At 35.2% G+C, this 70078-nt stretch overlaps 1 protein-coding gene across 1 annotated transcript; it reads right to left on the minus strand.

The window, feature by feature from the left end:
- Positions 1 to 6644: 6644 nt before the first annotated feature.
- Positions 6645 to 58415, minus strand: LOC148944624 (transient receptor potential cation channel trpm-like). The gene is made up of 6 exons (XM_089099973.1): positions 58380 to 58415; positions 52877 to 52937; positions 36284 to 36369; positions 14373 to 14746; positions 10827 to 10992; positions 6645 to 7017 (listed from the first exon to the last, which is right to left on the minus strand). Exons 2-6 carry the CDS (start codon positions 52877 to 52879, stop codon positions 6645 to 6647), a joined length of 1002 nt encoding a protein of 333 aa, XP_088956099.1. The 5' UTR covers positions 52880 to 52937; positions 58380 to 58415.
- Between the last annotated feature and the right edge of the window lie 11663 nt (positions 58416 to 70078).

The following is a 70078-nucleotide window of genomic DNA, read 5'->3' on the forward strand; positions in this document are numbered from 1 at the left end:
TGAAGACTTCACTGCTGGAAAAAAGTGGACCTTTCCAATTCCATACAGAAAGCTTGTGGTGTCACATCCACTCAAGCTGTGGACAAGCGGCAAGGCGTTGCAAAATGTTACTCCTAGCTTTGGTGCTGCCGTATGGATAGGTATGCAGTAGGACGGAAACTTAACCCAGAGCTGCTTGAGGCCGAGATTAGCAAGATACTGGAAGTAGTATGCAGCTAGTAAGACAACATCAGTATCATTGGCTTGTATTATGACAAGTGTGCTCTTTCGTCTTGCGGCAACTGCTGTGTGGTATAACACCCGAGTGTCTGCTTCCTCATGGTAAGACGAGAGATGGTCATCAACAGAGCTTCCATGGGGCGTAACGGTAACAGCTCCATGTCGACTCTCGAAACCTCCAGCGAGATGAATCATCAGACGGGTCGAAATTTTGTACTCCCAGACCTCGAAAAGAACTTTCAAGAGTCGACCTTTGGCTGAGCGACTACTGAGAATTTCGTCCCAGAGTGTTGCAGCTTTGCTGGAGGAAGTGAACGGGCTGGAAATATTTCCTCTAGGATCTACTCTTCTTTCTCCACAGCCAGATGCTTCTTTGAGGTTAAACGAGTATTCATCACGTGTTCTATCGTCACTAGGACCGTCATACCTGTCACCAACCAAATAGATAGACTGACAAGATTCGGGTATGTTCCTAAGAATCCCATCGTAAACTCTTATTCCAAAATCTGCAAGCGTCTCATTTTGTTCTGGTCGATAATACCTTATGAGACTCATGACATCAACTACATAGTCAGATCGAGGAGAGTCTTCAAAAAGCGTATGTGGAATCATTTTTGGTCATGACTGCAAGCCAGACTGTTGCAGAATGTAGTTGAAGGCTGTTGACTTTGTACCAGTAAGAAGCTGAGGCTCCGTACGACTTGATGATAATACTGCAAGTGAGGCCGGATATGGCTGTAGCTCGTACATCAGCAGGTCACAGAGGGACGAAGTTTGTATTGAATCTGCAAGACGCAGAGCTGGTTTAAGTAGCTCAGTTTCACCAAAATATTTTTTGTGTGACTCTTTCTTTTTTCCTTTTTTGGCAACACAGGCGAAAGTTTTTACAATGCCAACTTTTACTTTCGTGGATGTCCCTTTCAGATACGAGCTCATGGCATCGAAACCAATTTATCGGAGGTTCAGCAGACTATTTGCTACGACTTCTGCAGCTGTATTCCCAGTCATAAAGTTGTGCATATCTTTTCTCGTCGTCTTGAATGGGTTTCCGAACAACTCTACCAAATCTATAACCCGATTTCTGCATTTTATGGTCAAATTCGTAGACGCAGTGGTATCCTCAAGATGCTTCATTGTCTCGTCATTCATATTCAGGTTAGCTTTCAGCGTTTTGATGACAGCTGCAAGAAAGGGGAGAGTAGCCAGATATCGATCCCTGGCATTTTAATTCATTGTCACACCAACGATACCAGAAACTCCTCGGTGACCTTTGATGTCAAAATTCACAGTCGACTCTAAAGCCAGATCGCATGCACTGCTGTAAAACGACTCGGTTATTTTCCTAACAGTAAAATTGCCACTTACAAACCTCTGTGAACTTCTGGCGCTTTTTCAGGCAGGTGTAGCATTTCTTCTAGGTAGTTAAGCGCGGCTGCGGCGCATTTATGGTTTCCAGATAAGAAGAAAATCGGAATCATCTCTTTTGTGGCGTTTAAGTGTGATCCCCAGTCCGCAGCTCTTTCAGCATAAAGATAGTCGTTTCCGGTACGGATAAGATCTAAATCGTTGATCCAGAAGCTATGATTCCTTATGGTAGATCTAGATCCGCTGTACTTCAAGAAAAGCGGAGCAATACTGCCCAACGCATCTCCTATCTGTTTACATGCTTCACAACTAGTTTCACTTTTGAAGCGTTCAATTGCATCACTTAAAGATTCGAAATTTTTCGACTGTAGAAATGATGCACTAAAATGATTCAGGATGTTTCAAGCCAATTCTCAAATGCCTCCCACCAGAGTGCGTTCTGGAAGTGAGCATAAAGTGCCTGGTACATGTTCTTACCTGAAAGCACCTTATCCGCAGTACCTTCTCTGAGAATTTTTGCCGCAACAATAACTTCTTTTAGGCGTGCTCCATCAATGAGAGATCCAACCGCTTTCAAATAGTTCCTTAGTTTCTGAAAACCGCCCAATAAGAGAACTAGATCAGAGTTTTTTTTCGGGCTCGGACTTTCGAAGGCCATAGCTTATTTCATAAACAGCTAGATCCTGACTGATGACCGTGAACTTGTTTCCAAGCTTCGCTGCTGTTTTTTGACAGATGCTAATAGCAGAGGCTACGACTTCATAGGATGTTAGTGAATAGGAAAGCAAGGGTAAGTAACCTACGGTGGTTTTGCTACACCAGGAAAGAACGATTCTTGCGTTGAAGGCTTTCCAACTGGGAGTTAGTTCTTCAAATTCCACTTCAAGGAGTTTCGTAGGACACAACCAACAAAGCGCTCAGCATAGCTCCAGGTTTAGCACTGAGAACGGCATCGGAGTCTCGTAACCATTTTCAAACAAAGAAAGCAAGGAAGCAGAGTCACAAGGTCGCGTTTTCCTGAGGATTTTAACCTTCAAGGTATGTTCACTAGCATGAGCGCCAAGAGGGTTGTCGGTTACCATCTGTCGGTTTCTTTTCCGGGGAATCCTCCCGAAACTTCCGCTCAATACACCAGTCACATCAACAGTTCTTCCGAAGTCTGCAGGAGACGTTGACGAGGAACCTGTATAAAATAAATCATCGTTAAAAATCAGAATTCATAAAAAAAATTTATAATAAAAGTAAAATCCGAGATTAAATCTGGATTAATTTGGACATGGAATGTACACCAGTCCCAAGTTGTGGACCCCTCGGTCGAACGGAAACGGAACAAACTGAATGTCAGAAGAAAACACAACAGTGGTAACACAACAATGAAAACCCGACAATGAAAAACAATGAAACAACAATACTAGGCTAGAAAACATGATATACCTCACGCAAGACAATTGACACCCCCCTAAACTCGTTGATGCCGGAATCCTTACCTTTAGCTAGATCAGATAAATATCCTAAATCCTTACCTTTTATGTTGTAACTTTCGCTACTTTATGCAACTAAAACCCGATATGTAAGATGCTCAGGTTTTTTTATTGCTACGGAAACCAAATTCGCACATACGATCGCAGAACGAGGCATCTGTTGTTTTTTTTTTTTTTTTTTTTCCTGGTTAAAAATATTAGATGTGTAAAATTTAAATAAAAGATTTGATTAAAAAAGAAAGATATATCGTTTGGTGAGATAAAATTATAGGCTGTGATCAAAATATGTCGAGTAAAACGCCACTATTTAGAACGATTTCCTTTTGGGAGGGGCGATTTCTTGTTCAAACGACTATAAATTCTTGCAGATTCAAGTATCGACTTTCTTTTTATTAACAGCGTGTAGAAGACATTCTGATGGTTCAAATGATGTGCAGTTTGATTCGTTTTCATTTTTTTAACAGCTAAAATAAATTTAAAAATAACTTGGTCATTGTAGGCTAATTTCTGAAAGCTATGACGTTATTTAGAAAAAATATATAGTTACTCAAAAATTAAGATTTTTTTGAAAAGAGGCACGTGGTTTGACTCGCAATTACGAGCAGAATTCAAATAAAGCATAAAAAAACATACTTATGCAGGCAAAAATTTCAGAAAAACCGAAAAAACTAAGAAAAAGTATATAAAAAAAATCTTGTTTTGAAAATTAAATAAAGATTAACTAAAAAATAAAGGCTGTGGGGTAAAACTAAAAATATAAGGTGTAAGTATTTGTTCTTAGGATTCAGAATATGCCAAGTTTATAAAACTTTCAGTTTATTTTACCTTGTAAAAAAAATCAAGAGCGGTATGACGTCGTTATAGGCCAAATTTGACTTTATAGGCTAAAATGGCCATGTTCTACATATGTGCGAACTTGTGCACCCAAATATTCATCGTAAGCGCTCCCGATTGTCCTAGAATCCACCCTCAAACCAACTGCAGCTAACGTGAGCCACCCCTTCTCTTTCTGAACGATAGCGAGCCTTGGATCACTGACTATCTAGACTTTTGAACCTGTTTTCACTGTCTAATAAATGGACTTATCCCCATTTGAACGTTTATTTGTTCGAAATAAAAAGGCAGCGTGGTCTTGGAAAGAAGAAATCTAATTTAAGGTTTTACGTCGAAAATATGGCTTAAAATTTCCCACAGAAACACAAGAGAATCAATTAGGCTTTGAAAAGTTAAGGCTATTTGGCTTTCTGTCCTGACATACTGTCAAGGAGTAATGTGTGTGTTATGGAGTTACGTCGCACATGTAAACCAAGAAAACCAAAGCACACTTGGAACAATAGTAATCTCCTTTTGGCCAAATCATTTAAATAGTTATATAAATAGTACTGTACATGGATTCAGATAAAAACAAACATTTGACAATGTATAACGTTTCTTTTAAAGGTAAGTCAAACTTTAATGTATAGAGCAGGGGATTGAGGATTCCGGTGTCCTACCCATACCCACATTCAGAGGCAGATTAAAGAGGGCAAACTAGTGTGCAATTTAATTTTATGTATTTTTCACTCACTTTTACTCAAACCTTTGAATAAAAAAAGAGCCCTAGAAAAGATAGTTCTAGAAAAAAGAAAAAAGAGTTCTAGAAAAATACTATTTACAATACCCATTTGATGCAAAACCGCAATCCTTTTTCCTTTTTTAAGCTTTAGTAGACTATGAAAAAAAAACTTCCTATATAGAATAGTGTATTTCTATTAGATTGTATTTCTAATAGACTACTTTTTTTTCAGAACAATCCTTTTATCTTTTTTTGAATATAGTTAACTATTTACTTGAAATATAAAATTCGATAAAAAGAGAAATTTATTATTTATTATAGAAAATTTACTGCAAAACGACTTTTTGCTGATCCGACTCGTTCCTCAGAAAGGTTTCATTCTCCATCTGGCTGAATATAGAAGCTAACATAGAAATTCCATCCTGAGCCTGGTCAAAGAAGCAACTGAGTTTCTTTTTGTATTTTCAGTAAACTAGTCCATAGCGGGCAAGCTACTATTTACTATTTACTTGAAATAGTTCTGGAAAAATTAAGTTGCACTTTTCCAATGGATACTGAAAATAATCAGCTGTAAGTAACTTCATAGGGTTATTTTCTTGCAAAATTTGTGAAATTTGCCAGTTTTTTGAAACTGGTATCTAAATCAAATATATTTATGAACGAATTTACATTTGCCTTGTCTTAATTTTCTAAAACAAAACTTGTGCTTTTTTTTTCTTGAAAAACAGGATTTTATGTTGTATCTTTGAGGCATACAAAAAGGCACCAATAGACCCTTCAATATTCTGGAAAACTACATTAAAATTCCCCTAAAGCCTATGGCCTATCAGAGGATTTTATGTGGCCCACAGATCATTAACTCACCAGTAAGCCGGTACCATAGTCCAAAAACAGTGCCGGAAGGCATGAACAGGTACATGTTCCTCATTAATTATAGTTGTACTCTAGGGTCAGAATTTGTAGCACAATGTTAACATTAAACAGATAATAAATTGGTTATGTATTATCTTATTGGTCATATATTAAATTGGAATTGATATACAATATATGTGTTATATACTGTATAGAGAGAGAGAGATTTATTTTAAACAAACAATCAATTTAACATAAGTTTAGTGGCCACCCCAAGAAGTAAAAACTTGTCCAAGGGGGTGGCAAAAATACACTAACATAACAAACAACAATAAAAAAAAACGAAAAAAATAATAACCTATCTATATCACAGTCCCCAAACAGCACCACAAACCTTAAACCTTAACATTTTCATTAAATTTGCAATCATATTCATAATCATCACTCCCAGGAGCCATACAAATTCACCAGTATCATTATTATTAAACAAAAAAAAAAAAAAAAAAAAAACCTAGAATTCATACTTACTAAAAAGCATCCCTTTAATTACTATCTTAAACGAAGAAATATCACCTATATTTTTTATATTTTTATCAAGATGGTTCCAACTTCTGATCCCCCTGTGAAGCAAAGAAAACATCTATCGGGCCGAAACTACCAGTGGAATATTAATCTCTGCAGATGACCTAGTATCATAATCATGGACAGAAGATCTCAGGTTATCCAAGCTATCAAAACACGGGAGGTTTATACCCCTCTGAATCCTAAAAATGAATAGAAGTGTATACAACTCCCTTAATCCAGAAGCTGGCAGTATCTATACATAAGAAACAAATGTTTCTGTTTTGATATTTGATGTACACACTGGAGAATTCTACTACCCCTTAGATAATTTCGGAGATCATACTGCCTTTCCATGAAGATAAATAAAAGTTCAAATAGGGATAAAATCCTTTTAGTAGAGTGTTTCACAAACATTAATGGAAATTCACAAAAAATAACAGATATTTCAGTCGCATATGCAGTGACCGTCATCAGTAGTAAAACTGGTATTTTTTGTGAATTTCTATCACTGTTTGTGAAACACTGTCTATTAAAAGGATTTTATCCCCTATTTAAACTTTTATTAATTACTACCCCTTCAACCAAATGTTACGAAAGAAAAATAAATGTTATACTCCCATATAAGTTACACAGTAGCAGTCGTAATTAGTCCAAACCGTTTTATACTTGAAAGATAAAATGCAATACCTATAGGCAAAAGCGAGAAGGTCTGCGGCCCTTCCAGACCCTTCAACAACGACAACTGGGACTGGAGGTTTTTCGGATACATACTCCAATACTTTCCTAATAGTGTGAATTCCTCCCTCAACGACTAGACAGACCATTGGCACATTGCAGGGTGTCCTTGAAGGCAGTCTTTGACTAGATATGATACGTCCCAACTTGCGCCGAAGTTCTATTTCAGCTCCATAACGGCCGACTGATCCGTCATCCACGAGCAAAAAGTAAGAATGGCGGTTGTTAAGAGCAGCCAAATGAGACCTACAAGATCAAAGGATAGAATCAAGGTCGTATCCAGGGTGGAGGGTTTTTACCGGGTTTGAACCCCCACCCCCTTCAAAATTTTGTCCAACTTGAAAAAAAGTAACAATAATGCACACAGAAAATTTTTGATGCGTTTTGCAGTCTTTTTCATAGGCCCCCTCCCTCTGAAAAAAAAATGCTGGATTTGGCGTTAGATTGAACCCTATAAAGACCTTATATTACTATATTCCAAATGTTGGTGAAATTATAGTAGGAAAACCGAAACAAACTAGATTTGCCCGTTGTTGGCGAGCAATAAACTTAATGACAAAACGAGTATGAAGGATCTCTTTTAAGCCCAAAAATGTGGTTTCCCTTATATTTGAAGAAATTTATAATAGATGACGTTCTGCTTCGCATTCATAAATAAAAGGCAACGAAATAATAGGCTTAAAGCAGTGTTAAATGGGATGTTTGGATAGAACATTCGTTGACGAAAAGTTTACTGAGTTCAATGATAGCCGAATTAATCATGAAAGAGAAAACGCAAATGCACCATAGATATTACAAAATTTAAAATAAAAATTGAGAAATAACGTTATCCTTGCTTCAACAAAATTTCAACAAAACTGGATTTTGGACGAACAAAGTCACTTTCTTCCTCCGCATCACCTTCCTTACGCAGATTTTAATGGTAAGCATGGTGGTTGTCAAGAGCGGCTGAATAAGACTAAAAAAAGATTAGAATGGATAACCACCTAAAAAAAACTGGCAACTTAGAAAACTTAAAAAAACGGTGAGGTGATTTTTATAGGCCCAAAAATAAGCGTCCCCTTAAATATATAACAGATAACGTTACAAACCACATGGAGAATGGCGTTAAGATACCGCTATTTGAAGTCTAGTTAAATAAGGTCTTTTTATAGAGCCGTTGTACATAGACAATGTCATTGAGTTGAATGATGATCGAATTAACCAGGAAAGAGAAGAGGAACAACTACGCACCATACGAATTCCGTAAAAAAGAACGAGATATAATTCCGTAATAATTCCATAATTCCGTAAATAAGAGAAGAGGAACTACGCACCATACGAACTCCGTAAATAAGAGCGAGACATAATTCCGAAATGATTCCGTAAATAAGAGAAGAAGAAATACGCACCATACGAATTCCGTAAATAAGAGCGAAACATAGTTCCGTAATAAAAACATAATTCCGTAAATAAGAGAAAAGGAACTCCTACGCACCATACGAGTTCCGTAAATAAGTGCGAGACATAATGTATTCCTTGTCCTTAAGAAATTATACCAATGGCTAAATCGCTCCCTTATATTTGCACGTTGCATAATTTATTTTAACATACAGTCCTTTGCACAATTGATAAATATTTCACAATGTTGTGTAAGTTTAGTGATTTTTCTTTCTGTTACTTAGTAAGGTTAGCTTCATATTCTTAGCGAAGTTGACTTAATAGACTAGTTTATGAAGGGGAAGTGATGTATATAGAATAATTAATCGTCATTTTCTTCTTGAAATTTGACGTTAGGTTTAAAATGAAATGATCAAAAATTGCCAGTTGCGAGCCTACAAAATAATGATCATTTAAGCAAGGTTCTGATGGGAGCCTAAGTTCACATTGGTAGCCAAATTTCATGTTATCTCGTGAAGACAACACCTTGTCAGGGAGGATGGGAGGTAAATTGGGTAAACTTGCCGGCAAAGTGTTTTTGGAAGAAGGTTCCAATGATACACTCGACTGCTGGAGGACACATCCGTGCAAAGGGCACGGATATGAACACATTTTCTTCTTGTTCTTGCAGCAAGACTACGCATTTTGCGGCACCTGGCATCTCAAATTCAGATATTACGTGGGAATTCGTAAATGGGCATTTTTATATTGATATGGGCACTAGAACAGTATTATTTAAAGAAAAAAATTAAAAAATTCTAAAGTTCCAAACTGATTGGAATCTAGTTTTCATTGCATCAGTGTACTAGAATAGTAACCACTTGGGTCAAAGATTTAAATTTTTCATTGGGAGCTAGAACAAAAATGGGTTTAAGAATGAAGTATTATTTAGGCACTAGAATGGTAATATATAAGTAAAAAAAAATATGAAAAATACTAAAGTTTCAAAATATTTTTTGTAGGTTTTTAGGAATCTGGTTTTTATTGCAACACTTGTATACTAGAAAAACAACCACTTGGGTACCAGACTTAGATTTCAATTGGGAGCTACAGCGAAAATCCGTGGGTCAACAATTAAATCTTATTCAGACACTAGAATGGTAGTATTTGCATAAAAAAAGACATGAAAAATCCTAAAGTTCTAAACTGACGTTTATAGATTTTTAGAAATCTGAGGTATAATATAAGACAGATTGGATAATATTAAGGTACCGGTAGCAGCTTCATCACAGTCTGAATTTTCTTTTTGTCTCATTTTTTTTCGTTTTGTATGGTTTTAGGTAAATTTACATGCTCTGGTCAGGATTTTTTCATACCCTCTTGTGAAAATGGTTTTATGAAAGGCAAGACTCTTAGCACTCAGACAGGATCCAGAACAAAATCCAATATTCTTCAACACGAAGGCACAAGGTCAGGTGAAATTCGGTTAATAAAGTAGTTTGGCTCTATCAAAACTTAGTCTAAATGATAATTATTTGTTAGGCTCTTAACTGGCAACATCTCTTCATTTCATTTATGAGCTTAGTGTCAAATTTCACAAAGTTACAACTAAGCTTCATCTCAACTTTCTAGCTTCACTTTTCCAAGAGATTTTGATAGACCTATCTAAGAAAAAAGCCGTATTTTAAGAAACAAACATTTTGTTAAAATATATATATATATATATATATATATATATATATATATATATATATATATATATATATATATATATATATATATATATATATATATATATATATATATATATATATATATATATATATATATATATATATATATATATATATATATATATATATATATATATATATATATATATATATATATATATATATATATATATATATATATATGACATATTCGTCACACAAAAACATTTTCGGACGAACTCGATTTGAAAATTACAGTTCGCATCTGTTTTCTGTTAGTACTACTATGATTACGGTTGATAAATATGTCTGTATGATATATATTTAATTAATTTCATGAAATCTTTAGTATAGAATATATGCATAGTGATACGTATATCATGTACATTTCATATTGGGAAGTGAATCCATTGGACTTTAGATAGCACATTTTATGTTTCACATGCATTTCGGTTGAGTGCATTTGCGTTTTATATATTGGCTTCCACTCTTCTCATATTAAATATCAGAGTTAAAACAAAGAAAAATAAAGTGAATAATGAAATAAATGAATGAAAATGGTGAAAAACTGAAAAAGAAATGAGTGAATAAAAGGAAATTGAAATAGAATAAGAACATACATTTGATATTTATTTAAAATTTGTGATAATCTTTTTTAGATTTCCTAAAATCAACATTCTAGATTTTAAAAAGCATTCAGATGTTCTTTCTGATCAAGTCTAGGGTGAAAGATTACGAAATTCCTGACAACATTTAAAGTCGACTGCAGCTGTTAAACAGTCTGACAAAGAAACATAATCGCTCACTAGGCATTGAAAAAAAAGGACAAATTAAAGGTTGAATTAAGAAAAACATACAAATGTAGACAAGCTAAAATCGCACAACTTGCACATTCGCACAAAAAACTTTTCTAGCTCATTAAAAATGAAATGGCAAATATTCCAGAGATTATTAAATAAAACGAAGATGGATTAAAAAACCTACCTTGGTTTGTCGATTGACATATATGGAACATCTTTCCCTTTTCCAACTAGAGACTGACGGTTTTCGACAATTCCCCAGGGAGCTATCCCAATACTAACGACCCTTCCAGGGCGGAGTCGGGGTGACCTCTCAGAGGACAGCGCATCACCAACGTGTCTGGTGACGCCTAAATTTTATAATAAAGTTAATAAAAATTAAAGATTTAAGTCTGCACATGCAGGCATTGAAAAATCCATACAAAGAAAAAGATATAGAGCTATGAAAAAAGAAGAAAAAAACTATAAACAAAAAAGTTATTGTATGAAATAAGAAAATCTATATTCCTGAATTTGACTATTCTCATTAATGCACTTCAGCTCGAGATAAATAAGTAGGTATTATTTTTAATATATTCAAGGTATTATACTGAAAAAAGAATTAGAAAGGTATTTGGATCACTGATACGGCTATAGGGTATCTATCTATATAGCCTATGGGGTATAAAGGATATCTATCGTCATAATATAGATAGATAGGTTTGATGTAAAAATATACGAATATAGAAGTTCGTTACGTAAGTTAATTCGTAAGTTACGTCAGAAACAAAATGCCAAGAAAGCTATTTAGCCAAAAAAAAAGTAAAATTAATATAGAAATTTTGTCTTAATTATTCATGTACGGTGAGCCAAAATCAAAGCTCATTAATTCAAAAACGTTCAGAAATTAAATTAAAAAACTAGCTTTTTTAACTGAAAGTAAGGAGCAACATTAAAACTTAAAACGAACAGAAATTATTCCGTATATGAAAGGGGCTGTCCCCTCCTCAACGCCCCGCTCTTTACGCTAAAGTTTGACTGTTTCTCACAATTCTATTTTTCAAAACAATAAAAAACTTTAGCGTAAAGAGCGAGGCGTTGAGGAGGGGACAGCCCGTTTCATATACGGAATAATTTATGTTCGTTTTAAATTTCAGTATTGCTCCTTACTTTCAGTAAAAAAAACTTCTTTTTTTTAATTTAATTTTTCCTAATAGAATGTTCCATGGAAACGTATAAAAGAACTTTTCTTCCCCTTCATAACTAAAGCGTTAAATCCACTCTTTCCTTTCTTTTGTCATTTATAGTGTGAAGTTAATTTTATTAATTTTTAGAAATGCTATTTTTGCACACTATATCTTTTAATGATTGTTTATTTTAATATTATTAATTTTTTTATAAATTTGTTGTTTCTGTTATTTTCTAGCAGAAGGGATCTCGACTGGCGGATGTCCTGTCGGATCTGATTCTCTTACAGCTTGTGATTGTCTTCTGGGAAAAAAAACAACTATGTTATCTGGGCGACAAAAAAATCTACACAATCTGCACGATTTTGCTGAAGCCACCCCTTAATTAGGAATTTATATTTCAAAATGAACATCAATCTTTTTTCTTTTTTCATTTTTACAAAAAATTGGTAAAATTCTACTTTAGCTACTTTTGGCTATCTTGGAAAGAGGTTTATCCTAAATACATAAAGCGGCTTTATAAATATTTTTAGAGTACCATCTATAGTTATTTTTATCAGCAAGGACATTAAATAAGTTAAATAGTTCAATAATTAGAAGGCCATCTATGCATACTTGCACCAAAACATGCAATCTGGGTAAGTGCTTTTATAGGATTCTATGCAGAAGATGATTGGTTGGAAAAAGCGAGAAGGATGGTAGGTTCAAGTGAGAGTATTTTTAATAGTTTAAATATTAAAAATAATTCGGGGATTTTGTCTTTAAGAAGTGGGAGGATATTAAAAATGCGGAACTATTGGGAAAGAGGGATAAGCATGGAGTGAGGGAAGCATAGGTTAGTGAGGAAAGCATTGGTGGAGCCTGTGCTAAAAAGAAGATGTTCGCGGAAGGGGTAGATTAAGGCAATTTCTGATTCGTTTGGAATATGAATCTAATGGTATGTGCCAGATCCGATCGTCTGACTCTCTTGATTTATATTCTAGGGTAAAAGAGACATGGAGAGAGAAGGTGTACTTTAGAGCTGAGTTGTCAAGTGATGATATTAAATGGGCGATTTCTTCAAGAAGTAATTCCATGCCACTTGGACAAATTTGCGGGAGGAAAAATTTGCAGCATTTTCTGGAGAATTGTGAAGGGTATAAGGAATTTGAGAAACGAAGCTCCTGGAGTGAATGAGGGGAAGAGTTGTGAGTGGAAAAACTATGGGGAAGAGGTATAAACATCAACAACAAGAAGAACAATAGGGAATTCTTTTCGCAAGACAGTGGAATTATATATTTGAATGAATATTTCGACCCTATGTCCAAGGGCCGTCCTCAACAAAATACAAATATATAAAAGAAAACAGACTTACAATAACATACAACCATTAAAACTAAAATAACTTCTTTTTTTATTCAGAGGGTATAAGTATCAGAAGTCTGGTGATGTTTACATAAGTGCTTGTTTCCTTTTTCTTTATAAATTTTTTGTTTTTTTAATTGTTCAGCTGATTCTTTTAATTTTTTCTGTATGTTGTATTATTGTTTCCCTTTTTGTTAATATGGCCCTGCGGGGATTTTTATGTCTAATATACATATACATATTTCTACCTGGATCTTCCTGCAACTGCATGTAATACGCATCTGAGTGCCTACTGTCAACGTCAGTCAGTTTTCACAGACTCATTATATATTCCTGTCAGTAAGTAATAAATTACGATGGGGGGGGGGGGGTCATGATAAATACAATGGCAAGAGGAGTTCCAAGAGCCCAACAAAACCCAGAAGAACAATGCAAAACTCAAAATGATGGATCCGGCTGAAAAACTACCCTTACCCTTGAAAAGCTAAGAATAAGCCAGCAGGTTAGGCTACGCGCACAAAGAATATTATAATGTTCGACTTAGCGTCTTGCTTTTCACTTTGCTTGATAATAAATCGTATTTAAAAATGACCGAAACAACTACCGGGCAAGAGAAATGCCGACACGTTAGCAGATCTAATTTCAGTGGATAGTTTGCTTCACTCTTTTTTTAATTCCTAAATTCAAACCGCTAGTACTTTACATCACTCGATTACAAGGTTTTACATGACAGTCAAATCTTATTTGAAGGAGTTACTTTTAGGGATAACGTCCCCAGGGAAAATTTTAGGGATACGTCAGGAAAACTAGAGAAACATCCCCCACAGAAACATTTAGGGATAACATCCCCAGGAAGATCATTCCAAATCAACGTCGATAACGTCCCCAGGAAGATCATTCCAAAGTGCAACGTCGAATGAAGCTGTCTTTCAAGTACTCTGTTCTGGGCACGTCAACCTCAAGTCAGTTGGGCCGAGCTGTGTGCCTTTGTGTCTCTCTTATCGGTTGAACAATGGGGGGGCACAATACAAGAAAGCTCTCGAGAAGGTGGTGAATCTAAGTACTTTTTAGAAAACAGCCATTGGCACTGTTTATCTTCGTTCTTATTCTTAATTATTTAATTTATTGTTATCTCGTGCGTTGAAGCTATTTGTGCACTTGAATTAATATAATTAGTACATTTAACACACAATAATTAACTATAATGGATGCTTCAATACCTGTATTTGTTCCTGATGTTAGCAACCAAGCGCCAGTCCTTTTTGCCGCTTTAAGCAAACCTTTCTTCAGAATACTATCCAACCTCGATGGTAATTCAAAATTGGCTTTTCCTCCATGAACAGATATCACTAATTTAGGAAGCTCAAGCATCCATCGCTTCAGCAGGAGCTGGAGTACAGCCTCAGGTCGAGTGTCATAAGATAGCCGAATATACTGTGCTTTTGATGGATGAGCGCCACCTTGGAATTCAATCACACCAAATGCATCTGTCGGACTAGTTAGGGTGTGTTTATCGGGACTCCATTCTTGGATCTGTTCAGTCACAGGGATTTTTCTGGTCTGGTGGACAAGAAAAATGTCGCCACAACCACATCTATGAATTAAAAAAACATGGGAAATATGTTGACAGAAAATGGAAGTTCGAGGAAGCAGGGTGGGGCAAAAATTACACTGGGACAGAAACGGGAAGTTGAAGAAGTCTTTTATAGCGCTCGAAAAGTGGGGATGGGATCCAAGACTTCGCTCGTTTTCTATCCCTTTTGCGCAATAACATTCCTACTGGATTCCGTTTTATTGGAAATTAAATTAAAAAAAACAAGTTTTTTTAACTGAACATTAAAACTTAAAACGAACAGAAATTAGTCCGTATATGAAAGGGGCTGTCCCCTCCTCAAGGCCTTGCTCTTTACGCTAAAGTTTTTGATTGTTTAAAAAAATAGAGTTGTGAGATAGTCAAGCTTTAGCGTAAAGCGCGAGGCATTGAGGAGGGGACATCCCCTTTCATATACGGAATAATTTCTGTTCGTTTTTAAGTTTTAATATCGTTCCTTACTTAAAGATAAAAAAACTTGTTTTTTTTATTTAATTTTTGAACGTTTTTGCATAAATGTAGGTTTTGATCTTGGCTCACAGTACATGAATAATTAAAACAAAATTTTCACATTAATTTACTTTTATTTGGTTAAATGGCTTTCTCAAAAACTTGTTTTATTTTATTTACGAACGTTTTTATGAGTAATAAATATACGCAACTTACGAATTAACATACGTAAAGAACTTCTATATTCATATATTTTTAATACGTGTATTAGGGGTTTAGCCCCCTAGTTAATAACTTGATATTTAATCGAAAGTTAAAATTTTGTTCCAATTCTTTAAAATTGACCACTTAATCACAAAGGCCGTTAATTAGAATAAATAGCTCTTATGAAAGAACTAAAAAATCTCTGGCTTAAAGAGTGATGTATTGACTAGGGGTGAACCCAATCATATATGTAATATTTTCTGTTCGTTTAAAGTTTTGATGTTGCTGCTGTTGCAGTTGAAGAACTTGTTTTTTTATATTTAATTTCTGATATTTTTTTAAATAATGCTGGGAAGTCCGGCGCCCCCTTCATAGCAATGTCCCTTCCCCCATGAAAACTTCCTTCATGGAAAGATCCTCCCACATAACCCCCGACCCCCCCCACTACTAGGAAAAATCTCCCCTGAAAACGTCTGTACTGTATACTTCCCAATAACCAGTACTATATGTTAACATTGGGTAAAGTTCATAGCTTTCAGCCCTCCCCTCGAGACATTTGGAGGATTAAGTCATCCTAAAAGACATACTTATTATGTTTTTGAACATGGTAAAAAAAATTGTTATCCCAAAATTTGCATCAGGTGACTTTGGGAAAAAATGAGAGTTGGAGGGGGCCTAGTTGCCCTATATTTTTTTTGGTCACTGAAAAAGGGCACTAGAACTTTTAATTTCCATTCCAATGAGCCCTCCCATGATATTCTAGGACTACTGGGTCGATACAATCACCCCTGGGAAAAAAAAACAAATAAACACGCACCTGTGATCTTTCTTCTAGCAAAAAATTTAAATTTCCACATTTTTGTAGATAGGATCTTGAAACCTCGACAGTAGGGTTCTCTCACACGCATAATATGATGGTGTGATTTTCATTAAGGTTTTATAACTTTTAGGGGGTCTTTCCCCCTTTTTTCGAACATCAGCCAAATTTTCTCAGGCGCGTAACTTTTGATTGGTAAGATTAAACTTTTGATCGGTAATTGATGAAACTTATATATTTGAAATCAGCATTAAAATTCGATTCTTTTGATGTACCTATTTGTATCAAAATACCGTTTTCTAGAGTTTCGGTTACCCTTGAGCCGGGTCCCAATAACCAATACTATATGTTAACATTGGGTAAAGTTCATAACTTTCAGCCCTCCCCCTGGGGGCTTTGAGGGATTAAGTCATCCTAAAAGACAGTTATAATATTTTCGACCATGCTGAACAAAATGGCTATCTCAAAAATTTTGATCGGGTGACTTTGGGAAAAAATGAGCGTGGGAGGGGGCCTAGTTGCCCTCCATTTTCTGGTCACTTAAAAAGGGCACTAGAACTTTTAATTTCCGTTCCAACGAGCCCTCCCACGACATTTTAAAAGCACTGGGTCGATACGATCACCCCTGTAAAAAAAAACAAAAAAAAAAAAAAAAAAAAAAAAAAAAAAAACACGCATCCGTGATATTTCTTCTGGCAAAAAATGGAAAATTCCAAATTTTTGTAGATAGGAGCTTGAAACCTCTACAGTAGGGTTCTCTGATACGTTGAATATGATGGTGTGATTTTCAGTAAGGTTCTATAGCTTTTAGGGGGTCTTTCATCCTTTTTTCGAAAATCCACCAAATTTTCTCAGGCGCGTAACTTTTGATGGGCAGGACTAAACTTGATGAAACTTATATATTTGAAATCAGAATTAAAATTTGATTCTTTTGATGTATCTATTGGTATCAAAATTCTGTTTTTTAGGGTTTCGGTTACCATTGAGCCGGGTCACTCCTTACTTACAGTTCGTTACCACGAACTGTCTGATAGATTTAAAAAAGAATAGAGGGAAATGCAGGAGTATCTTTAAAATACTGTTTGTTCCACTTTTGTATAGCAGTGAAGCATTTTTAGATTTTGTTATCTTCATTAGACGATTTTGAATTTTGAACACCGTACCCTTCTGCCCCCTTAAACATATGGTGTATTTACAAGAAGTAAGCACATGGTCGAATGATGGAGTTTTAGGCTTACTATATAAGTAATGAAAAAAAAAGAACAAACAGGAAATGTACAATAACAAGACTTAATCATTGTCTTAACCCTTTATAGGGTTTTGTCTAAAGCCTATTGCACAGAGATAGATAGATACATAGATCGTGTATTTCAAAAGCCCATATACACACAAAATTTATAAAAAATAAAGAAATTACCAACAGAACAAATTACGAAACACATAGAAACATGACACAAAACAAAAAATACCTAATGGTAATTACCCGAGAAAATAATTGTAGTTCTATATAATAAATAATAATTAATCGTATAAGCTTTTCCTTCTTTCTAAGCCTTTCTCTATTTATGTACCAATAAGAAATATTGTGGTTGGATAACAACTTAGTGAAATACCAGGAAGCAGCAAAACAATCCCATGTGAGTATTTTACCCTTAAATCAGAGAGCACCGGGCACTTCCGGTGAAAATGGTCCACATCTTCGTCTTCATCTTTACAGAGGACACACATAACGACCTTCAGGATCAACTATCTTTTTGTCGATCACTTTTTGCCTGCTCTGGACTGGAAGGCAATTCGCCCTAAGCTGAATCCATCGAAATAAAATCATAGCCGGTAAATTGAATTTAAAATAAATTCCCTCTCCAAAACTAGGTTTAGCCTGATTATAATGATTCAATATTGTAGAATTTAAAAAGAGCCCTTGCCAATACTGAATTTCTTGACCCTCTAAGATAAATCGTACCTGGCTTTCTAAATCTGTTGTTAGATCACGGGAACCAAGACCATCATTCCATAAGTAAGGCATTCCCACTCTTTCTAGTAATGACTTAATTTGGGACGGCCACGACGTTTTCAAACCATAATTCAACATCTGATAATAAGCTGTTCTTACTAGTCTATCTTCATTAGACCTAATGAGCTTCAACCAAAATCTAAGCATCAAAATAGACCTACGTAGCTTTAACGAAAAGAGGCCCATATCATCTTTCAAAATCTGTGAATGAGTTGTCTGATGTAACCCAAACAGTCTTTTATAATACTGGAGCTGGAGGGACTTCTGTGCCGCTTCTCCATCCCAAATCTCTGCTACAAATTCTATTACTGGTAAAAGTTTTGTATTAAATATTCTCTTATGCATTTTTAGGTTTTTAAATCCCATTATCGTTGGATTTCTAAATATTCCAGACATGGCCACTTTGCCTCTATTAATTATTTCATCAACATGACTTTAAACTTCCCTTTTCTGATAAAACAAATCCTAAATATTTTATTCTTTTACTTACATTCAGTTCCTTATTATTATATTTAAATCTGTAACTATCTTCACCACTTACTTTCCTTTTTTAAAAATAACAACTTCACTCTTTTCAACGTTCAGTCTTAATTTTTTCATCTACAAATATTCTTCTATGAGACTCAGAAGCGTCTGCAGATCTTGCGGTGTACTAGCCACCAAAGCAATATCATCTGCAAATAATAAAATTGATAGTTCATGGGTCCCTAGACTAACTTTTGGAGCCCATCTATTCTTTAGAAAATCAACAACATCATTTATAAAAATATTAAACAATTTAGGAGAAAGAGGGCTGCCCTGTTTTACTCCTAGCTTAATATTAAAAAACCTGAAAGCCTGTTACCAACTAACACAATTCCACTCGCACAAACATACATACTCACTATCAACCTCACAAACAAATGAGGGAGGCCAATTCTAAACAAGGCATCCTTCAATAGCTCTCTGTCGACACTGTCGAACGCCTTATGGAGGTCCAGCCTGGTATCTAATATTTTCTCCATTACCTTACTTAAAGCAGGGACACGCGCTATTAAACGATAATTCTTGTGCAACTTGGGGTTTCCTCTCTTAAAAAGCGGGATAAGCAATGATCTCTTCCAATCATTTGGCCATTGTCCTGAAGTTAACACCTTATTACAAAAAAAAAACAATTATCGACATAAAAATTTAAAGAAAATTCTTAACTAACGTTATTGGTCAACACCTGCAGTCGAACCTCCTGTTAAATTCTTGAATACAAACTTAATCTCATTGTTATTTACTCCCCCTACTAAATCATAATCATGTTCCTTCATAAGATAAACAACCATCTCTGGGGTGTGTGCTACCTCTTGTATTTCTGCACAATCACCTTCCAAGCTCTCTAGGTAATCAGGCCATGAATTTGCGTCTGGAGCAATCTGGCATATCCTTTTCCACTACCATTCCTAATATAACCCAAAATTTCTTGAAATTTGTATTTCTAAAATCATCTGCAATATCCTTTTTCTTCTTATTCTCAAACTCTTTTTTTTCCTTTTTATTAACCTTTTATAATCTCTTTTTTTATATTTATATTCGGCTAATATTAAACTTTGATCTACAGCGCTATAATGTTCATTTAAACGACTCAATAAATATATCAGCTTTTCTTTCATTAACTTACATTACAAATCAAAATATCGCTCATTTTTTCTTTCTTTTTTTGTCAGGTTACACGATCCTGCACAACTGCAAATTATTTCATTTAAATCCATTATCATAACATGTATATCTTTTCCATCTTCTTCTAACGCTTTTAACCTATTTGTTACATGCAACTTCATAAGCTCCCTTTTAAATGTTACAAAATCATTATCTGTCAAATCATGTCTAATTCGTTTTCCTAAACCATCTGATCTAAGCTCCACATTACATAAATTTCTAACTCGAGGACCATCGCCCTGAAACTGACCAGTCTTAACCTCAAGCTTAATAGCTCTATGATTGGATCCAACTAAATCTAGCACATCCATATCAATCAATTCAGGTGCAAATAGCGTATTAATCAGTGCATAATCTACAACACTTGGAGTTGGGCCCGAAAGGCAAGTAAACTCGCCCAGACCCTTATCATTTCCAAACCTTCCATTCGCAATCATCAGACCATGTTCCCCGCAAAGCGCCAGGAGCTTTCTTCCCCAAAAATTTATTTTTCTTTTTTCATCCTCATTACTTCGCGGTACCGTAATCTGGGATTAATAAATCTGGAATCTCAACCTCAACACCCATATAAGCATTAAAATTACCCATCAAAACGTACTCAAAATCACTATGACTTTCTTGTATTAGCGACAATTCATCATCTAAAATTTTCCAAGCATTTTATCGACTATACGAACTATTCTGTGGAGGGATATACACAACACCCCAAATTAATTTCTTCCCACATTTAAAACAAAAACACAGCCAAATTAAGTTTTCACATCTACTATTAACTCTTTCATAACCATCAATAGCTGATGATTTAATCAAAACCAAAATACCACCATAATGTCTATTATTTTTTGCTGGTTTACGCACCACCTGTTCAACCAAATACCATGGGAGAGGTGATATAGGAGAATAATCGTTCCATGCTTCAGTAAACGAAATCACATCAAACGAAAGTAATTCATCATATAAATAAGGAACCTTATCACGTAGTCCCTGTATGTACCATGACATTAAACTCAGTACGGTATATGGCCATTTATTTCATTTGAGTCTACTCTTTCTGTTACTGCGTTAAAATTACTAGCCTCTTCTTGGAGTTTTTTGTTTATAGCCTCTGACGGGGAAAATGCAACATAGTAATACTCGCGACTACGACTATTAATATCTGTTAACCTATTTCGTTGTCTATTATCAACAAAATAACGAGAAAATCCACTGCAAGGTCTTCTGTTAAATCCTTTTTTGGAGAATGATTTCCTCTGGGTGCCACGTTACGAGTCCCTGGTCGATGTAGGTCATTAGGGCTAATAACAGCGCTAGCAGGTCTTTTAGTTGCCAATACTGCCTGAGAAAAGGTTGTCGATAGCAGTAAGGCCATAGGGAATATGAATTAGACAAGAATATACAGTGTAGTTTGACGACCACATTGCAAAAAAGTGACCAATCCTTTTATATTATATACCTATAAAGTGAAAAAACACGTTTTGAAAATACAATTGTGATTGTATAACGCAACCAGACGGGTTTTTGAGACACTTTCATCATAAGGTGTTTTTTTTATCTTGAACCATCATAACAGTTTATATAGCCAAATCGTATTCAAAATATTTTCCTGGAAAGAAATTTAAGTTATGTATTAATTTTGGGTATCTATGGATATTCATTGAGTTATATAATTAAGGAAGTTGCTAATTAAAGAATAGTAGAACATATGATGTTAAAAGCTAACTCAATTTACAAAAAAAATAATAATATAACATTTGCGAATTGGACTATACGAACGATATTAATTGGATAATAGGGAAAAACAGAGCTAGGTAGCATTTGGGAATTGGAATGCATTAAGGTGCAGAAAAAAGGGTGAAACCAATCTATGGACAATTACATTTAGTCAAGATTAATTTGTTAGGAATGTGTCTCTGCTAAAGCTAACTCAAATTGCAAAAAAAAGGATATAACATTCGCGAATTGAACTGTATCAACGATATTAATTGAATAATAGGGGAAAAACAGAGCTAGATAACATTTGCGAATTGGATACAGCCAAATCGTATTCAAAATATTTTCTTGGAAAGAAATTTAAGTTTTTTTATTAATTTTGGGTATCTATGGATATTCATTGAGTTATATAGTTAAGGAAGTTGCTAATTAAAGAATAGTAGGCTAAACCCAGAATTGATTGATTGATTGACATATGCTGTTAAAAGCTAACTCAATTTGCAAAAAAGGATATAACATTCGCGAATTGAACTGTATCAACGATATTAATTGAATAATAGGGGAAAAACAGAGCTAGATAGCGTTTGCGAATTGGAAATACATGAAGGTGGAGAAAAAGGGTTAAACTGATTAGCAGTTAAGGTTACCCCGAAGGGCTTGTTAACTCAGGCAATTTTTTATAAATTTGAGACAACATCAATCCATGAAAATGGTTAATGATGATAGAATGACATTGTGAGTTGACCTAGCTTTACCTCTCCGATGTTTTCTGTATAATACACAAGTGGCGTTTCAACAGTGTTGTCAATTTAAAATAGGGTCTAACGTAATAGTATACTAAAAAGTTGATACTAAGAGAAATTTAGATGGCAAGAAAAGAATCTTAATAATGAAATTCAAAACAAACCTTAGAAATCCTAGCAAATCAAGTAGTAATGTGTATGTGAGTACGAACCATCAAGGATCATAAGCACCAACGACCCTAACCACCAGAGACCTCAACCCCCCAAAGGTCACCTATCCCCAAACTCGAAGGGCGCCACCTCCCCTCCGACTTTTTGCCCCCCCCCCCCCATTTTTTAGTTTTTTTAAGTTTTTTTTTTAACTTTTTTTTTATTTTTTTAACATGATATTTTTTTCTCAACTTTTTTTTTACATCTCTTAGAATGACATGTAACATACTTAAAACATAAAAAAAAATCACATTTAATATTTTCAAAATTCAAAATGAGAGTGATATAGAAATGTTAGTCGCAACTTTTACTATTAGAAAAATATTGTTTGTAGCAGCACTTTTTTTTTATTGGACTAAATTTTTTTGGACTTCGAAATCATTCAACTTTTTTTTCAAGTATCTTAAAATGACATGAAATATGCTTATGGCTCTAACAATTGTAATCTATGCTTACTCAAAGACACGATGCGGCTTTCCCAATGGTACTCTATGTCTGTTTATCGACACTACCTAGTTTACTGGATGTATTAAATCAGTATTTTTTACACAGTCGAACAACAAAAACAACTCATATCTCTAAAGAGTGAATATGAAGCATTTTAAGAAAGTATGTTCACATGATAGTGTTATTGTAGCATTGAATGCTGACAAGAATAAGTATTTAAACTATGAAATAAGTACAAGTGGTAGCACCATCAGAAATGTATGCGTGCATTGTCATGAGTGTAAGGAATTAAATTTCTTTGGAGTACCAAAAAAATCCAACTCTTATGATGGTGGATATGCGAGACTGAGATTTCCGGAGATGATTGCACTCAAAGAGAATGCCAACATAAAAATAATAGTTGATGAAGAAGGGCATCTTCTTGCTAGAGCTTGTGGTAACATGTTACCCAGTGTTAAACCATGTCGTCAGCTTTCGGGTATTAGCATTCGAATGAAAGCAAAGACGAAAATAAAGGCCTACTCTTCTACTAATATCATAAACCATATCTTGTCTACGTGCCGGAACTGTTACCTATGTAAAATTTGTGTGATAATAGACAGTGAAGTTGCCAGAAAAATAAAAAGGGTATTGGCAGAAAATATCACTAAGGAATATAAAGAAGAATCGATGAAAAACAAAGCACCAGCAAACGTAACTGCCATTAATCAAACAGTCAATGAACCAAATAATACCAAAGACGAAAAGCATATTGAGCCTGTTGATGACAAACCTATAAAAATTGTGTATGACTCAAAATGGAATAATGATTATTCTACTGATTACGAACTAAGAGAAAACAATAGCTATAGTATCAAGAGAGAACATGGTGAACCATTTTATGGAAAAGATTCAAAATGTCCAAAGTTGTTCATTTATATTAATGATGTATAATAATAATAATATGTTATGCATTACATTGTTATGTGTTCATTATTTTTAGAGTAAGCTAGCATATCAAACGTTTAGAATGTCTATTAAAACATCGGAGATGTAAGAAAAGGAATATGCATACATCACATGTCGGATAGATAGGTTAACATAGAGAAAATCTAAGTATAAGAATGAATAAATTCGCTATCAACATCTATTGACAGATACTTGGGATAGCTTTGACGGAATCTAAGCATTAGAGTGAATAAATTCTTTATCAATGTCTTTTGACAGATACGTTTAAAACCCTGACATAATTTAAGTATCAAATTGAACAAATTCTTTATTAAAATTCTTTATCGATATCATTTGTCGGAAACGTCAGATAACATTGACAAAATCTATCTATTAGAATGAATAAATTCTTTATCATCAGCCGTTGTCGGATTTGTCATTATGAAAAAATTGTAAGTAAGTAACAAACTCTTTCTTGAATTCAGCTCTTGCATACACAATACAGAAATTATAAAAAAAAAATAATTGTAATTTCCAGACTTCATTTGCATGCAATAGATACCGAGAGTTCTATGACTCCTCCCCACAATGAATTCTAAGGGTTTTATGACTCCTCTCCACAATGAATTCAGATGGCTTTAGGACTCATCCCCCAAGCCATAACTCGCCACTAGAGTGGCGCGCCACTCTAAGTGAACCTAGATCAACGCAACTTTTTGGATATATCTCTCACTATGACTATGCGTCTGAGCGAGAATTTGCCTATCTCAATGCATGGCATTGTTGGTTTGTCTGTCAGAATCCATTTATTTATATGTCTTTTTTTTCTCTCTCACTTCCTCCGCTTATTTGTCTGGGCGGGTGTTTGCCCATCTCAATACCTGTCATTGTTGCTTTGTATGTCGGAATCTATATATTTGCATATGTTTTTGTCTCTCTCACTCTCTGGGCCTATGTGTCTGGGCGGATGTTAGCTTATCTCAGTGTCTGTCTTTGTCGGTTTGTATGTGGGAATTCATTTATTTATTAGTGTTTTTGTCTCCCTCACTTCCTCTGCTTATGTGTCTGGGCGAGTGTTTGCCTATCTCAATGCCTGTCTCTGTCGGTTTGTATGCCAAAATCAATATATTTGCATGTGTTTTTGTCTCTCTCCCTCTCCTTGCCTATGTGTCTGGTCGGATGTTTGCTTATCTCAGTGACTGTTTTTGTCAATTTGTATGTCAGAATCTATATATTTATATGGGTTTTTGCATCTCTTACTTCCTCTATTTATGTTTCTGGGTGAATGTTTGCCTATCTCAATGCCTGAGATTGTTGCTTTGTGTGTCTGAATCCATATATTTATATGTGTTTTAGTCTCTCTCACTCTCCTTGCCTATGGGTCTGGGCGGATGTTTGCCTATCTCAATGCCTATGATTGTTGCATTGTATGTCAGAATCCTTACATTTATATGTGTTTTTGTCTCTCTCACTTCCTCTGCTTATGTGTCTGGGCAGGTGTTTGCTTATCTCGGTACCTGTTTCTGTCGGTTTGTATGCTTGAATCCTTACATTTTATGTGTTTTTGTCTCTCTCACTTCCTCTGCTTATGTGTCTGGGCGGATGTTTGCCTATCTGAATGCCTGTCTTTGTCGGTTTGTACGTCAGAATCCTTACATTTATATGTGTTTTCGTCTCCCTCACTTCCTCTGCTTATGTGTCTGGGCGGGTGTTTGCCTATCTCAATGTCTGTCTCTGTCGGTTTGTATGCCTGAATCTATATATTTATATGTGTTTTTGTATGCCTGTGGGATTCAAAAAATAATTTGCTACTTACTTATAATTTTTTCATAATTTCTTGAATTGAATTTCTACATTGTGTATCCAAGTGGTGAGTTCAACAAAGAAATTGTTACTTACAATTGCTTCATAATTTGATGAAATGAATAGAACTATTCTAAAGAATAAAAACGGGTTAAGCTTAAAGATATTTATCGCTTAAACACATTAATAGATTTTTTGAGAAAAAACACATATTTTAAAGTTCACTGTGTCTCATGCATTTATCGCGATCTGGTATGTCCTTGGGTATTCACTGCGCGAAGAACCTAACCTCATCTTCAGGACGGTGATAAGCCCCTTAAAATTTAGGACACTTAAATTCTTCTAGATTGAAAACTGGAATCGTAGGGTCCGACTTTTAAATTAAAACTTTATCTGTAGGTATATTACCCTTTACATAGAGTGCTTCAACCCCAAAAAAAGGTGCAAATTTCACTGACTTCCTCCTGAACATTTCTCAGTGCCTGACCACAATTATTAAGTGGTGTAATAACTCTATCGCTGAATCCCTGTCAGTTCGTGTAATATGATGTTGTACTCCACAAGCTTTTATCATGCTCAAAAATATTATAGTTCACTATCCAATGATAACAGTAAATCTTTTCGAGTTTCAAAGACAAAAATAAAAATGCACATTCATTGTTTTGAGTGAATGTGAGTTCATTGAGTTGAGTGAGAGAGACAAAACACATATAAATGTGTTTTTGTCTCTTTCACTTCCTCTGCTTATGTGTCTGGGCGGGTGTTTGCTTATCTCAGTACCTGTCTCTGTCGGTTTGTATGCCTGATTCCTTACATTTATACGTGTTTTTGTCTCTCTCCCTTCCTCTGCTTATGTGTCTGAGCGGATGTTTGCCTATCTCAATGCCTGTCTTTGTTTGATTGTATGTCAGAATCCTTACATTTATATGTGTTTTTGTCTCCCTCACTTCCTCTGCTTATGTGTCTGGGCGGACGTTTGCCTATCTCAATGCCTGTCTCTGTCGGTTTTTATGCCTGAATCCATATATTTATATGTGTTTTTGTATGCCTGTGGGATTCAAGAAAGAATTTGCTACTTACTTACAATTTTTTCATAATTTCTTGAATTGAATTTCTGCATTGTGTGTTCAAGTGGTGAGTTCAAGAAAGAAATTGTTACTTACAATTTCTTCATAATTTGATGAAATGAATAGAACTATTCTAAAGAATAAAGACGGGTTAAGCTTAAAGATAATTATCGCTTAAACACATTAATAGATTTTTTGAGAAAAAACACACATTTTAAAGTTCACCGTGTCTCATGCATTTATCGCGATCAGGTATGTCCTTAGGTATCCACTGCGCGAAGAACCTAACCTCATCTTCAGGACGGCGATAAGCCCCTTCAAATTTAGGACACTTAAATTCTTCTAGATTAAAAAGAGGAATCCTAGGGTCCGACTTTTGAATTAAAACTTTATCTGTAGGTACATTACCCTTTACATAGAGCGCTTCAACCCCAAAAAAGCTGAAATTTTAACAGACTTCCTTCTTAACCTTTTTCAGTGTCCAACCACACTCATTAAGTGCTGTAATAACTCTATCGCAGAGTACCTGTCAGCTTGTGTAATGTGATGTTGTACTCCACAAGCTTTTATCGTGCTCAAAAATATTATAGTTCACTATCCAATGATAACAGTCAATTTCTTCGAGTTCCATAGACAAAAATAAAAATGCACATTCAAATATAACACCACAAGATGATTTTTTTTAAACAGATAAATTCTGTGTCATACAGTCCTATCATCTTGGAAGCTATTAATGTAGTTGTTACTTAGAGAAGTTCTTCATCAAGCTTTTATACCTTCGCTCAAGCTTGAATGGAGTTATGGCTAGGGGGATGAGTCCTAATGCCATTTGAATTCATTGTGGAGAGGAATCATAAGACCCTTAGAATTCATTGTGGGGAGAACTCATAGAACTCTCGGTATCTACTGCATGCAAATGAAGTCTGAAAATTATAATTATTTTTTTTAATTTCTGCTTTGTGTATCCAAGAGGTAAATTCAAGAAAGAGTTTGTTACTTACTTACAATTTTCTCATAATAACAAATCCAACAACGGCTGATGATGAGGAATTTATTCATTCTAATAGATAGATTTTGTCAATGTTATCTGACGTACCCGACAAATGATATCGATAAAGAATTTAAAAAAAGAATTTTTTCATTTTGATACTAAAATTATGTCAGTGTTATCAAACGTATCTGTCAAAAGACAGTGATAAAGAATTTATTCACTCTAATACTTAGATTCCGTTACAGCTATTCCAAGTATCTGTCAATAGATGCTGATAGAGAATTTATTCATTCTTATACTTAGATGTTCTCTATGTTAACCTATCCATCCGACATAGGACGTATGCAAATTCCTTTTCTTACATCTCCGATGTTTTAATAGACATTCCAAACGTTTGATATACTGGCTTACTATGAAAATAATGAAAACATAACAATGTAATGCATAACATATTTTTAATGAAATAATGTCATGTAGAATATTAATACAAAAAATATATTGTTATTATACATTATTAATATCAATGAACAACTTTGGACATTTTGAATTTGTTCCATAAAGTGGTTCATCATGTTCTCTCTTGATACTATAGCTCTTGTCTTCTCTTAGTTCGTAATCAGTAGAATAATCATTATTCCATTTTGAGTCATAAACAATTTTTATAGGTGTGTCATCGACAGGCTCAATATGCTTTTCGTCTTTGGTATTATTTGGTTCATTGACTGTTTGATCAATGGCAGTAACTTTTGCTGGTACTTTGTTATTCATCGATTCGTCTTTATATTCCTTAGTGATATTTTCTGCCAATACCCTTTTTATTTTTCTGGCAACTTCCCTGTCTATTATCACACTATTTTTACACAGGTAACAGTTCCGGCACGTAGACAAGATATGGCTTATGATATTAGTAGAAAAGTAGGCCTTTCTTTTCGTCTTCGCTTTCATTTGAATGCTAATACCCGAAAGCTGACGATATGGTTTAACACTGGGTAACATGTTACCACAAGCACTAGCAAGAAGATGCCCTTCGTCATCAACTATTTTTTTATGTTGGCATTCTCTTTTAGTGCAATCATCTCCGGAGATCTCAATCTCGCATATCCACCATCATAAGAGTTTAATTATTTTGGTACTCCAAAAAAATTTAATTCCATACTGTCATGACAATGCATGCATACGTTTCCGATAGTGCTACCACTTGTACTAATTTCATAGTTTAAATACTTCTCCTTGTCAGCATGCAATGCTACAATAACACTATCATGTGAACATACTTTCTAAAAATGCTGCATCTTCACTCCTTAGAGATATGAGTTGTGTTTATTGTTCCACTGTGTAAAAAATACTGATTTAATACATGCAATAAACTAGGTAGTGCCGATAACCAGACATTGAATACCAGTGGGAAAGCCGCATCGTGTCTTTGAGTAAGCATAGATTACAATTGTTAGAGCCTTAAGCATATTTCATGTCATTTTAAGATACGTGAAAAAAAAGTTGAATAATTTCGAAGTCCAAAAAAAAATTTTGTCCAATAAAAAAAGTGCTACAAACAATTTTTTTCTAATAGTAAAAGTTGCGACTAACATTTCTGTATCACTCTCATTTTGAATTTGGAAAATATTAAATGTGATTTTTTTTTATGTTTTAAGAATGTTACATGTCATTCTAAGAGATGTAAAAAAAAAGTTGAAATATATATGTTAAAAAAATAATAAAAAAGTTTAAAAAAACTTAAAAAAAAACTATGAAAAAATGGTGGGGGGCAAAAAGTCAGAGGGGAGGGGGCGCCCTTCGAGTTGGGGGATAGATGACCTTTGGGGGGTTGAGGTTTCTGGTGGTTAGGGTCGTTGGTGCGTATGATCCTTGATGGTTCGTACTCACATACACCATACTACTTGATTTGCAAGGATTCCTAAGGTTTGTTATGAATTTCATTATTAAAATTCTTTTCTTGCCATCTAGATCTTTCTTAGTATCAACTTTTTAGTATATCATTACGTTAGACCCTATTTTAAATTGACAACACTATTCAAAAACCACTTGTGTATTATACAGAACATGGCGGAGAGGTAAAGCTAGGTCAACTCACAATGTCATTCTATCATCCTTCATCATTTTCATATATTGATGTTGTCTCAAATTTATAACAAATTGGCTGGGTTAACAACCCCTTCGGGGTTACCTTAACTGCTAATCAGTTTAACCCATTTTCTTCTCCATCTTCATATGATTCCAATTCGCAAATGTTATCTAGCTCTGTTTTTTCCCTATTATTCAATTAATATCGTTGATGCAGTCCAATTCGCGAATGTTATATTTTTTTTGCAATGTATATTTTTTTTGCAATGTCAATCAATCAATCAATTCTGGGTTTAGCCTACTATTCTTTAATTAGCGACTTTCTTAATTATATAACTCAATGAATATCCATAGATACCCAAAATTAATACAAAACTTACATTTCTTTCCAAAAAAATATTTTGAATACGATTTGGCTGTATCCAATTCGCAAATGTTATCTAGCTCTGTTTTTCCCCTATTATTCAATTAATATCATTGATACAGTTCAATTCGCGAATGTTATATCCTTTTTTTTGCAAATTGAGTTGGCTTTAGCAGCAATATATTCCTAACAAACTTGCCTTAACTAAAGGCAATTGTTCAATAATCAATTTAAGCCTTTTTTCTCCACCATCATATTGTCAACCTTGTATATGCTATTCAACGCTATTTTTTCCCCTATCATGAAATTAGTAACGTTCTTATAGTCCAATTCGCAAATGTTATATTCTTTTTTTTTGCAAATTGAGTTAGCTTTTAACATCATATGTCCTACTATTCTTTAATTAGCAACTTCCTTAATTATATAACTCAATGAATATCCATAGATACCCAAAATTAATACATAACTTAAATTTCTTTCCAAGAAAATATTTTGAATACGATTTGGCTATATAAACTGTTATGATGGTTCAAGATAAAAAAAAAACACCTTATGATGAAAGTGTCTCAAAAACCCGTCTGATTGCGTTATACAATCACAATTATACTTTCAAAACGTGTTTGGTCACTTTATAGGTATATAATATAAAAGGATTGGTCGCTTTTTCCAATGTGTTCGTCAAACTAGACTCTATATTCTTGTGTAATTCACATTCCCTATGGCCTTACTACTGTCGATGGTATCACTGTCTCAGCATCACTATCACTTGCATCACTATCTAGCCCAACCGGGATCATTTGGGAGCCTAGTACTAAGAGGTATGCTAAGATTTTTAACTGGGATCAAGTTACTCTAAACCTCAATCACAGCCTTTCCATCGTACCTGAATATTCGGCCTTGGATAAACAGCTTGTCACCTCGTAACTTTGCATCACGACCGTCGTTCTGTGCAAGATTCATAATTTCCTTTAAGTGTTTACGGGCCTTCCTTTGTTTAGCCTTGTAATCTGGGGCCATAAAAAACTTTTTCCACAAAATTAGTTTTTCAAAGAAAAGTAAAGAACTCCACTAAACAAAAAATGAGCAAAAATAAAATCAAACAATCTACCAAGCGTGAAACAACCACAAATCAGCATCGATAAATAAATGAAACCCAAAACGAACAGAAATTACAATAAATAACCGAGTCAAACTCAAAACGAGCAGAAATTAACATAAGTTGGGCTCAAAACCCCTATGCCTTCCCAAGGCCAGAACAAAATTTGCAATTTACTGAAAAAAAATATAAATGTTTTTACTTTATATAACTTTTGATAAAGTTATGATAAAGATTTTATTTTAATAAATAAAATAATGTTAACATTTTGATTACTAAATATCAGTATATGTATATTAAACTGATAATGCACATTCATTTGTATTTTTTCAGTAAAGTGCAAATTTTGTTCTGGCCTTGGGAAGGCATAAGGGTTTTCAGATTTTCCCGCTTCTTTTTAATTTCTTCATTTGTCTTAGAATTGCTAGATAGATGTCTACTAATACTATTTATCTGTACTTGTAAGGCAGCAATGCTACCCGAAAGTCCTGGAATTGCATTAACTTTCTGCGAAAGCGCTGGTAATAAATCCAATTTGAAATTAATCTCTCGCAAAAACTGGGCATTTTGCATTTTCTCGGCCTCTAGTGTTTGGTTTGTTATTTTCACACTTTGGATCCTACCGATGTACAAATGTAGTCCTCAATTTGATCTATTATCGTTACCAAGCAATAAGTTATTTTTCTTGTCTTCAATCACAATTTTGGCACAAAGCCACACACAGGTAAAAATTGGTTACACAAGCTGTCCAGATTTAATCCTGTATTTTATCCGATTGAATTGCTCTTAACTCTCTGAACCCTGAATCAATACAGAGTGTAACCAGGACTTTGAGGATGTACAAACATTCAAGGTTGGGTTTCAAACCAGGTACCCCCCCCCCACTTCTTTGTTTGATGCTAAAATCTTATTGGGTTATTATCTCCGCTCTAACATTGCATTATGCAGACACATCAAATTTCTCGACTGACTTTGAACTCCTCCAAGGATCACGCTACCTAAATTGGCTTAAGCTATTTCTAAATATATTTTTATTTGGGCCCTTCTATAGACGTGGAAATTTTTTTTTGTGTTTAAAACATCATGGCATTTATTATAAGCAGGCCAGAAATAGGATCAGATCTTCCAAGGTTTGCACTGGCCAGGGTACCAATTGAAGGGGGGGAATGGCCCTTGGGGTTTGAAAAATACATTCAGCTTTATATCTTTGTTTAAAAAACTCAATTTTGAAAAAGTGTAGAAAGTTTTTCTTGTGTGAATCAGGGTATGAGGGATATTCATTTTCTTGGGGGGGGGAGGGATATGCCGGACATCATTTTTCGCCTATAATTTCCTTCAGCGAGTATAGCTTGGTGCCCTGGTACTATTTGATCGCGCTAGGTAAAGCTATATTGCATTGTTTTTAGTTTCTTTTTTTTTCAGAGACAAATCTGAGTTTTCTGTCATCAATTTCTTAAACTATTTGGTATTACTTTCCAAATTGTTTTTGGCCAATTTCATCAAACTGAGTGCAATAGAACTAGCAGGAAATATCTAGTACAGCACTTTGTAGCATCATATTGCATTAATAAAACATTTTATTAGACGCCAAGAAAGAAGAATATGATACCTTTAATGCCACATTTATTTTAAAGAGACAGATAAATAATTTTTAATGCAATCAAAACGAATTTCATCGTAATACTGGAATATAAATTATTATTATTATCTATAAGTATAGATACACATATCTATATACAGAATTATACATTATTATTATACATTATATAAATATAAATATTATATTATTATATATTATACAAATAAGCGATTACATAGCTTAATAATTAAAATTAAATTAATAAATAGAAGACAAAAGGGCATTGGCAGTATGAGTTAGTTCAGATTTGGTAAAGAGTGATGCGTCCCTCATACATAATTAGCTGACCTACTCATATATAACTGATGGTCACATATAATCAAAAACAGCTTATATGATCGCAAATTAGAAGCTTCAATGCCGTTTTCAAGGATTGAAACTAATTGAACGCCAGCGTGACATCCCTAAATTGTCCTGTGCCCCTTCCTCTCCTCCCAAGCCGTACCAAAAATGTCATAAGATCCAAAATGTAAGGTACAATTAAACTTCAACTTGCCAAAAGGTCCAAAAGCATCTTGGGGGGCATCATGATAAATGCAGCCCCAGTGGTAAGACCAAAAAGTATGTAAATAGCCATACATAAAATGGATACTTTATGGATGTATTTTAATACTCAAGATAAATATTCTGAAACGCTTTTATATTAAGAAGAATTAATAGCAAAACTAATCATTTTTTCTTGCTACCCAGAAAAAATAAAATATTCCATTGATTAAAAATATAAGTTTGGGATGGCCATGACATATTTAGAAACTAGCGACTTTTTAACCGACTTTTTAATGTCATCAAACAGTTCGTGGTAATAAACTGTAAGTAAGGAGCAAATCGGCCCAATAGTAACAGGAACTCTAAAAAAAGGAATTTCGCTAACAATTAATACGTCTAAATAATTGGCTTTTTATGCAGAATCCAAATAAATAAAGTTTATTAAGTTTAATGTTACCCATCAAAAGTTAGGAGCCTTAGAAAATATGCCTGATCGTCAACAAGTGGGGGAAACATCCCAAAAAGTAAACGATCTTAATGAAAATCCCATCACTAGATTCAGCGTATCAGAAGAGCTCAAATGTAGAAGTTGCTAACTCCTATCTTCAGATATGTGGGATTTTGCATATTTTTTTTTTTTTTTTTTTTTTGCTAGAAAAAAGAACCCGGAAGCGTTTTTTTTCCCAAGGGTAATAGTGTCAAACCAGTGGTCCTAGAAGATCAGGAGAGGGCTCATTCACCCGGAGCTTAAAATTTCTAGTTCCCCTTTTCAGAGCTCAAAAAGATTGTGCGAGGAAAAGTGGCGGTTTCTGCCATTTTGTGGCACCAAACTATGATTTTGTCCCAAAGAGGGCCAAGTTGCCATGGATTGATAATTTTGAGATAGTCAATCGAGTTATAAGCATCAAAAAAGCATTTATTGAGCTTTCTAGTAGCAGAAGAAGTAATACCGTATGGTGACGCAATCGTTCCTGAAAAGTCACGTATACAAGATAAATAATCAATAGCCTATAGACATTTATCTTAATGCTCGATTTAATTAAGTTGATTTTTTTCATTTTAAATGTAGGGAGAATTTTCCACGCAGGAATTGTCCATGAGAAATTTCCCAGGGGAAGGGGATTTCCAGAGTTTTCCCGGAATTCGTATATTTCCCGGACAATTCCAGGGAGGATTTGTACGGGCGAAATTCCGAAGGGGGATTTTTGCAAAGGAGGTGGGCAATTTCCTGCAGAGAGAATTTTACACGGGACGGAGTTTTCCGGAATTCACATACAGAATTATTTTTTATTTGTCTTACTTTCTCTTTGGCTGCTCAATTATATACATAGGAGAATTGTCCAGGGGAGTTGTCTGGATGAATTTTTTTGGGGGGAATTTTCAACGGAGAGGGGACTTTCGGTGGAGAGGAATTTCCCGTGCGTGAGGGTGATTTTAAAAACAAGATTTTCCAAATGAAAGTAAGGAGCAACATTAAAACTTAAAACAAACAGAAATTATTTCGTATTTGAGGGGGGCTGCCCCCTCCTAAACTCCTCGCTCATTAGGCAAAAGTTTTTTAGGGCTCTAAAGAAGCTTCAACAGCCCTTGCGGTTGAGCACTCGCTCTTAAAGAATTGAGACAAAAGTAAAACTTTAGCGTTCAGAGCGAGCGGTTGCTCTTAAAGAATTGAGACAAAAGTAAAACTTTAGCGTTCAGAGCGAGCGGTTGAGGAGGGGGTAGCCCCCCTCAAATACGAAATAATTTCTGTTCATTTTAAGTTTTAATGTTGCTCCTTACTTTCATTTGAAAAAAGTTTTTTTTTTCAGTTTAATTAGTAGACTGAATAACTTTTTTTATGTTATGAGTATGTCATTTAACGACATTCTTATGTCATCAGCATCATAAGTAATGAAACGACTTTTTATGTCATTACTGCGCCACGCTGTCACTGTCAGACTTTAAAAAGAAACTTCTCCCATGTTAGTTTATTGGGACTTTTTAGTGTATTGAGAAATTAAAGAATTTTTTTTACTTCTTTTTTTCATGTTTTTATATTATTCTTTTTAGTCTAAAATAAATTTCATATTCAATTTTCACCCTTCCTACTAACAATTCTCAGTGTCATTTCCTGTCAGCGGATATTTGATCTTTGAAGATTCTACATTGGAACTGAAAGCACAAAGTTAAATTAAAGCGTTTGAAAATGGAAAGCACCTTACACCTCATGGAAATCCTGGTAATTCAAGGATTTGCAATGTCACTCCTCCAAGAATATCCCCTCCTCACCTCAAGCCCCCATAAAGGCTAGAATGTCTTTGGTTTTATTGAAAACAGCATACTTTTTATCAATGTTTTTTTTTTTTATCACATTATTTTAGAAAATGAAATAGCCTACTAATCAAGTCTCCAGGAAGCGACACTCACAAAACAACATATAATTCCTTAAACAAATAAATTTGTGACAACAAATTTAATTTTACTATTTTAAAAGGATTCATATTTCGTCACTAATTTTTCCCTTTAATTATATTTCATTCAAAGTATAGAGCAAAATAGCTTAATAAAACTTCTTAAACATCAACTGGCAATTTTTGAAGCATTTTGTTTGGTTTTCAATGCGTCTGTAACTGCCAGTTTCCAGATATATGACCTTTGACCCGTTATACATCCACACTCCAAAACTATTATACCATAATGCAAAAATACCCTTCCAAATATAAACAATAAACCAAGAGGATTTTAAACAGCTCCCAAAAATAGTAATATTAATGTTACTAACATTAATAATGAAAAATATTATAAATAAAAATACTTTCTATTACCGATTTGGATCTTTTGCAGAAGGAATAAATAGCTGGCATTCTCTTTTAAAAAATACGGCTTCTAACGACTTGAGGCTGACGTCAACCTGAAAAATATATATCAATAAATTAATAATTATGGATATACCTAAGAGCTCGGTCAAGAGGGGGAGGTGGAGGTCATATGCTATTCTAGCCACCAGCACGACTTTGTATACAACAAATTGCTGACCGATTGATTTGGGATTTGGAAAAATTTCTACAGACTATACGGTATAATTATTTAAAATATTATGTTATAAAATTCTACTGTCTTGGTGGGGGCGAATTTCCGCTCTTTTGAGATCTTTACACCAATAGGCGAAGAATCTCATTTAAAATAGTCACACTTATTCCAATAACATATAAAAACAATCACACTCTGTTAGAGATAAACATTTTGTTGTAACAAGCGATTCGTAAGGTGCAACTTATACTATTAGTATCCAAGTATTATAAAAAAAATTAAATAGCAACATCTACATAAAAAGAATTTGCTTTTGTGTTAATCCTAAAAATCCAAAAAGTGTTAAGTTTGAACATACCATCAATAAGTTATTAGTAAAAGGACATTCAAATAATGTTAGAATAAGGAGGAAGACAGCCCCAAAATAGGGTTGGGCAATTTCGAAGAAATACTACCCAAATCAGCATATTTGAGAACCTTATACTGGAGATTTCACAGAAACAAAAGGGGTTAGTTTTTTGCATTGAACCTGATTCTTGCATTGAACCTGTGATCATAAAATATCAGGGGACGATATTATTTTAAAGTTCTAGTGCTATATTACCGATTGATGGCATCGCAACAAAGTTCCAGTCTTGGCCAATTTATCCTGAAAAAAAAAACAATCTTGACCCAAAATTGGCGAACTACTTTTGAGAGAAACTCCTAAAACAACTAATCGGTCATGAACTATCATAAGGATTGTTAGTTAGCCTTCCAGATAGAAGAGATACTGGCATGCAGTGACTTTTTTTCCCTAAACATGAACGAAGTCTACAAAAATAAACTGTTATTACAAATCGCTTATGCAGGAGGCTGTGTATTTTCAGCAACACGCTGCCAAAATTGGACGGACTGAACGTAGATGGAACTGCACTGGGGCAACATTGACATCCTTCACATTATGCTCCTGCGAGTATCAGGTCTTGCTAATACCTACCCACAAATAGGGACCTACAAATACTAATTCAGTTACCGCCCAGCAACTGGCTGTCGTGCCCGTGGGGTGGGGTATTTTACAGGATGCGCTGCCAAGATTGGATGGACTGACAATAGACAGCATTATACTAAATGACAAAGGAATTCCTGATACTAATAAGCATTGGCTGGAAAATCGAAGGGGAGACTGAGGTACCGTCCAGTAGGCTCCATTGAAGCTCTCCCCAATATTAACCCCTGGTAAGTATCATATTGACTCTCTGCTATATACAAGATGCTATAAACTGGATGGTATGTAGGAAAATATTCATTGAAAAAAGAAAATTGTAAGTCGATGAAAGATATTGATATCATAGACACTCCATCCCCAGAAGACATGACACTGAACCATTAATTACTGCTTAGCATCTAAGTCAATGGTTACGGAATGTACAGCTTCACAAACCCCCTCCCCCCAGGTGATGGGACTGTAGAGACCCACGAGGAGCCGGAAAAGGCTTTCAAAATCATACCGGGGCAGCAATGCCCCAGGACATAAGAAGCACCAACCATGGCAAAAGAAGACTCCTTGCGAAGCAGTCCAGTGTGGAAGAAAGAAGTTCTCTTTCTAGTACCAGTTCTGTGGATTAAGCACTGCTTGCTGCTGATGGGTGACAAGTGGTGGATGGAACTCTCCTCTGTTTAGAGAGATTAATTAAAAAAAAAACTTTCCGAAAAATAAGTTTTTCAAAGAAAAGTAAAGGCCATTTTAAACTAGCTCAGCAGATACAAATAGCTTTTAAAATTCAAACTCAAAACGACCAGAAATTACTTCTAAAGAATATATGAAACCCAAAACGAACAGAAATTAAATAAACAATCACAGCAAAAACATACAACAAGTAATAATATAAATGAATAAATAGATCTTAAAGCGACTAATGCTTAGATTGAATTTGATTATCAAGCTTAAAACAAACAAAAAAATATTTTCCTATTGAAGTACAAATGAAACTTAAAACGAACAGAAATTAAATAAACAATCAATGCAAACAAACATGCAACAAACTGAAAACCAATTTTCTGACAAATATTTTCTTTTGTACTTAATATTGAAAATAAACATTAAAATTATAGTAACATTTTGAAGTGATGAACTTTCAGCAATTAATATCATTATACATCAAATATTCAGTTTAATTTATTAGCTCTTTTTAAAGTTGTTAAAGACGAATATAGTTTCACTACAAACAAGTGTTTGGATACTGCCTCCTTTCCTAACTGTAAATAAAAACCAAAAGCCTACTGCGTCATTGGCGCTTAACTAAAAACGGATTATATTACAAATATTTTCTTTTCCAGTTCTTACAGTATTGAAAATAAAAATATAATTACAGCGAAATAATTTCTTGGACTGATGGATCTTTTAATAATTAATATTATTATACATCAAATATTCAATTTGATGTTGTTTATACTTTCCAAGACTGTTAAAGACGCAAATAGTTTTCAGTAAAGCGCCAATGACGCAGTAGGTTTTAGACTTTTACAGGGAGAGAAGGAGGTCATACCCGAACTCTTGTTTGTGGTGATTTTTGTTCGTTTCAAGCTTGATGTGCATATTCAATTTAAGTTTCATTCGTTTTAAGATTCAGTTACTAATTTACATTAATATCTATTGTATGTTTGTTTGCATTGATTGTTTATTTAATTTCTGTTTGTTTTAAGTTTCATTTATGCTTCAATGGGAATTTTTTTTTTTCGTTTTAAGCTTGATATCCATATTCAATCTAAGCATTACTCGCTTTAAGATCTATTTATTTATTTATATTATTACTTGTTGTATGTTTTTGCTATGATTGTTTATTTAATTTCAGTTCGTTTTGAGTTTCATTTATTCTTTAATAGTAATTTCTGGTCGTTTTGAGTTAGTATTTTAACATGTATTTGTATATGCTGAGCTTAGGCTAATTTTTGAATGGCTTTTACTTTTCTTTGAAAAACTTATTTTTCGGAAAGTTTTTTTTTAATTAATTTTTGTTCGTTTTTGATTGCAAAAAATTTTAAGTTTTTAAAAATTTATCATTTCAAAATCAAACTTAAAAAAAAAATTCAAATATTCATCAAAGTAACAAAACTGATATCAAAGTAACAATATCAAAGTAAAAAATTGGTTTGTGTCAACCTCGGAGTTTTTATTATCTGATGTTAGAACTATTTTTAACAAAATGGCTATCTCAAAATTGTTATCGGATGGGTTTGGGAAAAAAGGGGGTGGAGAGACTAGATTAAGCTTCGGTATCTTTTGAATCTTTAAAAGTGAACTAGAACTTTCTATTTTCAATCAAATGCGCCTTCTCTGAAGTTTATACGATTATCACTTCTATAAGAACCATATATATCCCCAGATTATAACTTACAACGCCTATCCCTGGGCCATGGGGGGTTGTGTCAACCCTGGAGTTTTAGTATCTGATGGTTGAACAATTTTTAACAAAATGGTCACTTGAAATTTTTATCGGATGGGTTTATCCATCTAATATGCCGAACGGCGTGGGGGGCGTGAGAGGATAGTTGCCCTGTGATCTTTTTTCACTCTGAGAAAATGAACTACAACTTTTTATTTCCGTTCATAGGAACCCTCTTTGAAGTTTATACGAGCATACCTTCCATAAGAACCAGAGATGCCCCCAGAGCCATGCTTACAACGCCTGCCCCGGCCCTGGGGGGGTCGACACAGGAGTTTTTCTTATCTGATCTTTGAACTATTTTTAACGAAATGACCCTACGTAAAGGAGTATTTGTAATATGATCTTTGAACTATTTTTAACAAAATGGCTACCTCAAATTTTTTATCAGATGTATTTGGGGGAAAAGGCTTGGGTGGACAGTTAACCTCTGATCACTTTTGACTCTTAAAAAGGGCACTAGAACTTTCGATTTCTAATCGAATGAAGTTTATACGACGACCTCTTCAATATGAAATGCCTCTGGGAAAAAAAGTAAATAGAGTGTGGGGAGAGGCTAGCTGCCCTCCGATCTTTTTTTACTCTTAAAAAGTGAATTACAACTATCAATTTCCAATCAAATGAGGCCTCTAGGAATTTCATATGAGCATCTCTTCAATAACAACCATATATGCCCCCAGGGCATAACAACAACGCCTACCCCCGGGCCCTGGGGGGGCTGCGTCGACACCGGAGTTTTTGTTATCTGAACTTTGAACTATTTATAACAAAATGTATATCTCAAATTTTTATCTGATGCATTTAGGGCGTGCAGGAGGGAGGGGACTAGTTGCCCCCGATCTCTTTTGACTCTTAAAAAGTGAACAAGAACTTTCAATTCCCAGTCAAATGAACCCTCTCCCAAGTTTATACGAGCGTCCCTTTCATAAGAACCATATACGCCCCCAAGACAACACTTACAACGCCTATCCCCCGGGCTCTGGGGGGGGCGTTTTTGTTATCTAATTTTTTAACAAATTACAAAATACTGGCTATCTCAAAATTTGTAGTAGACGGGTTTGGGGAAAAAAGAGCAAGGAAGGGCTAGTTTAACTCTCTTGACTCTTAAAAAGTGAATTACAACTATCAATTTCCAATCAAATGAGCCCTCTAGGAATTTTATACGAGCATCCCTTTCATAAGAACCATACATGCCCTTAGGGCATAACTTAGAACGCCTTCCCCTGTGTCCTGGGGGGTTGCATTGACACTGGAGTTTTTCTTATCCGACCTTTGAACTATTTTTTTAACAAGATGTCTATCTCAAAATTTTCCTCACATGGGTTTTGAAAAAAAGGCGGGGGGGGGGGGGGGGGCTAGCTTCCCTCATATCTCTTTTGAATATTAAAAAGTGAGCTCGAACTTTCAATATCCAATAAAATGAACCCTCTCTAAAGTTTATACGAGAATCCCTTTCATACGAACAATATATGCCCCCGGGCATAACTTACAACGCCTGCCCCCGGGTCCTGGGGGGTTGTGACGACACCTGAGCTTTTGTTATTTGACTTTTGAGAAATTTTTAACTTAATGGGTATCTCAAAATTTTTATTGGATACATTTGGGGAAAGGGGGGCGAGGGGGGGGGCTAGTTGCCCTCCAATCTTTTTTGACTCTAAAAAACTTAACTAGAACTTTTAATTTCCAATCAAATGAGCCATCTCTGAATTTATTCGAGCATCCCTTCAATAAGAACCGTATATTCCCCCAGAGCATAACTTACAACACCTGCCCTCGGGCCCTGGGGCTGTGTTGACCCCTAAGTTTTCGTTATATGGGCTTTGAACTATTTAAAAAAAAACTATTTCAAAGTTCTTATCGTATGGGTTTCAGGTATAAAGGGCGTGGAGGGGCAGGCTAGGTGCCCTCCAATCTCTTTTGACTCTTAAAAAGTGAACTAGAACTTTCAATTTCCAATCAAATGATCCCTCTTTGAAGTTAATACGAGCATCCTTCCATAACACCCATATATGCCCACAGGTCATAACTTACAACGCCTGCCCCCGGGCCCTGGTGGGTTATGTCGACACCGGAATTTTTGTTATATGATCTTTGAACTATTTCTAACAAAATGTCTATTTTAAAATTTCTATTGGATTCATTCGGGGGGGGGGGAGGGTGGGGGAGCTGGTTACCCTCCGATATCTTTTGACGCTTAAAAAATCAACTAGAACTTTCAATTTCCTATCAAATTAGCCCTCTTTGAAGTTTATACGAGCATTCCTTCCATAAAAACCATATATGCCTCAAGGTCATAACTTATAACCCTTGCCCCTGAAGACTGTGGGGGGAATGTCCTGCTAATATATATAATTTCCAGAAATTTCAACTACGTTGAACAAAATGGATATATCAAAATTTTGATTGGATGTGTTTGGGGAAATGGTGGGAGTGGAAGGGGTGTCAGTTGCCTTAGAATCACTTTCGACTATTAAAAAAGGAACTAGCCATTTAAATTTCTAATCGAATGAGCCCTTTCTGAAGTTTTTACGACAACGTTGTCTATTCAAAACCTTATATTCCCCCAGGGCACAACTCAAAGCCTTTGCCCTGAGGACTGTGGGGGAGTTGTTATCTTTAAAGACCTAATTTCCCGAACTTAAAACTACGTTGAATAAAATGGCTGTCTCAAAATTTTGATTGGATGTGTTTGGGGTAAAGGTGGGCATGAGAGGGGGGGTTAGTTACCCTCAAATCACTTTCGACTGTTAAAAAGGGCACTAGCCGTTTGAATTTCCAATCAAATGGGTCTTTTTCAAGTTTCTACGACAACCCCTTCTATAAAAACCTTATATGCCCCCAAGGTATTGCTTAAAACCCTTGCCTTCAGGGTTTTGGTGGAATGTCCTCTTCAAAAACATATGTTCTATCTGGAAATCAACTACTCTGAACAAAATGGCTATCTCAAAATTTTGATTGGGTGTGTTTGGGGGAATGATGGGCGTGGGGGGGGGGGGGCTAGCTGCCCTCCAATCACTTTCGACTATTAAAAAGGGCACTAGCCCTTTGAATTTCCAATCAAATGAGTCATTTTTGAAGTTTCTACGACAACACATTCTACAAAAACCTTATATGCCCCCAGAGCATAACTTAAAACCCTTGCCCTGAGGGTTGTGGGGGAGCGTCCTCCTCAAAAACATATTTGCTATCTGGAAATCAACTACGTTGAACAAAATGGCTATTTCAAAATTTTGATTGGATGTGTTTGGGGAAATGATGGGTGTAGGGGGGGGGGGCGAGTTGCCCTCCAATCACTTTCGACTATTAAAAAGGGCACAAGAACTCTCGATTTCCAGTCGAATGAACCCCCTTTGAAGTTTCTACGACGACCCCTTCCATATGAAGTGCCTCGGGGGAAAATAAATAATAAAACATTGGAGCCGTATGGCCTTTACTATAGGCAACGCTATAGCGTTTCCTCTGATGATTGTCGCCTGCCCAATGCTGCTCTGAAGCTGGCGAGTGGGGCTCTCCGGAAGAAAAGAGTAAACAATGGTAGACACCTTAAGATTTCTGAGGGAGGCTTGTCCACAAAGGAGAAAAACGAGAAAGGCAAGCCCAACCTCGAAATACCGCACCCACGGGAGGAGGAACCAATAGTTTAGTAGACTGGGCTTGATGATGGTCCTCAAGTTCTAGGCAGGTAGACTAATGATGCAAAAAAAGAAGAGAGCCTAGATTACCCGACAAAAACAAACTTTTCAGAGACTTCTAAGCTCATCCCAACCAGGATGACAATGAATCCTGGGGAAGGCTCGAAAGAAAAGACATACAGAGTAATATACAAGCTTTGGATGATCAAATCTTAGGCAGAACCAACTTTAAACTTTGCAGGTGGACTCAATCAATGTCCAGTGCTAGAATAAGAAAAAAACCACTTCAGTGAAGGAGGTGACAAACGGTGTCGGGTTGAGATATCTGGCTATGGCACCAGGAGATGTACCACCAAAAAAAAAATTTCTGTGGAGGATCCTTTAATGTGACCCACCATAAAGGCAAGTGGGCCTAATGGTTGTCTGCAGTGGGTGCGTTAGAGAGGGAAAAGATTAATATAAACAGGTTTTAAGGGAGATGTGGGATATACTCAAATGGCCATTGACGTGGGCCAGGTAGAAGAAATCGAGAATCGTAATTTCTGACTCCAATAGGGATGAAGGTATACATGCTTCTCAAACCATTGTAAAAAAAAGGAGTCGTCAAATGCAAATGAAGGTATGATTTTGCCCTTCACCGAGATAGGTGAAGTCAAACCTTCATAAAAATCGCAAGTTCGCTTAATACCAGCACATGAGTCACAGTGGTTAAAATGCTTGCAGATGCTTGTGCATCATTGACAGGCACTCCCATATCTTAAGTAAAATATTTCAATCATCAAGTATTTTGACCACATTTACAAGATATCATAGGCAATTCTCTAGCGCTGCCTACGTAAAGGCCATACGGCTCCAATGTTTGTTTTGTTTTTCCCAGAGGCACTTCATATGGAAGGGGTCGTCGTATAAACTTCAAAGGAGGCTCATTCGATTGGAAATCGAGAGTTCTAGTGCCCTTTTTAAGGGTCAAAAATGATTGGAAGGCAACTAACACCCCTTCCACGCCCCCCATTTCCCCAAACACATCCAATCAAAATTTTGAGATAGCCATTTTGTCCTAAGTAGTTGATTTCCAACTAGAAGTTATGTTTTTGAGGAGGATACTCTCCCCCAGCCCTGAGGGCAAGGGTTGTAAGTTATGCCCTGGGGGTATAAGCTTTATAGAAAGCTTTGTCATAGAAACTTCAAAAAGGGCTCATTCGGATGGAAATTCAAAGGGCTAATGCCGTTTTTAATAGTCAAAAGTAATTGGAGGGCAACTAACCCCCCTCTCACGCCCACCTTTCCCCCAACACATCCAATCAAAATTTTGAGATAGCCATTTTGTTCAACGTAGTTGAAATTTTTATGAATTAGGTCTTTGAGGAGACAACCCCCCACAGGCCTCAGGGCAAGGGTTGTAAGTTATGCCCTGGGGGCATATAAAGTTTTTTATAGAAAGCGTGGTCGTAGAAACTTAAAAAACGGCTCATTCGATTGGAATTTTAAATGGCCAGTGCCCTTTTAACAGTCAAAAGTAATTGGAAGGCAACTAACACCCCTTCCACGCCCACCGTTTCCCCATACACATCCAATCTAAATTTTGATATAGCCATTTTGTTCAGCGTAGTTTAAATTTATGGAAATTATATTTTTGAGCAGGACACTCCCCCCACAGTCTTCAGGGCAAAGTTTATAAGTTATACCCTGGAGGCATATATGGTTCTTATATAAGGATTGCTCTTATAAACTTCAGAGAGGGCTCATTTGATTGGAAATTGGAAGTTCTAGTACACTTTTTAACACCAAAAGATATCGGAGGGTAACCAGCCCCCCCCCACGCCCTTTTTTCCCAAATGCATCCGATAACACTTTTGAGATAGCTTTTTTGCTAAAAATAATTCAAAGATCATATAAAAAAAATGCGGTGTCGACACAACCCCCAGGGACCGGGGCCAGGCGCTGTAAGTTATGCCCTGTGGGTATATATGGTTCTTATGGAAGGGATGCTCGTATAAACTTCAAAGAGGGCACATTTGGTTGGAAACTGAAAGTACTAGTTCACTTTTTAGAGTCAAAAGAGATTGGAGGGCACCTACCCCCCCCCTCCTTCCACACCCTTTTTTCTCAAACCCATCTGATAAGAACTTTGAGATAGCCATTTTTTTTTAAATAGTTCAAAGACCATAAAACGAAAACTCGGGGTCGACGCATCCCCCCTGGGTTGGCCAGGCGTTGTAAGTTATGCCCTGGGTGAATATATGGTTCTTATGGAAGGGATGCTCGTAAAAACTTCAGAGAGGAGTCATTTGATTGGAAATTGAAAGTTCTAGTTCAGTTTTTGAGAGTCAAAAGAGAGTGGAGGGCAACTAGCCCCTCCCCAACCCCCACGCCCCTTTTTCCCACATACATCTGATAAAATATTTGAGATAGCGATTAAGTTAAAAATAGTTCAAAAGTCAGATAGAAAAATTCTGGTGTCGACACCCCCCCCCCAAGGCCCGGGGTTATAAGTTATGCCCTGGGACATATATGGTTCTTATGAAAGGGATGCTCGTATAAACTTCAGAGACGGCTCGTTTGACTGGAAAGTGAAAGTTAGAGTTCACTTTTTAATAGTCAAAAGAGATCCAAGAGCAACTGGCCCCCCCCCCACGCTTTCTTTTTCCAAACCCATCTGATGAAAATTTTTAGATAGACATTTTGTTTAAAAAAAAATAGTTCAAAGGTTGGATAAGAAAAATTCCGGTGTCAATACAACCCTCCACGGCCCAGGGGAAGCTGTTCTAAGTTATGCCCTAAAGGCATGTATGGTTTTTATGAAAGGGATGTTCGTATAAACTTCATAGAGGGTCCATTTGATTGGAAATTCAAAGTTCTAGTTCAGACACAAACCCATTTTTTTACTTTGATATTGTTACTTTGATACCAGTTTTGATACTTTGATGAACATTTGATTTTTTTTTTAAGTTTGATTTTGAAGTAAGGAACTTTTAAAAACTTGAAACTTTTTGCAATCAAAAACGAACAAAAATTAATTAAAAAGACTTTCCGAAAAAAAAGTTTTTCAATGAAAAGTAAAGGCCATTTTAAACTTAAGCTCAACATATACAAATACCTGTTAAAATTCAAAATAAAAACGACCGGAAATTACTATTAAAGAATAAATGAAACCCAAAACGAACAGAAATTAAATAAGCAATCAATGCAAACATTATTTTCGAATTAGAAATATAGCTTCTATGACAGAAGGAGCTAGATTTGAGTGATTTTTTTGTCAAAATGGATTTTGGCGGAACCTGTAGCCAGGGGCGTCCCGAGACTCATTTCATTGGGGGGGGGGGGCGATCTTCGTAAATTTTACCCAATATATACCAGATTTAGGTCGAATTTTCTGCAGAAATCAAGAATTTTGCTAAATTTCAGGCAATTTTGCAAAATTTTTGCTGAAATTTTCGCCTTTGGCGAAAGTTTTACCGAAGGCCAAAAACGTTGGAGGGGCGGCGCACCCCTCCCCCCTCCTCGGGATACCCCTGCCTGTAGCATGTCTGAGTGGTCTTTTATGTCAGAAGATAATGCGTAAAATTAATTGATTCAATTCCTTCCCACATTCTTTCTTTTCAAGCTTTTTTCAAGATGTTTCTCAAATATTGTGTTTACTACTGATGGCACTTTGAGACATGTCACTTTAATTGTACTATCACCTAAGACTTGTTGAGAAAACTAACTTGGTTTGTTGAAGAGGATTTTGGTTAATTTAGACAATCTAGGTACTCTGTAGTGTAGACCAAAAACCAAGTCTCTTTTTCTCCTTATTCTTTGCAATTAATATTTTTATTTCATTATTTTATTCACCATTTTGTTGTTTTTTTTCTGAGACTTTCTTCTTTGTTATCCTCTTTCGAAGATTCAGTACAAAGCTTTGGCACATCAATTGATGTGCTATTTTACTTATTTTTAGACATGTAACTTCAATCTTACTATTTCTTAAATCTTGTAGAAAAGACCGCTTTGGTTTGTTGAAGAAGACTTCTGGGCAACTGAGACAATCTGAGTACTCTGTAATATATATATCGAGGGTCAATTTTCAAACTATACCTTCATAATACATTCCCTCTTTAGAATTCCTTTATGTACTTCGTTCTATTTTATTCTCTTTCCATTTTTTTTTAATCCCGCCTCCTCTCCTCTCAGTGGCACTAATTTTTCACAACAAAACTATTTAAACATTTACACAAACCTGAATACCAACTACACTTACTTCAAAATAGCAGCTGAAGAGTGGTCTTCGCATTATTGTACTACTGCCTCTAGACTACATTAAAAAAATGATCTCCCGAAGAGAGGACGCCCTCCCGCTACAGGAAGTCCTTGTTTACGGTGGCCACTTTACAACACCAACTAACAAACTTTTCTTTAATTCCAATCCTACAAAGAAGCCACTATTTTTCTCTTTCATGAGTCACAGTGAGGCTTTGGTACGACAACTGATCCATGCGCATTTTGGCCATTCATCTGAGGCTGAACAAAAAGTAGGTTGTCCCCAAATGGAGTGAGATGAAGAGATCATAAAAATTTGAAGGAAATTGGAACTTAGTGGGAATGGATCAACAGTAAAGCTTTGAATAAATTAGAGAGGGAGGGATTGGTATAGAAAGGTGGGATGCAAGGTAACAAAGAAAGTGATTCCAAAGCTTAACCCCACACTGACTAAGCATCTTTTGGAATTTAATAGGTCTGAAATAGGAATGGTTACTGAAGCCATTACAGGTAATGGGAATTTGCAGAATCATCTCACCAAAAAGAAAGAGCTGACTTCCTAGTTTGCCGAAAATGTGAGATGTCCCTGGCAAATAGAAGGTATATAACAGAAGAATTTTCAGCTAGGACTAGATACCAGTTGAAGGTATTTCATAAATAGGAGAACATAGTTGGGGAACGTAATGTATAACAGCTAAAAAATATATGGTGATAATGGGGGAAACTAAACATTAGCCCACACCCTCTAATTAGGTTTGTTCAACGGGGTGTATGGGGGTAATGGGCCTTTGTGGCCTGAGACTCCACTCAGTTTGGTGAGTCCATAATAAAACTAATTGTTATACAGTACTTAGTTTCATAGTTGTTCACTGTTTATTAGGCTGGAGGCGTATGGATCCTTTTTGGGGGGAGGAGGAGTACCTAAAGCATAAAAATATGTTTTCTGACACACATTTTCAGAATTTTCATGAGAGGTACTTCATATGGGCTAACAAATAAAACGAAATGAAAATATAGAAAGACAGGTATAATATTTCAAATAAGACAAATGTCGGAAAAAAATAACAAAAAATAAAGTAACAGATATCGAAACATGTTAGCTGACAGAAAACAAAAATAATGATCATCGACCTGGCAGAAAATTCCACCAACTCACCACCATTTAACATATTAGGGCACACTATTGAAGTTGTCAAGTCTTTTACTTACCTTGGATCTGCCGTCTCGGATAACGGCTCGACTGAAATGAACGTCCAGTCGCGCATCGCTAAAGCCGCGTCTATTATGGCTCGATTATGCCGTTCCTTGTGGTCAAAGCCAAACATTCGGGCTTTGACCACAAGGAACGCCCCACAAAGCCGAAAAACAAAAATTTGACCACAATCCCAACAAAGCCGAAAAACAAAAATTCGAATCTACAACACGACCGTAACGCAAGTCCTTCTCTACGGTGCTGAAACTTGGCCGGCAGCTGCTTCTGTTCGTGATGCCATAGATGTAGCACAAACAAACTTCCTAAGACGAATCGAAGGGATCAAGTGGTACGACTTCGTCTCAAACACCCGACTGCTGACACTAACAAATCAGACCGCCAACTCTTGTCAGCTCGCCGTAAGAACCCTACGGTAGTTTGGCCACTTAATTCGCATGCCAGAAAAAGCACTCGCCAGCACACTTTTCAATTTTGATCCCCCTCAACATGGCTGAAAGAACCCCCGTGGAAGACCCCGGTTCAGACAGAGGAACAGCCTTACCCAGTACCTCTCTGTGATCGGTACTGATTTCCAAGAAGCAGTCACGCTTGCGCAGGATCGTTCGGAATGGAGGCGAAGAGTCACATCTCTCTCTACGCTAGACCATCAGCAGGAGTATTAAGTCAAAAGTAAGTCAAATAATAAAAAACCTTTTCTTTATTTTTTAGTTTAAAAGCCTTTATCAACAGGAAAAACAAACAAAAAACAACCAATCTAAATTAAACAAAGCATATAAAGAAAACAAAGAAAAACAACACACAAACAATGAAAAAAAACTCATATCTTAATAATGTCCAATATGATGATGTTCATACAAATAGAAACAAAAGTAGGGCAAATTAGTTTGTCTCTCGGGTATATCACAATAAAGCAACAGCAGGGACATGGTTAGTTGTTAGTTTTTTAATGAAATCTAGCAAAATGGAAGTTAATTAAATGTATTTAAAAATTACTCATGTCCTAGGTTAAAACAATTGTAATTAAATACGGGTTGAGAAAACTTTATTATCTCTTATATATTTCACGAATCTTTTCGTTTTCTAGTCTAGCAGAAGCACGTCGACTCTTTCCAAAGTTCATTTCATTTTGATCTGTATTTATAAGGTTCAAACTGGCTGAGCCTGATTATGCGGAATATCATTATTTGAAGTATTTGAGGTTTTGACCTGTCTTTTAATTAAACTATAAAGGATTCAGTCTATAGTCCCCTTCATCTCTATTTATACTAATCTCCCCATAGATAAATTTTATAATTTCTGTAGTTTCCCTAAAACTTTTTTAAAAACCCAACGCAGTTATCGATTGCGTTTGTCTTTTATGTCTAATCATCCTATTCAAGTTAAAAGCAGAGTAACCATTTTTTTAGTTAATACGGTATTAAAATTATCATCACCAAATCCATAACCTAGGTATTTTTTTTAACAAACAGACTATTGCATTTTGCTAGATTTCATTAACAAACAAACCACCAACCATATCCCTGCTGTAACTTTATCATGATATAACACAGCAACAACCTAACTAGTCCTGCTTTTGCCTGATTTGTTGCTGTTTGTATGATGAATATTATTATACTAGACATTATCAAGAAGTCAGTTTTTTATCGTTTGTATTTTTGTTTTTTCCTTTTCTTAATATATTTTGTTTAAATTTGACTGTTGTTTTTTGCCTTTTTTTGTTGACAAAGGCTTCTGGCTGTGAAGCCAAAACATTTAGACATTTATTACTTTTAGTGAAAAAAGGTTGTTTTTTTTTAACTTCCACTGGGTTATTTGAAATATTACACCCCTTCTCCTATATTTTCATTTTGTTTATTTTTAGATGGATTGACAGTGTGGTCTAAGAAATTATATACTTCCTACAAATACGGAGAAGGAACTTGTTCCCTGGCCTACTCAATTTAAGTAATATATTTTGATTAACCATGTAGCATATTGCTGATAGTAGGACAACTCCCCACTTATTGTGGAAGCAGTATATTTCAACATTGAAATCTAGTTCGAAATATTGAAGCATTATGGTAAAATTAGACTGGGGGTTTCATGAGGCTAAATCATCCCTCTGATTTAGGAAAATTCTTTTTCATCTTGAAGGGAAATTCACCTAAATAAGTCCATTTAGTCCCTAAGAAACACTAATTTATAGTAGTTAAACTTTATTACAAATTGCAGGAGTTCCAGTTCCTTTCATTTTAAGAATAACATTGAATATGATATTAATATTTAGTCCCTAAGAAACACTAATTTATAGTAGTTTAACTTTATTACAAATTGCAGGAGTTCCAGTTCCTTTCATTTTAAGTATAACATTGAATATGATATTAACATTTAGTCCCTAAGAAACACTAATTTATAGTAGTTAAACTTTATTACAAATTGCAGGAGTTCCAGTTCCTTTCATTTTAAGTATAACATTGAATATGATATTAACATTTAGTCCCTAAGAAACACTAATTTATAGTAGTTAAACTTTATTACAAATTGCAGGAGTTCCAGTTCCTTTCATTTTAAGTATAACATTGAATATGATATTAACATTTAGTCCCTAAGAAACACTAATTTATAGTAGTTAAACTTTATTACAAATTGCAGGAGTTCAGGAGAGCAGTAGCAGTTCCTTTCATTTTAAGTATAACATTGAATATGATATTAAAAATAAACATACATTAAATTCAAACATTTTTTTAATATAAGTAAATGTAGGCTGGCAATAAAACTTCAAGCAAACAGTATTTGATTATGTTCATGAGGGGGATTCTGTCCCCTGCTCTTTATTCTAATGTTTGACTATTTACTTCAACAATTCAAAAACGAATCTTCTAACACAAAAGTAATGGGACAAAATTTTTGTTTTTTCCCCACAATGTCTAGAGAATATAAGGGGTTATTTGTTTGCAACACTTTGCAAATAGAATTTTCATTTTAATTTTTTTTTTTTTTTTTTTTTTTTTTTTTTTTTTTACAATCAGTACATGAGGACTTGCAATTATCAACCAATTATGTTTCTTGAACCCTAAATGCTTTAGCACTAGTTGAGTTTTAGCATAAAAAACAGGGTCTTGAGTAGGTAACATCCCCCTTGCATACAGGATAGTTTCTACTATTTTAACCTTTAACACTTTTTTTTATTTTCTTTGGTGACAAACATTTATCTGTTAAAATTTTCAAGTGATAAAACAGCTGTTGATTCAAAACTGGAGGTTGAAACTAGGACTAGTTTAAAAAATATATTTTGACAACCAGACAAACAAAATTACTGAATAAAAATTAGTCTTGTGCAGGCAAAATTAAGATTTCAAAAAAACACTTAATTGTTTTATTTTTACCTCAACACAAGGGTCTCTTCTGCCTGAACCTGTCAGGTTTATTTCAGAAAAGAATTTTAAGGACCTACAAATTGTTTGTACATATTGGCAGTATCTAGGGATATGCCTTTCATGCTGTATTCTTTAGAGAACTTGTTGTTACCACAATAAAATTAAACGGCAATCCATCTATTGCAAGTTTTAAGGGGAACTCCTTTTTCAAGTTACTCTGACTACTACTACTGATACTAAGAACTCATTGGAGCACCAAGCCACCTAGGGTCAAAAAAGCAGCACATGCTACTCTTCTATCCTAAAAGCAGCTTTGAGGAAGATATTAACCTTGTTGTCGTCTTTTAAAATATTTCACTAATCTTTTCCTGGTCAATTTGAATGAAATTTGTCTTGGTTTTTTTTTTTTTTTTTAACTTTTTTAATGTTATTCTTTCTTTCACAGCAATGGCTCCTTGCTGCTTTTGCAAATTGAAAGCTATTTTTACTGATCAGTGTCAAAAAAAGATTCAGACACACTTACCATATTACCGAGATATCTGGTTTATTACACTTCACCTTTAAAGCTCAAGCCATATGTGAATCTGAAATCAAACATCATATCAATGGTCAAGAACAATACAGAACAAATACATAAAATGGTCAAGAACAAATACATAAAATGATTGTTGAAAATCTGCTAATATTCACAGTATACACATTTCTAGTGCCATATTTGTAACACTGTAAGGAAAAAGCATATCTTCATGGTTGTAAGAATAGATTTTGAAATAAACATCAATGTAAGAAGATACAACAGCTACTACTGCTGACAACAAATTGCAACACTAAGCAAGCTGAGTCCAATACAGCTGTAAATGTTTCTATTCACATACCTTTGTTCAAAACTTAACTCTTCACTCCCTTGACGAGGTTCTTACTTCCCCTTTTACTTATAGACAGGGTTTATTAAAAAAAAAAAAAAAAAAAAAAAAAAAAAAAAAAAACAACAACAAAACACCTCCTTAAGCTTTTGCTTGCTTACCATTGAGGTGAGCAACTTATTTATTACATTTGGGGTTGCAGCTGAAAAATGTTCTTTTGATGGTGCCAATACATCTCCTACATTTGCAACAGTTAAGAGGGTATGCTGATAGAACTTCATCTGATTGTCTACCTGACTCCAAGGTCACAGTCCTCTGTTGGTGTCAGTCATGTCTGGGATAAAGCAATAAGTACTATTGCTTACAGTGGTTAGAGCCAAGGTAAAGCACCTTGCATTTCCCAACATTGTGCTCTAGCAGCCAGTTTCCTGACCAGTGTGTTAAACCATCCAGGTCTTCCTGCAGGGAGACTTTTGCTTCAGCTGCATTGCTTAGAATTAAAGTTAGAATAGGTTGTAAGCTTAGAATTATCAGCATAAAAGGTTATTTAATTTTTTGTGCAAACAGAGGCATTATTAATATAAATGATAAACAAAATGGGGCCAAGTTCAGGGCCCTAGGATACTCCACTCTTTAAAGGTTGAGGGTTAGAATAAATTAGTTGGCAATCAGAGGTATAAACAACTATAACCTGTATTCTGTCCCTCAGAAAGGCCATGATCCAATCTATAACCTCTTCTTTAATGGCTGACATTCCAATTTAAGCTTCAGTGTCCAATGTGGTACCTTCTCAAATACATTAGCCTGGTCAAGAAGGAAATAGTCAACTGAGATCTCTTAATCTATAAGCTGAGTAATTTCATTGTAGGCATCCAGCAAGTTTGATTCTATTGACCTGCCTTTCCTAAAACCATGTTGACAGTTGGAAAACATATTTCTGGCTGTCAAGTGTTGTATGATGGCACCATTAACCATACCTTTAATATTTTTTTATGGGATAGGGGTCATGCTGAAAGTTCAATATTTTTTGGCATCTGTATACTTCCCTGTCTTAAATAAAGGGAGCAGATTGGCAGTCCCCCAAATCTTGGGTATTGTACTATTATTCATAGATGCCTGCATGTTAGCTAATGGGTAGGATATTTGGTTTCCCAATTCCTTGGGAAGCCTTGAATGGATTCTAGCTTATCTGCAATTATGATAGAAAGTGCTGCTAAGCCAGATTCTGGTGTGATGTGTCTCAATGGTTTTCTGGAAGACACACATCTCAAAAAGGATTTCAGATTTTCATTGCAACAATCTACTAGTTTCTCTTCATACTCAGTGTTATATCTTTGCTGCATACATGATCCTTATTGATGATACTACCAACATAAGAGAAGCCATCCCCTCCATAAGTTTACTTGTTAACTAAATCAACCACTTAGTGATCCTTTATTCTGAAGAGTTCAAACCTACTCTTACATTCTGAACTTCCAAAACCTCTAAAATTGATTCATTTTGTAAGTAATTTTATGTAGGATACTCAAATATGTGTTCTAAATAGAATTACACCTTATTATTTAAAACAAAGTTCTCCTATTTTCTTTGCTGTCTTTTACAGAGCAAAATAAATTTTAAAAAAATATGTGTAAAGACAAAAAGCACACCCCTACTTAACTCCTTGCAAGTAACCAAGCCACCTACTAACATAGCTCTGTACCTCAACTACACAGCAAAATTATTCATAAGCACATCACTAATCTCTTAAATGTATTTAACCAAAAATCACAAATGCACAGGACAAAGCTTTTCTAGCAGCCAAGCCAGACTCTAATCTGTAAATTTAAGAAATACAATGTTCTGATAATTTAGATACTTCTTGTATTGACCTAAGCATAAAAATAGGGTTAATACATCCTCTTTCTTCCTTAAAACCAAATTATTTTCCTAATGAAAACTAACTACATCATCTCTTAGTTGGATGAGCATAATAATGCCAAGTCATATGTAAAATGGTCATTGGTGCCAATTCACAAAAATAAGGGGAGAGGCACAGTTTTTTTCAATCTTTTCTAACTGAACACACCAAAACAAGCTTTTTTTCAAAATCCAAAAGGAGGGGAGCATTTCAGGTCCCAACTGATCATCCCTTGTCAATTTGCATGCCTTTAAAGAATCTACGATAGTAAACTGTAAGCATCCAATCCAGGGGCTTTCCCACTGTCTTAGAGGATTTTCCCACTGTCTTAGAAAGTAGTTTAGTTAGGCACATAATGCTTTCAGATATAGAGGTACGGTCAAAAATATGCTTCAAGGAGGTTGCTTGAAGTATCTATCTTTACCCCTTCTGTCTCTAAACAGTAATAACCCTTGGTGAACTTTGTGTTGTAAAAGTGAAACTTTCAGAAATATATATAACCTACAGCACAAATGCTAGGGAAAGTATGACCTAAACTTGGGGACAAAAATATTATCAAGTAAAAGTTCTGAGACATAAATCATAATAAAGCATTTAAAGCAGGGGTCAGCAATTCTATTCAGATACAGGTCAAAATTAATAAGAATTAGAATATTAAGGAGACAAATTTTTTTTGGAGGGTAGGCATTGTTCAAGTTCTGGGGGCTTCAAACACTCTAGTCTCAGGGTATAACACAGTTGAAGTACACTAGATCACTGGTGAATCCAGGGGCTGGGGGGGGGGTCTTGGACCCTCTGAGATTTTATCTGGTGCCCTTATTTGTAGTTTCTTTTCTGTTTTTCACTCTTTTTTAAAATAAATTTGTCAATTTCACCAATTATTGGGGTAAAATTCTAGTTTAGCTACTTTTGGCTATCTGCAAAAGGGTTTAGGTTATGAAAATAAAATTTTTTAGTAATGAATCCAGGGCAAAATATATACTCTGTAAAAGTAGGCTATTACCAAGTTTCCATGTTAACCTTCTTCTGATTTCTAAGTCTTAGAAATTTGCCTACTTGACAGGTTGACCTATTGGTACTTGACTTGACCAGGTTTACAGGTACTTGACCTATTGAAATTTTGACAAAACAGCATTTTACCTAAAGTTCCAGTTATTACCTTAAATTGCAGCTAGGAGCAATCAAAGGATTTCTCCTTGTAGAGCTCTGGAATGCTGACTAGTTGTATGCAGGTTCACTGGTGACCAGGTGCTGCTCCATATTCAGTACATCCCAATTGAGTTTACACTCTTTGGAGGAACACTCAACATCCAGCCTTCGTTTAAAAACATCAACGAATTCAGCATTAACTATTTCATTAAATAGTCTGTTCATATTGATGGCAATACATGTTGCAACAAATTGAGTATGGAATCTAGATATTGTAGACGGCTTGACAAGTTTCAGGTGATGACCTCTAGCTCTTGAATTGGTACAAACAGTAGGGAATAATGCTGGGAGAATATTAGCCCTTGATAACTTAAAGGCTAAAATGGCATCCCCTCTATTTCTCCTGTAAACAAGTGTAGGGAGATTTAGCTTTGTTAGTCTTACAGGGTAGGAAAGATCTTGCATGCCAGATATCACTTTAATAGCACATCTTCAATAACTTTTATGTCTTTTTTAAAATATGGAGAGAAAAGAGACATTCCAACTTCAAGCTTAGGATACACAAGTCCCTTATAAAGAAGACTGATGACTGAAGGGAACACATGGAAATAGTATGCTTAATCAGTCCCAAGGTCAAACTAGCCCCAGCAGCAGACCTCTTAGCATGAGTGCTGAATTTTAGTTCATTGTCAATAGTGGCCTAAGAAAAAATAAGAGCAGCAAGGATTCAGTTTGCCAAAGTGAATGATATGGCACTTGGCAACATTGAATTCAAGAAGGCAGGCCTCAGCCCAGTAACCCAGCAGTTGAAGATTATTTTGTAGCAGGGAATGATCTTCACAGGATAAAGCTGGCCCAAGAAGCTTTGGATTATCTGCATAAAGAGTTGATTTACTACTGATAATGGAAGGAGCATCATTTGTGAAGATATTAAATAGTGTGGAACCCAAGACACTTCCCTGAGGGACTCTACTCAGAACATGCATTGAGAAAGAAAGAATACAATTACCAGAGTCATTCAGTAACTGAATACATTGATTTCACAAATAAAGAAAATCAAGGATCTAGAGAAAGGATTTCTCTTCAAGCTTTACTGCATGTAATTTAATTACAAGTTGATTGTGACACACTTTTTCAAAATCTTTTTCAAATCAAGCAGAATCATATCAGCAAGCACCCTAATATCAAGCAACATGGTGATGTGATCATACAATTCAAGGAGATTAGTGTAAACATATCTACCACAACAAAAGCCATGTTGTGAACTGTGTAAAACATTGTTTACTTCAAGGTGTTTAACAAATTTAGAATTGATTATTCTTTCAAGAACCTTAACCACTGCTGATGTCATGCTGACAGGTTGATAATTTTCAGCAAGGTCTTTTCTACCTTTTTAAAAAAATGGGAATGATATGTGTAGTTTTCTAGTCCTGAGGCAGTCTAGAAATATTTAATGATAATTTGAACAGCAGGGAAAGAGGTAGTTCCTTTTTCTCTGGTTTTACTTTTGAAATACAATTCCTATTATTTGAGTAAAATTTTAAACCATATCAATGGGATTTTTCTACATTTAATAAATGTAGCCTATTTGGAGATCTTTGAAACTTCATAAATTGATATTGAGCAGTTGTGAAGCTGAAAACATTTTTCTTGTACTTCATTTAAGCAGAAGATATGTTTTGCAAGGTTTCACTTTCATAGAACATTGATTTTTAAAAGTCACTGCCCTCTAGAGGGAGAAGAAGTAGAGGTAGGTAGCCTACTTCAACATACCTTCCTGGGACATTCTTTAGTCTGTAGACCCATCCCTGAAAGTTTCAACCCCTAACCTAACCCCTTTCAAAGATAGCGAAAAGTAGATACACTAAAATTTTACCATTATTGGTGTCCTTGTCACAAGGCCCCCCACCAAGATTTTGCTTATAGGCCTAGATACTCTTGTCATATTGCCCCTCCCCCCAGATTTTGCTCTAGATCCTTTCTTGCCTACACCTCCTTGAAATATCCTGCAAGAGTGTTTTTTCAATAAAGTTTAAAAACTAAAGCCCTATTTTGGAATTTTTGTTATAGCCTACTGCATTATATATACTTCTGAATAGCTTCTACTAACTCACGCTTCTACATTTCAAATTAGAACATCCATGTTTACATATTGCCGTTTATTAGCCCTATCTTGTGTACTCCAGTGTTGGGTCGGTACTTCAATATATGTACTTCAGTACATACTTAAGTACAGTTCGAAGTGCTTACAAACATATTTAAAAACATTTTTTTAAGAGTACTTCAAATACATACTTAAATACATTTTTCGTGTACTTATCGGTACGTAAGTAACAAGTACATTTTTGTCTTGAACTTGTCTAAAGTCGTCTAAAATTAGAACAAATTTCAAAATATTGGACTTACTATAAATAAATGAAGAACATGATTTTTATGTAGAATTGCGAAGCAGCTATTGTTCAGGTGGCAAATTTGAATGTAAATCAATGCTGAAATTTCCTGAAGAAATCACTAACCTGCTGAATGTGTAAAAATCTAGTCCAAAATCGAAATACCTCATACAATTTTCGAAATTGAAAATTGGATTTGTCATCCTTAGAGTTGGAATTGGGTAAGCAATTTCACAATCTTGCGGTAAGACATTTATGGTGTAACAAAGCAAATAAGAAAACAGACCTTAGCAGTTCTGCATCCTCTTACGCATGACCTATCAAAATGATTTATTGGTCATGTCAGCATGTTAAGAATGAATCTGGTTATTAAAATGAGTTAAATATGGAAAAGATGTATGAGCGCTTCTCGCATGTTTTCTGAATGGAATTGGAAGAGAAAGACTTCAGTGAACTAGTCATAGCAACTTACTCTCACCCGAGTTTAAAATTACGATGGTTCACTCCAGCCTTGCGAGGGCAAAAAAAAACGAATAATAGACATAGTGAGCTTACAAATGAAGCAAGTGGCCATGCTTGTCTCTAGTGATGAGCTGGTCGAAGATGCTGAGAAGTCTGGTACAAATGAGACTAATGATTTATTTTCGTTTATGCAAGATGATGATACTGTCAGTGATCAACAAGTAAATGTAGGAATTAGTCTCGAAGCTGAATATTTCAAATTTCTTCAAGGCAAGTTGAGGACCATCTATTTTCTAAAAGACTATCCGAAAGTTAGAAAACTGTTTAAGAAATTTATTATCCCTCTCCCATCATCTGCTCTTGTTGAACCCCTATTTTACGCTGCAGGAGATGTGTTGACTGCAAAAAGAAACCACTTAGAAGACGCTAAAATTGAGAAGCTTTTGCTACTAAAAGTAAACTATTTGCTACTAAAAGTAAACTAGAATTGAGAAGTTTTTGCTGCTAAAGAGATGTCATTATGACTCTTCATTAAAATAACGACTTTTTTCTGACATCTTTTTTCTAAATAGTGGGATATTTATCCCCGGGGGTCCATAATTGAAACTGGGGTACCCTCGCCCGGGGGTCATAAATAATGGCGGAGGATGAAGAAGGCCCCTCTGACGCACACTGAGCAGGTCCCACCGGTGTGTGGACACGTCCCGCTAGTTGCAAACCTTCTTCCAGTAACGGGTTAAATTTTATGGTACTGCAGGATACCATCGTGGGAGGATCCTCTCCAGGAGGACAACTGTGAAAGGGGGGAAGATCCAGTATTGGAAAACGGCCTCTGCAAGTTGACAGACAGGAGTGGCTTGCCGCCGTCAATGAATCAGCCAAGAAACCATATCTTTTAAAAATATGAACACAAGATCAAAGTAGAAGTGCTATCGCGTCCGGGGAAACCGACGACCTTTGCGATTTGACGCTAATAAGGAATGTGAATAATAATGACGATTTTGCTATCGCGTATGGGGAAGCCGCAGACCATCATAGGCCTAGGACGACTCCCAGATGGGATGAGAGTTTAATATCGGTGAAAAAACTCTCAATATTAGTGCACTAAATACCCGAACTTTAGCTAAACCTGGGCATTGATAATGCTAGATATTAATCGATACAAGCGGGATATAGGCGGTATGTCTGAAACAAATCTTCCTCGAATCGGAGATGAAAACATCTTTGGGACCAATTACCTACTGTCGGGACATACTGATGGTGTTCATTGACAGGGTGTCGGCTTCATCTTCTCTCCGGCCACCAAAAGGTCATTAATAACCTTTACTCCTGTATCGGACAAAATAGCAACCATCCGCCAAAAAGGGCCCGTCAAAAATCTCTCAGTCGTCTTCAGTTCTTTGTCAGAGTTCAACCTGTCAACGCCTCTCTAAGTTCAAAGCTGAAGTGATTGTGACCTTTGTCCAAATGGCAAAACAAAAACGAAACTGTCCAGAATGCAGATTACGAGTTACTTCTAACTCAATTAAATGTGCAAATTGTGACTCTTGGTTCCACGCAGGGGCAAAAAAGTGTGCCGGGATAGACATTACTAATTGGAGTAACTCCTGAATGTGCCTTGACTGCTCCACTAAATCCAAGGTAAACCTTACTTCTTCTCCGGGTCTTTCTGTACCCCGTTCTGGCTTCCCTCGAACACCTCGTACCCCAGTTGAAAGAAAAAGAATTCTTAGCATCCTAAGTGACCTAAGTAGTCCTACTCCTTATCCTGACCCTCCTCACAGCCAGCTTTCTGTTTCAACAGAAAAATCAAACAAGCCCCAGGAGGCTAGTTCAGTTGGTCCTACAATTTTACTTGCCCCACCCCAGTGCCAAGTTCTTGAAGTCCTTCCCGAAGGTCCAACGCATGTATCATGCCAAACCACTGAATGCAGCATGGATAAATATGTTCAAACGGACAGCGTCACAACATCCCCCTCATCACAAGCAGATTTTACAAAAATTTTGAGTTTAAACGAAAAGCTAACGGATGTGTTAATGCTAATTAGAGATTCTTTGTTATTTTATGAAAATGACTCAAGAAGTCAACTTACAAATTATTCCATCATAAACAAGGCAAATAACACCTTAGATTTACATCATCAAAACAGTGCATTGTCCCCAAGCTCAATGACTATTAATGAAGGAAGCAGAGGATTAAGTTCATCAACTTTAGCATTGTCCCCAAGCTCAATGAATATTAATGAAGGAAGCAGAGGATTAAGTTTATCCACTTTAGCCACTACGAGTGACATAAACCTAAGTTCAGAAATTGTACCTGACCCCAATATCACCTCTATTCAACCTAATTATAAACCTCACCTTGAGAACTCAATCAGAGATGCCCGAATTTGTTTTGAAAGTACTGAAGTGATTCTGACTAATAATAAGGACTTCTCTGCTAATAATAGCAAATGTGCTAATATAATTTTAGCAGGTATTTGCAAATTAGGTAATAAATGTCATTTTGAACATGATCGTGCTCCAAGCAAGCTGCAGGAAAAAAGTATTCCTGATAATAGTGTTATAGAAAATTGCAAGTTTTTTAAACAAGAAAATTGTAAATTAGGTTCAAAGTGCCCCTATAATCATGGATATATTACCCGTAACTTCAAAAAACAAAATGAAACTAGTTCAAGAGTTTGTTCTCAATTTTGATATAACAAGTGTGACCAAAAGAAGTGCTTGTTTTTGTACTTATGTCGTCTTTTCTTTACTGGAAAGTGTATTAAAACAAATAGCAATTTTGACTATGTTCCTTTGTGTAAGTTATCATCAAGTTCTTTGTGTTTCGGATGTAAAAACATGTATTTTTATGTCCCCCCTTCCTTTTTGCGCACAAAATCGAAATGCAAACAAAAAAACAAGCGCACAAACTTAGGCAGTCCCAGCTGTTACCAGTCAAGGTAACAAGGTAACCCAACGTTTTTTAGGGCGACGCCGAAAGTATTCACGACCCCCCCCCCCTCCCCTAGTTCGTGTTCCATTCGACTTTCAGTCTTATCCCCCTGCATACCCGATACAGCGCAGTATACCTCAGGAATCCATCCCTCGAAACAATCCTCCGCCCCAAGTACTTACGCGTATCCATTCAGTCCGAACCCCACAATCACTTTGCTCAATTCGGACAATCCCCAAACCCCCCCCTCCCTCACTCATAGTCCTCTGAAGAATCAGCTTCCTTTTGACTCTGTTCTTCTACGTCGGCCCAAGCAGTTACCGGCTGGTTTTGGACTCCACCCGTTATTTGCCAAAGTACCCCCTACCCCTCTCCTCTCAGACACCTCCAACCATCCTTCCCTCCCTCATCCTGCCCCGCCCCCCAATCCCCATATAAAGATCACTCCCAATTTGACTTATTCCTAGATCACCAGGAAACCTTTCTCCCTTCCCTTGCACTTTATCCCCCCTGGCTACCCTACCAGTATGACTCTGGTTTAAGAGTAAGCAGGCAGAAAGATCCACAGGTAACACATCAATGCAGAGTTTCTAAAACTTCAAATAGAAAGATGAATTCCACCGTAGTTCCATCCCAACTTAATAATATTCCCATAATTTCTTTGCTGTCCTCCTTTTCTCTCAAGCCCGGTCCAGTCCCGCCTTTTAATAATGCCTCAAAACCACACCCTTACCCACAGCACCCTTCTCATAAACTTCAACCCCAAATAACTCCCTCCCGAATTGAAAAAAAATCCCAATACCCAACCGGCGCGCCGGGAAAATTCCCCCCCTCAAGACAATCCCATTCCTGTCGACTTTTGAAAGTTGTTTCTTCATTTTTCGATAATCAGGCAATTTTCTCAAACTCATAGATTTTGACCGGCAACACTAAAGTTAATAAATCCTAAATTTTTTGGAAACAGCCTCTATTTTCTGTCCGTTTCTAAGTTTTGATGTTGCTCCTTACTTTCAGTTGAAGAAACTTTTTATAATTTAATTTCTGATCGCGGGGGGCTGGGCACGGTTGAAGTTGTTTTCACATTAAAATAACGTCCACCTCGTCTCTAGAAAATTCCCCCCCCCTCAAGACAATCGCATTCCTGTCGACTTTTGGAAGCTATTTCTTCATTTTTCGATATTCAGGCAATTTTCTCAAATTAATAGCTTCTGAATGGCAACACTAAAGTTAATGAATCCTAAATCTTTTGGAAACAGCCTCTATTTTCTGTCCGTTTTTAAGTTTTGATGTTGCTCCTTACTTTCAGTTGAAGAAACTTTTTTTATAGTTTAATTTCTGATCGCGAGGGGCTGGGCACGGTTGAAGTTGTTTTCACGTAAAAATACCCTCCGCCTCTTCCATGGAAAATTCCCCCCTCAAGATAATCCCATTCCTGTCGACTTTTGGAAGGTGTTTCTTCATTTTTCGATAATCAGGCAATTTTCTCAAACTCAAAGCTTTTGAATGGCAACACTAAAGTTAATGAATCCTAAATCTTTTGGAAACAGCCTCTATTTTCTATCAGTTTTTAAGTCTTGATGTTTCTCTTTACTTACAGTTGAAGAAACTTTTTTATAATTTAATTTCTGATCTCGGTGGGGTGGACACGGTTGAAGTTGTTTTCACGTAAAAATCCTCCCCCCAAAACAATTTACAGCAATTTATTGTTAAAATTTTATATGTATCAACAATTTTAAATTGACAACACATCGAAGTACATTTTAATTTGACTACAATTTCCAAACATCAGTTGTGTTTTATAAAGTACAGAATCAACCTATCTCCCCCCAAAACACTTTCCAGCCATTTCTTGTTAAAATTTTTTATTTCTAAACTATTTTAAATTGACAACACTGTCCAGACATCCTATGTGTATTATAAAGTACACAATCATCCTTATTTCTTAAATATTTTAAATTGACAACACATCGAAGTATATTTTAAATTGACAACACTATCCAAACATCACTTGTGTATTATACAGTACACAATCCACCCATCTCCCCCCAAAACACTTTTCAGTCATTTCTTGTTAATTTTTTTAATTTCTTGACTATTTTAAATTGACAAACCATCGAAGTATATTTAAATTGACAACAGTATCAAAACTTCACTTGTCTATTATACAGTGCACAATCAACACATCCCCCCCCAAAACACTTTTCAACTATTTCTCGTTAAAATTTTGTATTTCTAAACCATTTTAAATTGACGACACATCGAAGTATATTTAAATTGACAACACTGTCCAAACATCACTTGTGTATTATACAGTACACAATCAACCCATCTCCCCCCCAAAACACTTTTCAGCCATTTCTTGTTAAAATATTTTATTTCTAAACTATTTTAAATTGACAACACATCGAAGTATATTTTAAATTGACAACACTGTCCAAACATCACTTGTGTATTATACAGTACATAATCAACCCCTCCCCCCCCCAAAACACTTTTCAGCCATTTCTTGTTGAATTTTATTTGTATTTCTTAACTATTTTAAATTGACAACACATCGAATTATTCGCAAATGCTAAACTCTCTTTTTCCACCTTAATAGGATCAAATTTGCAAATGCTAAACCCTTTTTTGTAAATGTCAATCAAACGCCAAGGAATGTAATCCCCCCGAACACGTCAAACTGTTTCCAAGGCAGATTAGCTTTTTAAAATGCACGTGTAAGTTTAATGTCTCAGGCATGGGTTTTAACCAGTCTGGTAATATGCCTTGGAAAGCTGCCAATCCTATACTTGCAAGCAAATCCAGACGAGGCACCCTACTGACTATGCAGATAGGAAAGACAAAACGTGAAAAAACCTGTCATTGATAAATGCAAACAAAAATATACGTAAATTAAAGAAAGGTACGGGTCCTAGCAGACAATTCCAGGGGCTTTATATTAAACCAAAATTTGTAGGCTCTATTGAGGTATTTCGGAGATTCTTTAACGAAATACAGCGTTTTGAGACAGGACTAAGCAAATGAAAAAAAAACTGAAAATGAAAAGGCTCATAAAAGGATGAAATATAAACAAAAACATAAGTAAATTAAAAAAAGATGGAGGGCTCCTAGCAAGCAATTCCAGAGGACAGGGGGGTGTTATCCAAGGTAAATTTTTAGGCACTTTTGAGTCATTTCCGAGAGCCCTTTACGAAAATAAATTGTTATTTATTAATAATTGTTATTTATTATGTTATTTATAAAAAGTGAAAAAAACCTGATATAGGATAAAATATAAGCAAAAACATTCATAAATTAAAGAAAGGTATGGGTCCTAGAAGACAATTCTAGGGGGACGGCGTTTATATTAGAGGTAAATTTTTGGACTCTATTCTATTATTTTAAGGCCTTTTAATGAAAACATCTCGTTTCTTTGGGTCCAGACTATGCCCCCTCACAATACTAGGATCTATACTCTAATTTCACTAGCAACAAAGCTACTCCTTTTTATAGATTGATTCAGATTGTTTTTCTTCAGTATATTTTCAGATATTTCTTCTTGTAACCAATTACGCATTGAATCCGGTGATTCAAGTTTTCACAAGCCACACTTATCATAAACACCTCCAAGCACCCCCCCCCCTGCCACAACACAACATATCACTTCTACCCACTGCCATCCATGTGTCACAACTCTCTCATACCCCCTCCCTCCTAGGAAATGTTCAACCTTTTCTTAAAAATAAATTTTGTAAACTAAAAATGACCATTGTTTTTATTTGAACAGCGGGACTTCGCATTTCATTGCTAGAATGTGATACTTAAAGCAATTAACGCCACATTTTCACACGATTACTGCTCCGAGGCATCCTTACATCACCTCCAAGACAATCTTCAGACATTTCTTATTAAAAATTACGCATTCAATCTGGGGATTCAATTTTTCACAAGCCAAGCCTATCATAATAACCTCTAAAACACCCCTTCACCACCACGACATTACACGCCTGCGCCCTATCATCCACCCGGAGCATCCCTCTCATCCCCCCTTCTTAGTACATTTTCAACCTTTTTCTCTCAAAATTAATTTTGCAAACTAAAAATGACCATTGTATTTTATTTGAAAAGCGAATAGACATTTCATTGCTAGATTGTGATGTTCTATGGTAATTCCGTGTCTCTGGCACTGAATGGTTGACACACGGCACCCTCTAACAGGCATTATCGTACATATGACATTTTCGGAAGCATTTTTCCAGCAGAAATATTCATTTACACTAGAATTGATCGTTTAAACCTAATAAAAAAATCCTCATTAGCGTTTTTTCTAATGACCCCTAACAATTCAGACAAGCCTGGCACAATATGCCATCTCCTTTAACACCCTGTGGGGGCAAATTATCACACATATAGTTTTTCAGCCTTTTTCTCTCAAAATAGATTTTGTAAGCCAAAAATGACTATTGCTTTTATTTGAACCACGGAAACTTGCCATTTCATTGCTAGATTACGATACCTAAGGCAATTCACGCCAAACAGAAATTAAAACATTTCTTGAACAAGCCTACTCCTTATTTGCACTGGTTTTATAAAAGTGTTAGTATTATGGCACCCTGCTATATCCATCATCAACATGTTAAGCGTTTTCAAGCGTTTGAATACCCCCAATGCATACATTTTTTATTGCTTTTATTCTCCGACCATTTCCAACCTGTGCCACACTATTACTGCTCTACGGCACCCTCCGACATCATATTATCAACCCCAAGACATTTTTAGACATTTCTTGTTACAAAGTACGCATTTGATCCAGTGATTCAAGTTTTCACGAGCCAACTCTTTCCATGATACTCCTCAAAACATCTCATACCACCATGCCATTATGTGCTATCCCCCCTGACACTAATGTGGCATCCCTCATCATCTCTAGAGAATTTTCAGCTACTTCCACGTAAAAATACCCGTTTACACTACAATCGATTGTTTATGTGGAGTAGTTTTTTGACTGAATTACGGCCTTATGGCCCGAGGTCTGAGAGTCTTAAGATATGATTTACCATATTTTAATATTATTTTTTCAAATTTATTATTATTTTCCTGGAGTTTGATAGATCCAGGGTATAAAAAAATCAACTTCGAGAGCAGAGTTGCAATGCGATACCGTTTTCACAAACACCTAGGGGGCAATTTTGACTAAGGGTATGCTTGACTAAAATCACTTGAGTATTTTAAGCAGTTATTTAGCATATTTAAACATTTGTTTCGTATTTCTAATATTTTCTATGGCTTATGGGCCGAGGTTTGAGGATTTTCAGAGATCATTTTCCATAGTCTGATTTTTTCATAGGTTTCATTATTTTTGTAGGGGTTTAATAGATCCAATACTTGAAAAACTTTAATTTCCTAAAGCAGAGTGACACAATTTACCCACCCGACGGCACTTTCTGATGCACATTATCGTACCTAAGAGATTTTCCAAATATTTTCAAGCTAAAAGCCCTGCTTTGAATCCACAGTTTCGTGTTTTTGCAACCCAACACACCGTGATGCCATGTTTTTCTCAATATCAACAACGGTTTTTCTTAATACTAACCAATATTTCATAGAAGTAACAAGTTCTTTTTAATAATAATAACAAAATTTATCTAATAGTAACATGTTTATTGTTAATGGCAACAAGTTTTTCATAATACTAACAAATATTTCTTAGAACTAACAAGGTTTTTCATTATTGTACCAAGTTTTTCCTAATACAAAAAAAAATGTCTTAGAAGTGATAAGTGTTTCTTAATACCAAAAAAAAATTTCTATTAGTACCAAGTTTTCTTTTAATGGTAACACGTTGTTTTTTCATAATTGTAGCAAAATTTTTTTAATACTAACAATTTTTTCTTAGAAGTAAAAGTTTCTTCTTAATATTAATACAATTTTTCTTAGAAGTAACAGGTTTTCTTAAGATTAAAATTTTTTTCAGTAGTAGCAGGTTTTCTGTCATTGGTAACAATGTTTTCGTAAGAGTAACCAGTTTTCTGTTAATGGTAACAAGTTTTTTCATAACTGTAAAAATCTTTTCTTAATATTAACAGTCTTTTCTTAGAAGTAATAAGTTCTTCTTATTACTAACAGAATTTTTCTTAGGAGAAACACGTTTTTTTTATAGTAAATTTTTTTGGAAATAGTAACAAGTTTTCATTTAACGATAACAATTTTTTTCTAAATACTAACAATTTTTTTAATAGTAACAAGTTTTCTGCTAATGGTAACAAGTTTTTCATAATTGTAACAAGTTTTTCTAAATAATAACAAACTTTTTCTTAATACCCACAAGTTTTTAATAATGGTAACAAGTTTTTCTAATAAACTAATTTTTCAGAGAGGTAGCCAGTTTTTTTCAACACTAACAAGAGTTTTCTTAGAAGTACCAAGTTTTTCTTACTAGCAACAAAAATTTTTTCCAAATAATAACAAGTTTTCTGTTAACGATAACAAACATTTTTCTCAATACTATCAAACTTGTCTTAATAGTATTAAAAGAAGAAACAGTATTCTTAGAAGAGACAGGTTTTTCTTAATTGTATAATATTTTTTCTAATAGTAACATGTTTTCTGTCAATGGTAAAAAAATTTTCGTAGAAATAACAAGTTTTCTGTTAATGGTAACAATTTTTTTTATAATTGTAACAAGTTTTTCTTAATACTAACCGTTTTTTTCTTTCTTAGAAGTAACAAGTTCTTCTTAATACTAGCAAAATTTGTCTTAGGAATAACAAGTTTTTCTCGATAGTAACAATTTTTTCTAATAGTAACAAGTTTTTTGTTAGCGATAACAAATTTATTTCTTAATACTAACGACTTTTTCTTAATAATAACAAGTTTTCTGTTAATGGTAACAAGTTTATAATAATTTTAACAAGTTCTTATAAATGATACCAAGCTTGTTACTTAATTAACAAGTTTTTCTTAATAGCAACAAGTTTGTCTTAATAGTAACAAGTTTTCTGATAACAATAACAATTTTCTTCTTAATACTGACAAGTGTTTCTTAATTGTAACATGTTTTTATTAATACTAACAAAATTTTATTTCAAGTAACAAGTTTCTCTTAATGCTAACAACATTTTTGTTACAATAGCAATAAGTTTTTCTTAATGCTAAAAATCTTCCTTAATAATAACAATTTTTCTTAATGATAATAAGTTTTTTTATTACTAAAAAGTTTTTTTTTTCATAATAGTAACAAGTTCTCTGCTAATAGAATCACTTTTTTCCTTAATAGTAACAAAGTTTTTCTTAATAGTAATAAATTTCTTTCTTAATGATAACATAGTTTTTTTCTTAATAGTAACAAGTTTTTCTTAATAGTAACAAGTTTTTTTCTTAATACCAACAGAAGTTTTTCTTAATAGTAATAATTTTTTTTAATGATAACAAGTTTTTCTAAATAGTAATAAAAACTTTGTAATGGTAACAAGTTTGTCTGAATACTCAACAGTTTTCTGTTAAGAGTAACAAGGTTGCTGAAATTAAAAGTAATCAGACCCCCCTTCCACCAACTATTGAGCTTTCTCCACGCCGAGAGGCCGAAGACACATGAGTGGGAATTACAGTTCAAATATTGTCATCTGTTTCGCCATAGTTATAGATGACAGCCTTGTATCGTGGTTTTTCTTTTTATTATATAACTTAAAAAGAAACTTTGCGGACAAAGTTGGAAACTGTCTTGGTACTAGTATTTTCACGCTAACATAACAGAAAAGTTGTTACTATTAAGACCAAGTTGATAGTATTAAGAAAACAGTTTGTTATCGTTAACAGAAAACTTGTTATTATTGGAAAAAACTTAAGGAAAACTTCTTACTCCTAAGAAAAATTGTGTTAGTATTAAGAAAAACTTGTTACTGCTAAGAAAAAATTTTTTAGTATTAAGAAAAACTCGCTACAGTTATGAAAAACTTGCTACCATTAACAAAAAACTTGTTACTTCTACGAAAAATTTGTTATCATTGAATGAAAACATGCCACCATTAGAAAAAGATTTGTTACT

Source organism: Artemia sp. Qi Xiang Cuo, chromosome 14, assembly GCF_049724085.1.
Source record: "Artemia sp. Qi Xiang Cuo chromosome 14, ASM4972408v1, whole genome shotgun sequence".
In the NCBI taxonomy this organism is placed as follows: domain Eukaryota; kingdom Metazoa; phylum Arthropoda; class Branchiopoda; order Anostraca; family Artemiidae; genus Artemia; species Artemia sp. Qi Xiang Cuo.

What these genes read in the sequence shown, in the direction of transcription:
- LOC148944624 (XM_089099973.1), bottom strand. An exon ending in TCTGCAAAAGATCCAAATCG is followed by an intron (nt 14,747 to 36,283) that starts GTAATAGAAAGT and finishes TTTAATTCATAG; the next exon opens with ATGTGGTTGTGGCGACATTT. An exon ending in ATGTCAATCGACAAACCAAG is followed by an intron (nt 7,018 to 10,826) that starts GTAGGTTTTTTA and finishes TTGATCTTGTAG; the next exon opens with GTCTCATTTGGCTGCTCTTA.